Source organism: Quercus robur, chromosome 9 (genome assembly GCF_932294415.1).
Source record: "Quercus robur chromosome 9, dhQueRobu3.1, whole genome shotgun sequence".
Taxonomy (NCBI): Eukaryota; Viridiplantae; Streptophyta; class Magnoliopsida; order Fagales; family Fagaceae; genus Quercus; species Quercus robur.
In genome coordinates this window covers 18,677,063-18,747,895 of record NC_065542.1, presented here as the reverse complement: position 1 = coordinate 18,747,895, position 70,833 = coordinate 18,677,063, and the positions used below count along the sequence as shown (strand labels likewise).

The 70,833-nt window shown below is 36.1% G+C and overlaps 5 protein-coding genes across 5 annotated transcripts; 3 read left to right on the top strand and 2 right to left on the bottom strand.

The window, feature by feature from the left end:
- The first annotated feature begins 12,731 nt into the window (after nucleotides 1-12,731).
- LOC126699242 (protein ECERIFERUM 2) lies at nucleotides 12,732-17,303 on the top strand. Its single transcript, XM_050396950.1, has 2 exons — nucleotides 12,732-13,215; nucleotides 16,250-17,303. Exons 1-2 carry the CDS (start codon nucleotides 12,805-12,807, stop codon nucleotides 17,126-17,128), a joined length of 1,290 nt encoding a protein of 429 aa, XP_050252907.1. The 5' UTR covers nucleotides 12,732-12,804; the 3' UTR covers nucleotides 17,129-17,303.
- A 19,623-nt stretch (nucleotides 17,304-36,926) lies between these two features.
- On the top strand, nucleotides 36,927-46,073 carry LOC126698214 (NADPH--cytochrome P450 reductase). The gene is made up of 18 exons (XM_050395288.1): nucleotides 36,927-37,471; nucleotides 38,630-38,689; nucleotides 38,817-38,893; nucleotides 38,996-39,053; nucleotides 39,176-39,259; nucleotides 39,335-39,371; nucleotides 41,467-41,536; nucleotides 41,697-41,891; nucleotides 42,175-42,267; nucleotides 43,017-43,242; nucleotides 43,342-43,425; nucleotides 43,562-43,713; nucleotides 43,785-43,881; nucleotides 44,030-44,179; nucleotides 44,261-44,338; nucleotides 44,437-44,559; nucleotides 44,650-44,763; nucleotides 45,520-46,073. Exons 1-18 carry the CDS (start codon nucleotides 37,166-37,168, stop codon nucleotides 45,598-45,600), a joined length of 2,085 nt encoding a protein of 694 aa, XP_050251245.1. The 5' UTR covers nucleotides 36,927-37,165; the 3' UTR covers nucleotides 45,601-46,073.
- A 2,233-nt stretch (nucleotides 46,074-48,306) lies between these two features.
- LOC126698945 (uncharacterized) lies at nucleotides 48,307-56,396 on the top strand. Its single transcript, XM_050396464.1, has 6 exons — nucleotides 48,307-48,617; nucleotides 48,715-48,907; nucleotides 50,718-50,804; nucleotides 53,137-53,529; nucleotides 54,303-54,450; nucleotides 55,255-56,396. The coding sequence occupies exons 1-6, from the start codon at nucleotides 48,547-48,549 to the stop codon at nucleotides 56,262-56,264; spliced, it is 1,902 nt and encodes a 633-aa protein (XP_050252421.1). The 5' UTR covers nucleotides 48,307-48,546; the 3' UTR covers nucleotides 56,265-56,396.
- A 2,316-nt stretch (nucleotides 56,397-58,712) lies between these two features.
- On the bottom strand, nucleotides 58,713-63,151 carry LOC126700086 (protein NETWORKED 2A-like). The gene is made up of 3 exons (XM_050398070.1): nucleotides 63,058-63,151; nucleotides 60,791-62,281; nucleotides 58,713-60,262 (listed from the first exon to the last, which is right to left on the bottom strand). Exons 1-3 carry the CDS (start codon nucleotides 63,149-63,151, stop codon nucleotides 58,842-58,844), a joined length of 3,006 nt encoding a protein of 1,001 aa, XP_050254027.1. The 3' UTR covers nucleotides 58,713-58,841.
- A 3,537-nt stretch (nucleotides 63,152-66,688) lies between these two features.
- Nucleotides 66,689-70,531, bottom strand: LOC126698343 (uncharacterized). The gene is made up of 3 exons (XM_050395502.1): nucleotides 70,345-70,531; nucleotides 68,826-69,351; nucleotides 66,689-67,456 (listed from the first exon to the last, which is right to left on the bottom strand). The coding sequence occupies exons 2-3, from the start codon at nucleotides 69,289-69,291 to the stop codon at nucleotides 67,407-67,409; spliced, it is 516 nt and encodes a 171-aa protein (XP_050251459.1). The 5' UTR covers nucleotides 69,292-69,351; nucleotides 70,345-70,531; the 3' UTR covers nucleotides 66,689-67,406.
- Between the last annotated feature and the right edge of the window lie 302 nt (nucleotides 70,532-70,833).

The following is a 70,833-nucleotide window of genomic DNA, read 5'->3' as shown; positions in this document are numbered from 1 at the left end:
TAGAAAAGAGAGTACAACAAAGCCAAAAGAACACAGAACAAACTACACACCATCTTCCTGAATTACGTGAACCACCATAAGAGGACAAACTCCCTTCCAGACACGAGACTCTTCCTTCTGCCTCGCATACTGCACAAGCTCATGAGCTGCCCTATTGTAATCTCTTTTCACATGCTTGATATTCCAACTACTAAACGAAGACAACAAACTACAAATCCCCTGATACACATGACCAAGACAGCCATTTGTTTCAACTGCTGTGACACTAGTAACAGCTGTTAATGTATCAGATTCCAAGATGATATGAGATAGCTTTTACTCTTTGGCAAGAATTAGACCACACTCCATAGCCAGCGCTTCAACTTCCTCCACCGAATATTGACCCTGAAGATATTTACAAGCAATATGAACATTACCAGCTAAATCCCTTATAACTACTCCTACACTTGAGTTCCTTTCATTTTCAGATGTGGCACCATTAACATTGATCTTGAAAAATCTTGGAGGAGGCACTGTCCACTTGCCTTCTGTCCGAGCCAAGCCTTGAGAGCAAGCTATTGAGGCGCTTTTGAACTCAAGAATATATTTTTTAGCAAAACACCAAATCTGATCAAGATACTAACTTGAGGCTTTATGCACTATTTTATTCCTATTATACCATATTGCCTATGCAACCCCAAAGAAAACCTCCAAGTCACGGGATGTACTTGATTCAACAATTTTCATAGCAATATCTATAATATCCATATTTACATTCAGCAAATTAACAGGACTATCTACCCAACAACTCCACACTCTCCTAGTCACTTCACACTTAACAAAAACATGGAAATTCGATTCAGGCTCCTTCCCACAAGCCGGACAAATATCACAAAGATTAACACCCCTTCTTTGCAAGTTCACAAAAGAAGGAAGAGCATTCATACACATTTTCCAAGCAAAGATACGTACCTTGGGAGGAATGTTTAAGTGCCATAGTTTCTTCCAAAGAGGACTCCTAGAATCACCCAAAGAACTTTCACCTTCCTTCATTGTATCTAGCACCCCAACCACAATATAATAAGCACTTTTTACACTGAATTTTCCCTTTTTATTACCCACCCATATGATTTGGTCTTCTGGAAGGCTGTGGATGAGGGGAATATTCAGGATAGTCCTTGCTTCAAAAGGCAAGAACAAAGATCTTACTACATCACTTTTCCACCTCCTCGTGTCTCTATAAATCAGCGCTGAGATCCTAGTATAATCATTAAAATGCTTTTTTTGTGGGGGGGTGGGGGGGTGGGGGGGGGGGGGTGCGTGGGGGAGATTACTTTGTATGTTGTTGGAGTAGGTAGCCACTTATCCTCCCAAATATAAATCCTACCGCCATTGCCAACTCGCCATCGGGTACCTCTTTTCACAACTTCCAGCTCATTGAAGATGCTCCTCCAAGCATAGGGAGGGCTGGATCCAAATTTTTCTTTAAACACATCACCATGCAGATAATATCTCGCTTTATAGATTTGGGCCACCAGAGAGTTAGGATTCGAAATCAACCTCCAACCTTGCTTAGCTAGCATAGCAAGGTTGAAAGCCTGTAAATTTTTAAACCCCATTCCTCCATTCAGCTTGGACTTACACATTTTCTTCCAACTAACCCAAGCAATTTTTGATTCTTGACCCCTTTGACCCCACCAAAACTTTCTTATCATTCCTTCAATCTCATCACAAAGACTCTTTGGGATCTGGAAGCAACTCATAGTGTATGTTGGAATTGCTTGAGCAACAACTTTAATAAGGATCTCTCAGCCACCCACTGATAGCATTTTCTCCTTCTACCCCGATAATTTTTTCTCCACCCTCTCTTTGATTTCTGCAAATATTTCAACTTTTGACTTGCCAATGATTGAGGGTAAGCCAAGGTATTTTTTATGTCGGGTATCTTGCATTGGACCCAACATATTCAGCACTTTACATCTTCTATCATCCGGGGTATTGTTACTGAAAAAGACTGAAGATTTATCCGCATTGATTTTCTAACCCGATGCAGCTTCATATAGCTGGAGAATATCAATAAGATTTTGGCATTCTTGACTATTTGCTTTACAAAACAACAGACTGTCATCTGCAAAAAACAGATGTGTGATCTTGGGACAACCCTACATATTGATACTCCACTAATTCTTTGATTCCTGGCAGCATTATTAATAAGGGAGGAAAAACCATCTGCACACAACAGAAATATATAACGTGAAATTGGGTCTCCTTGACGAAGACCCCTCGTAGGAATAATACTACCATAAGCAACACCATTAGCAAGGATAGAATAAGATATAGAAGCGATGCAATGCATGATCAACTTTATCCATTTTTCATGGAAGCCCATTTTGTCCATTACTTGTTTAATAAAACCCCACTTCACCCTATCATATGCTTTACTCATATCCAACTTTATTGCCATAACACCCTCTCCTCCATCCTTCTTATGTTCTAAATAGTGCATAAGTTCAAAAGCTACAAGCACATTATCAGTAATTAGTCCCCTAGAGAGAAACGCACTCTGATTTTCTGATATAATCTGAGGAAGGATTATTTTAAGACGATTGGCTAACACTTTTGATTTGAGTTTATAAACAACATTACAACGACTAATAGGTCTAAAGTCTGTCATTTTTGTGGGGTTTTTTATTTTTGGCACCAGAGTGATGTTTGTTCTATTAATCTCTACCATGGACATATTAGAGTTAAGCACATTTAAGACCATGTATATGACATCATTACCAACAATACCCCAATATTTTTGAAAGAAAATAGCAGACATACCATCCGGACCTAGGGCTTTTGTTGGATGCATCTGTTTTAGAGCTGCCTCAACTTCCTCCCTTGTGAACTCTTGAATAAGGAGCTGATTCATATCCTTAGTGACACTAGTTGGGATAGTATCAAGGACTTCTGAAATGTGAGTCGGATAAGAAGTGGAATACAGATTCTTAAAATATGACACAGCCACCTCTGTAATACCATCAATAGAATCATGCCAATTTCCATTTTCATCCATAATATTGTTGATAGTATTTCTCCTTCTCCAATCTGAAGCCCTAGTGTGGAAGTATTTTGTATTTCAATCCCCAAGATCTAACCATTGCACCTTCGATCTCTGATGCCACATAATTTCTTCACTATCCAATAACTCATTAATCTCCTTTCTTATCATATAAATCTCACTTCCCAAGTTGCCATCTTTATCTCTACAAACCAGAGTACTGAGAGTCTCCCTTTTCTTTTTAATTTGCTTTGGAATTTGCCCAAACACCATTTTGTTCCATCTAGAGAGATTTTTAGCACAACAACTCAATCTAGCAACTATCCTAATAGGAGAATTTAATACTTAGCTGTCATCCCAGACTTCTTGGATAATATCTTTGCATTCCTCCATTCTTGTCCACATAGCTTCAAATTGAAATCTACGTTAATTGGGATACTTTTGAACAACAGTAGCTTCAGATATGAGCAAAGCGTAGTGGTCAGATGTGGATTCTACCAAATGATGTACTTTTATATCTTTGTAATGATCAACCCAATCAGGAGTAGCCAAAACTCGATCCAATCTTAAGTACATTCTACTCTCACCCTCTTGCATATTACACCAAGTAAACTCAGGACCACAATAACCAAGATCCTTGAACCTGCAATGGTGTATTGCTTCTCTAAAATCATCCATCTGTTTTTAAGACCTTTGCACCCCACCAGATTTCTCTTCCACCGACACAATTTCATTAAAATCACCAAAGCATAGCCAGGGTAGTTGATACTTTTGGCTAAGGCTTCTTAAAAGATCCCACGATTCCTTTCTACGATGAGTTTTAGGATTTTCGTAGAAACCCGTGATGCGCCACTTAAAACCTGATTCCGGGTCAGTCACAATTGCATCGATGTAATTTCCTGAATACCCTTGAACTTCCACTTTTATGTTCCTACTCCATAACATAGCTAATCCCCCACTCCTCCCCACGCTAGGAACAATTAGACCATTCAACAAACCAATTTTAAATTTCTCTTTTTCCATCTGATATTTCTTCATCTTTGTCTCCATCAAGAAGACAATTTTGGGCTTCCAACGTTGCACGAGTTCGTGCAACACTCGAACTGACTAGGGGTTCCTAAGCCCCCGACAGTTCCATCCTAATGTAATCATTGGTCCAGGCAGTGCTGCTCAACAGTCACCGTCGTTTTAGCAAAAGAATTTACCCCTCCTTCATGTTTCTCCTCACAAAAACATTTTTGAACTCTATCATCACAGATAAATAACATTTCATCATTAATTTTTCTTTTTTTACTTACCTCTCGGGCTTGCTCAGACTTCTTAACACTTTGGGCCTTTCCTTTTTCCCTTACCATGCTTTTAATTTTACCTCTAACTACTTTTTTACACAACCGGCCTTGGCCTTGTAGCTGTCTACACCGTTCCTCACATGAGCTTTCTTTTTCTTTCAGCCTTAAAGGGCTTAAAACGTCAGCTTCTCTTATAACCGGCCCACATTCCCTTTCCTCACTTAAGCCTCCTTTTCCTTTTGGCCCTATTGGGCTTAACATTTTAGCCTCTTTAATAGCCAGCCTACACCTCTTTTCAACTACTTCCTTACTCACCTCATTCCCATGCAATTCATTCCTAACTACACCAGTTCTAGCACCATTTTGCTCCTCATGTGCTGTCCTTTCCAGCCCCTTACCCGAAGCTTCTGGTACACTATCTTCCCATCTGATTTACCTTCCCATTTCCCTATGAGTTGACATGGCAGAACCTTCCACCATGCCCAAGGGAGCTGCATCCATCATGACAATCGAGCCACTCACTTCATTAGCTCCACTGGCCACCACCACAGCAGGCGAGCTCCTCCTTACAGCCCCGATCTCTTCACCATCCCCGCCATCCACCACCATAGATGGCAAGCTCCCTTTTTTAGCCTCCGACTGCATCTTCAACTTATCGTTATCACCTCCATTTTTTTTAACTCCACTAGCCTTCAACCATTCACTATATTGCCTCCCTAATCGTTGCTCCATTGGACTTGCTTGGCAATGCTTTTCATCATGCCCAAGAATGCCACAAATGTAACAAAAATTAGGGAGTCTCTCATACCTAAAATCAACCCAATATCTTCCACCTTCTTCATTCTTAACATACCCCCCCCCCCTACGAAGAGGTTTATCAATCGGAACCTCCACCCGTATTCTTAAAAACTTAGCTTGATCCGCTTGCATAGCCTGCTTGTCAACTTCTAGCACCCTTCCAATCTTACCACCAATATCCTTCCCAATTTCTTCAGTCATATTCTCAAATGGTAAGCCCCAAATCTGCACCCAGAAAGGAGAGTGGGAGAAATTGATATTTTTTTATGTTAAACCTTTCCTCCACCGACAAAGAAGGAGAAGGTTGTTGTCAAAATTCCAAGGACCACTTTTTTCAACCCACTCTAACTGACATCTTGAATTGAATTTAAATCGTAAAAGATTATTCCTCACCTCCACAATCCTCAAATCAAAACCTATCTTCCATGCTGCCTTTAAAGTATTCTTTAAAGCTCTTAGATTTTGATGACGATCTGAAAGTAAACGCCTAAATAAGCTCAAAGAGCATTCTTCAAAGATTTCAGAGCTACTAATATTTGCAATAACAATATCCTCCTCTTCTTCCTTTGTGAGCTTTAACTTTTCCAAACCATTCACTACTTCTTGATCCATTCAGTCACCACACGAAAAAAATGGGCTACAACCAATTTAAAAACTGGTGTAGTCCCAGAGAGAGCCCTTGGTGACACTAAAGTGACTAAGGAGTACCACCGATCCAAGGCTACCAGATGCCTGATCAAGTCGCCATATCATGTAGTCATCAATGGAACTAACTAGCTAGATGCGATCAAGTGGAACTCCCAGCTTCACTTGAGTGTGAAGAAAGGGTCAGTATCACAACATCCAAGATAGGGTCTGTATGATGAAAGAATTCTAAGACTAGGCACATACTTTTGTGTCTGTTTGGGAACAAATTATCTAGTTTTTTGTTGAAATTTTTTTTATTGAAAATGTATTAAAATATATTTAAACCTTGAAAAAAGTGAGAAAAAAATAGGAAAAATTGAGGGTTTAATAAGCTGGTGTCAAACAAACTGTCACGACTTATCAATTCACAATTGAATTGCATCATTACACATGGCTCCACAAATTAAAACACTCTAATCACTAGTTGATAGTCAAGTAAATGGGAAAGTTTTTGCTCCATACTAGTATGCAACAATTGTTGCATAATGGGTTATGTAGCAAAAAAAAGAAAGAAAGCAATACGTGTCTAAGGGCCATTATGCAGCAAAACCTTTCACCAAGTAAATTGTGGCAAAATGTGTGTTCTTAGGTTGCGTTTGGTATCAGGATAAAAAGCTAGATTTTTTTACTATTTAACTTATTTTTGCTACTATTCATGGGTCACATTGTACTTTTTGATGCTATTCATGGATCCTACTGTACTATTTCAACTACTTTTTAGCTTTATCTACAGTACTTTTAGCAAAAAAATTTTAGTTTTAGCTAAATAAGTTGTTCCCAAACAGACTCTTAGACTTTATTTTTTTGGTACAATCTCGTTAGCATTGTAACTCCCAACAATAACCAACATGGGAAATACTTATTTCGGATTTGAATTTGTTTTGCAATTCAAAAATTACTAAAGTATACTTGTACCTTAAAAAATGTGAGAAAAAATGGAAAAAAGTGAAGTTTTAAAAAACTGATGCCAAAAAAACTATCATGACTTGTCAATTGGGGATTGGATTACATCATTACACATCGCTCCACAACTTAAAGCACTCTAATTACTAGTTGATATTGAAGTAAGTTGTGGCAAAATATGTGTCCAAATGTTTGTTCTTACTTCTAAGACTTTATTTTTAGGTACATACTCATCAGTAATGTAACTCCCAACCATAACCAGCACGGGAAATACTTCTTTCAGATATGATTTTGTTCCACAATTTCATATTGAGCGGTAGGTAGGTAAGACCTTTTTACGAGTTTTTGGTTCTTGATGTATCCATAGCCATAACATTAGTTTCAGCTTTCAGCTATTGATCATATGGAAATGGGAGAGTTTATTTTATTGGATTATTAGATTAAAAAATAAATCGGACAAAGATACAATTGCATCTAAAGAAGTCAATCTTATAGCTAAATTGATATATATATATATATATATATATATTTATATATATATATATTATGTTTTTAATGGAAGCATCCACAGTTTAAAACTTTTAAATCCTCATTCCCCTCTCTCATTGTTAGGGGTGTCCAACCCAACCCGGAAACCGACCAACCCGAGCAACCCGCCCGAACCGACCACTCCGACAGTTGGTGACAGGTTTCCACGCCCAAGACCCGACGCCGGCAGGTCGAGTGGCGGGTTTTCTTCTCCAAAACCCGAGCCACCCAACCCGACTGACGTTATATACAAATCCAGCGATATGCAGGGAGATCCAACCAAGATTTGGTGAGATCCGGCAACATTCAAGGAGATCCAAGCGAGATTTGGTGAGATCCGGCGAGATTCGAGGAGATCCAAGCGAGATCTCGACCATATGTGAGATTCGAGGAGATCCAGGCTGATATCGACGATTTTTGGTGCAGATCTACTGGGTTTTTGCAGATTCCGACGAATTTTTGAAGATTCTGGCGATGTTTGTAGGATCCGACGACTCTTTCAAATGACCGAACCGACCCGAACACCACCCGAACCCAAAACCGACTCGACCGAGTGACGCTGGCAGTCGGTTTTGGGTCCCTCCGCCTTCCACCTGACGCCGGCTAGTCGGGTCCGGGCTGGGTCCAAAACAGACCCGGCCCGACCCGTGTACAGCCCTACTCATTGTTATAACTATTGCATTAGAGTCCAAATCTTCTGTGTTATTCTTTATGCTCCACTTTATACTCCACCAATAAAACTTTGCCACATGTACACTATATTTCTTTTATATCTAATTTTAAGCATTTTTTACTTCAACTTCCTAAAATAAATAAAACTTCTAACAACTCAAACCATCTCATCGGTCCTCCACCACATCCCACCAGCCACACCACAAGTCCTTTACTACCACCATCAGCTTTCGCCGGCGCCACCAAGAGTAGATCATTGACATCATCAACGGCCAACAACCACCATTTGCTAGCCACCCACCAATGCTGGTCAGTTACTACTAAAAAAAAAAAAAAACCAACACATGGTCACACCCCCACCACTCTTTGTCGGTGCCATAGGGAAGAGATCGAAGACTTCATCAACGACCGTCAACCACTGCCTCCTTGTCTTTAAATCCATGATTGGAATTGGTTTATGATGTCTTGTTAGTGGGTACCCATGAATGCCATTTATTCTTCAAATCCATGGTTGGTACCCAGTCATGGTGGCAGTGCAGTGTTGATGTTGTTACTGGTGGCGCTAGGAAAGGGTGGTGCTAATTGGTGGGGGATGTGGAGGACTGGTGGTGTGGCTGGTGGGATGTGGTGGAGGACCGGTGGGATGGTTTGGGTTATTGGAAGTTTTATTTATTTTAGGAAGTTGAAGTAAAAAATGTTTAAAATTAGATACGAATTAAATACAGTATACATGTGGCATATTTTGATTGGTGGAATATAAAATGGAGCATAAAGAATGAGACGGAAGATTTGGACTCATTGCGTTATTCCAATAAAAAATGCTAAAATTTGTACACTAATTGAAGGGCAAATTACAACTTACCCACTTGTGGTTTGACTAGAATTTAAGTTGTCTACTTGTGGTTAAACCACATCTTCAAACCACAAGTAGGCAACTTAAATTTCGATCAAACCTCGAGTGAGTAAAGAGTCAAATTTTAAACCACAGGTAGCCAACTTAAATTTCAACCAAACCATATGTGGATAAATTGTAATTTGCCTTAATTGAATAAGTTGAAAATAATTTAACTTGAAAATTTTCCTTAAAATTGATTGAAACATTAATTGCATTTGAATGCCCAATTATTCATGTCTATTTCACTGTTGGATTTTATTTTTAGAACTAATTTGTAACCCCATGCATATGCATGGTGTACGGCCCCTCACATCCAAGTCCATTTGGGTTTTGGGCCATGGATGAATAGTATGACCCAGGGGCCCAACCTCTGCTCTGCTCGGGATCCCAAGTCGAGCCCACAAAAGCTACGAGCCCAAGCTGGGTGTTGTTCAAATGCCAGAGAAACAGACAGCCAATTCCAGCTCGCATATTGCTCGGCAAGTTGTCCCCGAGCAATATGCAGATTTTCGTTCACACCACCCTGTGTGTGCCCGGCAGTGCCTTAGGAAACTTCGCCGCCGAGCACATTTGCTGCAGTGGGAACCATTTCCAAAGCCACTCACACCTAAACACCCACTTACAATTAACGACATTGGACCTCTCATTGCACTAGTTTTAAAGGTAATGATAATCCTCCCCACTAATAATTGGCTATAAATAATTGGCTATAAATAGGAGTAGCTAAAGAATGGAAAGGGGATGGAATTTTGAGGAGTGAAAGAGAGAGAGAAAGAGAGTCTAGAGAAAGAAACACAGAGAAAGAGAGAAAAGTGATCTCATTAAGTCTCAAAATCTAGAACGACCCAAAGTAGAATACCCAAACTCACCATACAAATAAGTTGTGAGTCCAATTGAGGTTCAATCCAATAACCTCGTCTTTGGTGCGCACACATGGATACACTTACAAATATATAATAAGATGCATGATATAATTTCTATATATATAATTTAAATACTATTGATAGTCATTTTTATATTTTGTTAACTTTTAAAAAAAAAATTGTAAGGAAATTATTAGGTATAAAATGTAAATTGTCCATTTCAAAAAAAAAATTTATTGTGAAGCACTTCTTTTTATTTATTTATTTATTTTTAACAAATCATTTATTCTAGACTCTTTGGTTTTTGTACTTAGTAACTCACTTAAATGAATGTTTATGATGTGGTCCCACATTTGATTCTAAAATTAAGAATTAAAACTCTTTAAAAATAAATAATTTAGGACACATGGCACAAAATTGGAACTCCAATTTGGAATTCTAATTTGAGTTTCTCTCAACTTTACTTATTATTATATAGGACAAAACTTAGGTATAATACGTCAGTACCTTAGGTGTTGTTCAGTAAGTTCCACTCTTAAGATTCAACCATGTGGCTACTTAACTAAAAAATACACTTCCATCCCATAAGGAAAAATTCACACGGCAAAATCTTAAAAGGGAAACTTAAGGAACAGCATCTAAGTACTATACCTAAATTTTACCCTATTATATATATATATATATATAGATATAGATATAGATTAATGCCATGTCAAAACTCAAAACTCAAAAGTCATTTTGGTTGTTTATTCTCTATTTTTCACTTCAACCCAAAAATTGGTAGGGTTTTAGTACTGTACCTAAATTTTTCCCTATTATATATATAGATATAGATTAATGTCATGTCAAAACTTAAAAGTCATTTTGGTTTTTTATTCTCTATTTTTTACTTCAACCCAAAAATTGGTGGGGCTATAATTTTAAGACCTTGTTGACAACTATGCATATTACTCTTTAGACTTTAAGGTTTTGTTTAGTTGGGAATGAAAAAGTGAGAGGTTAGAAAATTTTTGGTTTTTTCTTATGTGTGCTTAGTTGGGAGGATGAAATAGCGTAGGGATGAAAAACTCCTTTGTTTGGCTGAGAAAAAAAAAGATGATAGAAAATGTAATTCGTATAAATTAAGTATCTTCACCCTATTACATAAAAAACAAAAATTTTAATTGTTTATAAGAAGGTTTAAAAAAAAAAAAAAAAAAAAAAAAAAAAAAAAAAAAACCTTCCGTTTGAAAAATAAAATGAAAAGAACAAAGACAAAATGTATACAATATGTATGAATCATTTTTCATCTACCTCCTTCATCTTCATTTTCTCTCCAAATTGAGGGGATTGGTATTTGCTAGCTAGAGAGTTAACGCAACTAGACCCCACCAAAATATCTCTCCTTTTCCATCTTCCTTAAATTACTCCAACCAAACAAATACCAAGGTTCCTTTCCTCTAGGGGTGGCTCTACATAGAGTTTAGGGTCGTCACAAAACCACCTTGACCTGAAGAAAAAAAAAAAAAAAAAAACCAATTATTATGTATAAATTTTAAAAATTTATGATTTTTTTTTTATCTTTAAAAAAAACTTTGTGACCACCCTAAATTTTTTTTAGGCCCAACATAATTAAATTTTGGACAAAATTTGGCAACAAACTTGATTGTAGACTAAGGCTACGACTCTATTCAATATATATATATATATATATATTTTTTTTTTATTGAATGTGAATTTTAACAAATCTACTATTTAATTACATTTTCTTCTTAATCCTCCATACTTGCAAAATTTCAAGAAGATAAAAGATCAATAGCTATATCGTTAACTAAATATTTAAATTTCGAGTTTTGTAGTCTAAAATTATACATAAAAATAATTTTATAGATCAAATGGTAAATAACATCCGATTGGCATGAAATTTTGATGCATTTTAAGAACATAGAGAACATGCAATTCATTGATTAGATTTTCAAAATATGTAACAATGTTAATTCATTTAGTGAGAGTGACTACAACTAAGTTTGTAGCCAAATTTTTTCTTAAACTGTAGTCCCCTTAACAATATATTAGATCCTTACAAATAAAAATAAAAATTCCAAGAGAAATTTTATTTAACTAAACTTTTGAAGAGATGTAACTTGCAATATTGATAATGAGACTATCATGTAATGATTTTAAAATAAAAAAGTTTGCAAAAAGAAATTGTAAGATTTTATGCATTTGCATGTGTGTGTGTGTGTGTGTGTGTGTGTGTGTGTGTGCGCGCGCGCGCGTGTTTTTTTTTTTTTAATATATGTATGAAGTTCTCTTATTATTAGATTTTGTATCATTTAAGTTTCTTAATGACCACTCCTAGAGCAGCCATGCTAACCTCCCACCAATACAATATTATTGTCCTATAAGAAAAATACAATATCATATCATGATCATCCTCAACTTGCATACGTGCACAAATTGATTTACTTCATTAGAAAAAGAGGAACAAAAAATAAGGGTATGTAATATGGCAGCGAATGTAGTCAAATAGCACCTTTTTACAAATTATGTTGCAATTTATTATTGTTTCGAAAATATGTATGGATGTACCACTTTTTGGGTACTCGAGTTTATGGAGCTCGAGTACCATGGAAAAATTTTAAAATTTTTTTATGGTACTTGAGTACCATAAACTCAACTCGAGTACCATAAAAAATTTTCAAAATTTTTTAGAATACATTTTTTCAAAGAACTCGAGTTTTTGAAACTTCAATTTCAAAAAAGTGGTAAATTTTTACATATTTCTAAAATAATGATAGATTTCTAATTTTTTTTGCTAAATAGTGTTAGTACCTAATATGGCCGTGTAACTGTATAAAGACTATTTTGAGGGCACTACTATTAAGAATTTAAGATACTGAAAACGATAACCAATAGGTACATAGCTAATTAATGTATCTGCCAACTATCTATCTTTATTTACAGCCCATTATTATTTGCCCCCCACCCAAAAAAAAAAAAAAAACCATTATTAGCCCGGTCACACCCACATTGGCGGGTCCAACGGTGTGTGTGTGATACTTGGCATATATGGTAACCTATATGTCGGTTACCAGATATAATTTTTGCATTATTAGACCCTCGTCCTAACTCCAAAAGACATCCTAAAAAAAAACCAGGGACATGGGAATGGTTTCTAACATTAGGTTATCGACTGTGGTGCCAGCCACCATAAGTGATGAGAACAATGTTCATGAGCTCACAAACATGGACTTGGTCATGAAGCTCCATTACATTCATGGGGTTTATTTCTTTACAAGTGAGGCAGTCCAAGGGCTCTCAATACAGGACTTTAAGAAACCCATGTTCCCATGGCTTGACCTTTATTTCACAGCATCAGGGAGGGTTAGGAGATCAGAAACAGGCAGGCCTTTCATCAAGTGCAACGACAGTGGTGTGAGAATTGTTGAGGCAAAGAGTGACAAAACCATTGATGAAGCTTTAGCCATGGAGGATCATTCATTTCATCATGGTCTTGCTTATCATCAAGCTCTTGGTCCTGATCTTGGTTTCTCACCTCTCGTCTTTATACAGGTACCACCTCTTAACTCTTTTGGTCATTTGCTTTACTCTAGTTGCTCGAACTTGTTTCCAACTTTTTCAGTTTATTGCATGAACTTATGAGCAAATTTTCAAAGTTTTACTTTTTAAAATTAAGTTCAATTTAATTTTTGAATCCAACAGACCGTGAAAAATAAGCTCTTCCAAACGAGAAATTATTATTTATATCGGGAGGGTTGCTGATTTGGTCCTACCTGACCAATAAGATGATGTCATTTATGCAAATGTATGTGTGAACTTCTTAATCAGCACAAAAAATAAAAAATAAAAATTACCAGATGATATCACATTTGAATAAATAACAGCATTTTATTGGTTGAGAGGTCATGGAGGACCACGTTAGCAGTCCTCCTGATAGACCTAATAATTTCTCCTTCCAAATAGGTTGGATAAGCTTACTTCCATGAGTTCATTTTGTTATTTTCTTGGATATAAATTTTTTAAACATCATATTTGTTTAGGTATAATTATATTTTAACAAAATAAGTCCGGAAACAAACTCATATATTGAAACTAATAAAATTGATCATTTAGCATGGAAAAATAAAAGTCTACCTCCAAACTAGTTTAAAGGGGAAAAAAATTCAACCCACCACATGACTATTAATAAAATCACACAAATAATTTTATGAATCACTACGTAAAGAATTGAAAGAAATTCTTGTCATACAGATTTGATAAAAAAAAAAAAAATCAAAAGCATCTCATGTGTAAGTTAATTAGCATATAAAAATACACATCTTATATATATATATATATATATATATTCAATAGAATTATGTAAACCCTTATTGTCTATTTGGATTGAGGGAAGTAAAATAGAGTAGAATAGATTTGGTCCAAAATTAGCTTATTTTTAACCAATTTTACTCTACTCTCCTCCACTCTTCCTCCCTCCCTCTCAATCCAAATAAGTCTTTAAGATCCGTTTGGTTGAAGAAGTGGAAAAGTGGGAGGATGAAAAATAAGTGAAATGATGGAAAAGTGAGAAAATAGAAAAAATTTAGTTTTTCCTCATGTGTATTTAGTTGGAGAGGTGAAAAAATAGAAGAATAGAAAACTCTTTAATTTGATTGGAGAAAAAAAATGAGAAAATATAAAATATAATTTATATAAATTGACTATTATATTCTTATTATATAATATATAATAGATAGATATATTTACCCTCATCAAATAATATAAAAATTAACACAAATACATATAAATTTATATTATTTTTCTTATGTTAGCATATATATATATATATATATATATGTGGAGTAACCGTAGGTTAGCATATAGAATATAGACAACGAATGTGAAAGCATTCAATAGATTCATTTATTATAGCCTTTTCCGGCCACCATATTGGTTAATTAGGAAATGAAACCCACCTATACCATTCAATGCATATTCATTCATCATGCCTGTATACCTGTAAAAGTAAAAATGTTGGCGAATGAATTGACCTCATTGGACTATTATAAGAAATTTTTTTTATACTTTCCATAAAAATAGTAACAAAATTTTTATAAAATAATTTATTAACAATTAACTTTAAAATATCTATTAATAAAACTCATTAAATAAGAAAAATGTTAAGATCATAATTTTTACCATAACTTTATTCATGATAAGTCATAAATTGTACAATAAAAATAACGGGTCATACATTACTCATAAAAAATTATGATCTCATCATTACACATCTAAAAAACCATTCATAAAATGCAAACCATTACAGCTACAACAAGGTCCTTTCCATGTTTTGTGTTGGTGGCCACCTCGTAGTTAACGTTGGGACTTAGGAGAGTTAAATGTTGAGTTTGGATTGCGACTAAAAGGAAAAGAAATGTGCGTCTGTGTTTTTTTTTTTTTGTCTATAGGTCCCATGCATTGTTTATAAGTCCGTAAATACGAATTTCAGTAAATTTTTCTTTAAAATTGGATCTTACGATATTATTTACACATTTAAAAATTATTTTATTACAGTATTTTTAGTTTCAGTTTTCAACAATAAGCAGTATTCAAACAGACCCTTAAGTGACTATAACTGTACAATACTTTCCATTGGATGCTTCATACAACATAATGTTTTGGCATAGATTACAAGATTAATAAATGTTAAATTGTGAGCTATAATACATATTTTTTAAATAAAAATATACTTATTAATGATTAAAGTTAAGTGTGTTTTATTTATTTATTTATTTATTTTTTTGGTCATATGTATACCGTTGAACTCTTTTTTTTTTTTTTTTAAATGTATAAAAATATTATTTAATAAAACATTTAATGCACCTTAATTATTACACTTAAGGCATTCTTTTATTTATTTATTTTCTTAAATACTAAAAATTAAAACTCTGGATATTTTTTTGAAAAATACTAAAAAAATTCATAATGTTCCATAATCTACCTCAAGAGGGTTAGGTAGTTGTAAACGATGTAAAGTACTCCATGATTTTATTTATTTTGACGGGAAGTATTTAAAGTACTCCATGATTGTATGCTTCGCAGTTCACTCAACAATAATATGATTTTTTTTTTTTTTTAGTAGTGTTGTGTCATGTCACTCATGTGTGTAACGGTTTGCATGGGCTTTTACTTATCAAAGTGATGTTTTTTTTTTCATAAATTTCATAACTTAGGAAAGCTACTGATACAAATTTTACCATAATAAATTTCATAACTGTGAGTTGACAAAATATTATTGATTCTCTTATGAGTCTATCACAAACACTATCATATCATTTTTTTGTTAAAAACTTATGGCCTCAAAAATTGTAAAATTTATTATAAAATATATTTAAAATCTAGACTTATATATAGGATGATAGGAATTTGTAGGAGCTTGCCTACCTTTCAATTTGTTTCACGTGGAAATATAAGTCCTCTTTCCCTTTCAATTCTTTATTATTATTATTATTATTCTCTTAAATGAATTAAATCCCTCCCTTGTTTGGTAAAATCTTAATTGTTAATTGCTATTTTCGTGTGGTCATGGCATGTAAATTGCAATCAGTTCACTTGGTTCAAATGTGGAGGAATGTGTATGGGACTCAGCTGGGCCCATGTTCTTGGAGATGCATTCTCAGCCGCTAATTTCATCAATGTGTTGGGCCAGTTCATCTCTGGTAACGAGCCACCAAAATGTCTCCACGTGGCAAATCCAGGTAAGTCCGAACTCCCACCTTCAACTCGCAAGAAAGCAACTTCTATCAGAAGTGTCGACCCACAAGGAGATTTCTGGAAAACTACTACTAATTGTAAATTGGAAACATACTATTTCCAAGTCCATGAAAAACAACTTCACCATATGGTAACAAAAATTTGTGCAAGAGAGTACCAAGCAGCCAAAGTATCACATTTCGATGTTATCTCTGCTGTAATATGGAAATATTTATGTGACATTAGGGAAGAGACAGGTCCAAGTACTGTCACAATTTGTTCAAACCAAAAACCCAATTGGAAAAATGAATTTCCAAGTAATGGCATGGTTATAAGCATAGTTGAAGCAGATTTATCTGGGGTCAAAGATGATTTGTGGCAGGTGGTAAAGCTAATAGCTGAGAAGAGAGTGGGTGAGAATAGTTTGATTGAAGAAATGGTAGAGAATGAAAATGGAGAAATTGATTGCATAGTATATGGTGCAAACTTGACACTGTTAAATTTGGAAGAGGCTAAGCTTTATGGCTTGGAAATAAATGGACATAGACCCATTTTTGCAAACTATGTAATAAATGGGGTTGGTGATGAAGGGGCAGTTTTGGTGCTTCCAGGGCCTATAAATTGCGAAGGGGATGGTGATTGTGGAAATGGACTCGTGGTGACTGTGGTTCTGCCTGAAAATCAAATTTCTCTGCTCAAATGTAAGCTTGAAAGGGATTGGAATATCATTTGAAATATAAACGCAAGAAAATAAAGATACACATGGTTAGAAGTTTGAGAAACTGGATTCTATGGATGACTGTAAGCAAAGAACCTAATAGGTGTGCTGCAATTTTTTATTTATTTATTGTTAGATAACGTGTTGTGCTTCTATTTGATTTTTGAAATAACAACTATATTGTTCTTGAGTTATGTTAGTAACAGCACTGTAATAAATCAGTCACAAACTATATGATGGATCTCAATAGACTAATGGGCATTATTCACATGTATGGTATTGTATCGCATGAAAAGAGGTATTTGATATCATAACTCGTGATTGAGTTCTAAGAACTGGATAGACTATTGCCCAAAATACTAATTAATGGTCAAATCTCTTCTTCTTCTTCTTCTTTCTCTCTCTTTTTTTTTTTTTTTTTTTTTTTTCAAATTGTGTCTTTTTTATTTCTATCCTTAATTTGAACATTCCAATCATGGTATATTCCCCAAGTGCTTTAGCTGCACCTCCTTAAACATTTAAGCATGATATTAATGGCCATTTAGGTTCTCTTTAATTCAAGTTTAACCCCCTTTCTCCTTTACTCGTTCCACACACTCATGTAATATAATTTTTTTGAAAATAAAAAATTATACACCATGAATGACATTTTATTCAATAAATTATATAAAAATAAATAATAGTGACTAATGCAAATTATTATTATTATTACTTACTTAATTATATAAATTAAGCATATTAATAAGAAGATAATCCCAAATAAATATATAATAAATGTACATTTTAAGACGTTATAGATAGCCCATCTATAGACTGAGGGGTTTTCGCTTCCTCCATAGGAGGAGCCATAAGCATAGGGTAGTATTTCCAAGTAAAAATGTGTTGTATATTAGAAGCCATTTTTTTATTATTAAAGGACCCAAACATATTTAATTGCGCAATTCTGATGAGTAATTTTTAGGTACTTTCGGAGTACGGAGAATGGTATTCTTTCCTTTTACATTCATGGTGGGACTCACTCATTAAATTCATAGTGGAGTTTACCATAAATGTGAGAGAAAGAAATATCATTTTTTCGTGCTCCAAGAATACTAAAGTTATGTTTAGTAACAGTTTTTATTTTTTATTTTTAAAAACTTATTTTGGGGAATATAAAGAAAAAACAATTTTCTTGTATTTTTGAAATAAAAAACATGTTTGGTTAGTTAAAATTGAAAAGATAGTTTTTTGAAAAAAAAAAATACTAAAATATGTTGTTACTAGGATTTAAATTATAATGTTAACTTATTAAATAAGACAGATTCATTAAATTAAATACTTTTTTTCATTGACTTTTAAAAATTAGAAACTGAAAACAATATTTTGCATGTTTTCAATTTCCTTCACAAATTAAATTTTGAGAACAATTTTTGTTTTCTGTCCATTTTGAATTACTAAACAAGTTTTTTAGTCTCAAAAATAAAAAACAATTTTTGAAAACAATAATAAAAAAAAAACTGTTACCAAATATACCTTAAGAATTTTTCAATTCTAACAAGATTTCCATCCATTAATGTTGGTATGATGAAGGCATTCATTGAGGTAAAAGGAAACTAATGAGAAAGGGAAAGCCTAGTCCAGGGGGTTGGTTGAGTTGGTTGGGCTCTCAGCCTCAAGGTGCTTGTACTGGGCTCGACTAAATGCGCTCCCCAGTTCGAGTCCTACTACCTACACTTTGAAAAGAATTTTCTGGGCTAGCACTTTACCCTTTCGTGGGCCCACTAAGTGCGAACAGTGATTATTCTCTGATTGAAAGTTTTGAGAATATACTGTAAAAAAAAAAAAAAAAAAGGGAAAGCCCAATTTATAGAAACCGTAACAGAAGTAACCCAGTACAAAAAATAATTACACAATAGTGAACATAGTTGTTAAAAGACCTCCTATTCCCTCTTCAAATAAAAAAAAAAAAGACCTCCTATTCCCGTTCGGCTGCTCCTGACCAGGAAAACATTAATTACGACGCGCAGCTAGCTCTCTAGAGTCTTTGACTTATTTGCATGATATCCCAAAGGACTGTTAATTTTAAGCATTCAATGATTTCAACATCACTTTCTTTCTTTCAATGACTGCGAACTTTCTCATGTTCTTCCTTGTGGCCAATTCGAGATTCGATAAGACTTCCTCACAGTTAAGCTTCGGTACCTGCTGAGTGCAAAGTTTCAGTACAAAGAATGTATTTTAACTGGATTGAACTTGATGGAATAGTTTTCGACAGTTGAGATTGATAATTGAAAAAAAAAAAAAAAAATTTCAATCTTAAATATTGAATAAATAAATAAAAAGTAAGAAAAAGTAAAAAAATTTAAAAATAAAAAATGAGTTTGGTAAAGTTTGTTGTGAGAGGAAAAGGGAGTAATTGCGCGGATTCAAATCATATTTAACTAGTGTTTAAATGAATATTTTGTATTTAAATATCATTCAAATAATGTATTTAACTTGCGTTTTATATTACATTTTTTTTTTAAATATTTAAAACATCTTATACTTACTTTTAAATTACTTTTTTTTTTTTTTTTTTTCTAGTAAGGAACCTAGGCCTAAGCCAATTGGCCTAAGGCTGGCATAATTGCCTGCCCCATCGTTGTTAATATCGTATACAAAAAGTTCCATATCATAAGGGTGTATTGTGAGTGTTCATGAATTGTACTATTTAGTGGTTTGTATCGTATGAATTTACCGTATCGTAAAATCATACGTATCATATAATACATAGACATGTGCTTTAAAATAGATTTTTTTTTTTGTTAAAATTTTTTCTTTTATTTGAATCCAACAAGTTGTTAGACTTGATGTTAACACAAAATTATTAGATTACTTAATTTAACCCAATAAAATATAAAATGTCCATAAGTTTTTTTTCCCCTCTTTCTCGTACAAAATTTGGACTACACATTTACACTTCACTTTCATATTTGCAAATTTTCTTTTCTATACAATGAATAAGATATTAATTGACAATATAATTATTTTTATTTTTGTTATTATTGTTATAAGTCTAAGAAGTTAGAATGCAATAAACAAATATTTTTAAAAATGATTAAAATGAAAGAACAAGAAGAGATAGTAAATATTGATGATGATAAAGAAAATTTCAATGAAAAAATAAATTTGCAAAATGATGAACATGGTACCAACACAAACTTAGATAGTGTTGATTAGACAAGATGATAAACATGATGAAATTAAATTATTATTTTGGGTTATTTGTCATGTATTATAATTTTTAGTTTAATCAATTCGAATATGAATATTATAAACACATGTTAATTTGATTTAATTAATTAAATATTATTACATAAATGATATTAATTTACTCATTAGTTGAATATATTTCGAATTTATGATGAATATTCCATTTATATATGTATATCTATATTTTTTTATTTTTAAATTTTATTAAATGTTTGTATATCTTACAATATATAATACGATACGATATGATACAATACATGAAACAAAAAAATTAAAAATCGATTTACAATACAATTCACGTTTTGACAACTATAGCCTTCCTATCTTTCCGGGATACATTTGCATTCACTATTGTATATCCACCCCTGACCCCTCAGTAAGTTTTTTATAGCTTCCTTTAACTTCTTGTCTTGTGGGCCTAACAACAGGACATTCAAGGTTTTAACTGCCCCTAACCACACCAATTGGAACTACTAGGTGGTTTTCAAAACAGGCCTTATTTCTATGGTCCACAAAACAGCTACAATACAAGCTCATTTTTGTAAGGATGGATAGCTCGGGGTATGGGTCATCTTTTAGCATTTCAATTGGAGGTATAAACAATTGCAAAGCTAGTCTTTAACTTATCCCATTTGACACCCCACTGTGAACCAATGAATAAAGTTTATCTCCAAAATTGTTTAAATAGAAACTCTTCAAACTTTTTAAATATCTTTTTTTTTTTTTTTTTTTTTTTTTTTGTGAATTTTGAAAATCTAACTATTGAATTTCATGTTCCTTATGTTCTTATCATGCATATCAAATTTCGTTCAAATCGAATGTTATTTATTATTCGATCAATAAACTTATTTTTTATACACAATTTTAGATTATAAAAACTTGAAATTTTAACATTTGTTTGATAATATAGCAATTGATCTTTAATCTTCTTAAAATTTTGCAAGTGAAGACGGTTAGAAATACGGTATACCTGACGGGCCCATCTGATGGGCCCGACGGACCCACCTGAACGGGCCTGACAGCCCTGCTTGACGGGCCCATCTGAACGGGCCTGACGGGTTGGGACTGTTGGGCCTGTGCAAGGGCTATCCCACGTGCTTTGAAGGCCCATCGCTGACAGGCCCAGTAAGGGCCCATGATCCGAAAACGGAAATCTTGACTCACCACGCTCAAGGGAATTTGTATGAGAATCCCACATTGAAAAGGTTTGGAAACCAAGGAGAAAAGTCAACCCTTTATCACTATAAAAGGCCTGCCACCCTCAGGGATCGAGGTACGCTTTAATTGACCCTCTCTAACGCTCTAAAGTAAAACAGAACAATTCTAATTTGACCGTCGGAGAACCTTTGGCCGGCACCACACCGGTGCTCTCTGAAGGACTTCCGTCGATTGTTCTTGTCGTGCAGGTGCAATTCGAGTCGCGAGTACGGTGTGACCCATTGGTGACAAATTTCGACGTCATCAGTTGGCGCCGTCTGTGGGAAATTCGAATTTTCCTAGACAAAAGAGTTACATGGTACTCACACGCTCGATGGCAACCACAAATGACGTCCAAGAAGAAGCCCCTACGACTGCCCTTGAGAGACAGGTCAAGACGCTCGCCGCAGCCGTGGAGCGCCTCACCAAACAAAACCACGACCTGACAGAGCAGCTGAATCAAAAGAGTGCAGCGGTGAATAGCCAAGGAGAAGATCAAGAAGGGAACAGTGAGGAAAGGAGAAATAATGACGGACCACAGGAGAGTAACGCCCCGAGCAAACAAGTGCGACGGGACGCTAGCATCCCGTCAGTGACGGATACAGCTCCACAACCCATCATCGCGGAGATGCAGGCGATGAAGGAACAGATGGAAGTCCTGATGAACGCTCTCAAGGGGCGAGTGTCCAGCGATCTTGACGACCTTGTCAACCGGACTGACTCGCCATTTACGGCGTCCGTCAACTCCTTCCCCCTGCCGAGTAAGTTCCGCATGCCAAGCATGGACAGTTATGACGGAATCAAGGACCCCTTCGATCACCTAGAGACCTTCAAGACCCTGATGCACCTTCAGGGAGTGGCGGACGCAATTATGTGTAGGGCATTCCCTACAACCCTGAAGGGCGCGGCAAGGATTTGGTTCAGCCGGCTAACACCAAACTCCATCGGCACCTTCAAGGAGCTGAGCGCTCAGTTCACTACGCACTTCATCGGAGGACATCGGTATAAGAAGTCCACAGCTTGTTTAATGAATATCAAGCAGAGAGAGGAGGAGACGTTACGGGCCTACATATCACGCTTCAATAAAGAAGCGCTCTCGATCGACGAAGCCGACGACAAGATATTGGTGGCAGCGTTCACGAACGGGCTGAAGGGGGGTAAGTTTTTGTTCTCCCTATACAAAAACGACCCAAAGACCATGTCAGAGGTGCTTTACAGGGCCACCAAGTATATGAATGCTGAAGACGCATTGTTAGCCCGAGAAGACAGACCCAAGAAAAGGGACAGACAGGAGGACCCCCGACAGGACCAGGGGCGGAAGAGAGGACGGATGGGAGATCGGAGAGAGGAGAGACGCCCAAAACCAATGGGCGGAAGGTTCACAAGTTTCACTCCGTTGACTGCCCCGATAGACCAAGTCCTAATGCAGATTAAGGACGAAGGATCCCTGACGTTTCCGGGAAAGCTGAAGAGTGATCCCAACAAAAGGTCCAGAGACAAATATTGCCGCTTCCACCGTGACCATGGTCACGACACGGCCGACTGCTATGATTTGAAGCAACAAATCGAAACCCTTATCCGACAAGGGAAATTGAAGAAGTTCGTCAGTAAGGAGAGAACGGATCAACCCTCACAAGAACAACACCCCCGTCGAGAGAACGAGCGACCAAGGCCCCCATTGGGGGACATAAGGATGATAATCGGAGGAACAGGTGCGGCCGGATCGTCAAAAAAGGCTCGCAAAACATATCTTCGGATGGTACAGAATGTCCAGTTGGCGGGTACAGTGCCAAAGATGGCAAGAAGGGAAGGCCCCATTATCGGGTTCTTGGAAGAGGATGCAAGGCGCCTACACCATCCACACGACGATGCCCTCGTCGTCACCTTGCGGGCAGGCGACTACAACATCCACTGAGTGTTGGTCGACAACGGCAGTTCGGCCGACATCTTGTATTATCCGGCGTTCCAACAAATGAGGATTGATAGGGAGCTGCTGATACCAACAAACGCCCCGCTCGTTGGTTTCGGAGGGAGTAGAATATTCCCTTTGGGCGCAGTCACGTTATCGGTGACGGTAGGAGATTACCCACAACAAATCACCAAGGACGTAACATTCTTGGTGGTCGATTGCTCGTCAGCCTACAATGCTATTATTGGGCGACCCACACTCAACTCGTGGAAGGCGGCAACATCAACTTACCACCTGATGATCAAGTTCCCAACAGAGTATGGGGTAGGAGAGCTACGCGGAAGTCAAATTGCCGCACGAGAATGCTACGTAGTTATGATGGAGGTGGAAGACCAGATCCAGGCCTTGAACATAGAAGAACACCGAGCGACGGTAGAACCTACAGAGAAGCTAGAGGAGATAACTCTCGACAGTTCCAATCCAGACCGAACCACCAGGATCGGAACGCTTGCCAAACCCGCAATCCGTCAAGAGCTCGTGGCTTTCTTGAGAAGCAATAAGGATGTGTTCGCCTGGAGCCATGACGATATGCCAGGAATCGATCCCTCGGTCATGGTACATAAGTTGAATGTGTTGCCCTCGTTTCCACCCGTCCGACAAAAGAAGAGAGTATTCGCCCCGGAACGAGACCAAGCAATAGCGGAAGAGGTCCGCAAACTCCAAGAGGCAAGCTTCATCAGGGAAGTCTACTACCCCGATTGGCTGGCGAATGTGGTAATGGTGAAGAAAACGAGTGGCAAATGGCGGATGTGCGTGGACTTCACCGATCTTAACAAAGCATGCCCCAAAGATAGCTATCCCCTTCCAAGGGTCGACATCCTAGTGGACTCGACGGCTCAACACCAATTGCTAAGCTTCATGGATGCTTTCTCGGGTTATAACCAGATCCGCATGCACGAGGACGACCAGGAGAAGACTTCGTTTGTAACCAGTCAAGGTCTCTTCTGTTACAAAGTAATGCCATTCGGTCTGAAGAATGCAGGGGCAACATACCAGAGACTAATGAACAAGATGTTCGCACAGCAAATCGGGAGGAATGTCCAAGTTTATGTCGACGACATGCTGGTGAAGAGCCGGAAGGAGGAAGACCACTTGGAAGATCTCAAGGAAATATTCGGCACACTTCGATCCTACAACATGAAACTCAATCCAGGAAAGTGCGCGTTCGGTGTAACGGCAGGCAAATTCCTAGGATTCATGGTATCTCAAAGGGGGATTGAAGCTAACCCGGACAAAATCCGAGCCATAATGGAGATGGCCCCCCCGAGAAACGTGAAGGAAGTACAGAGCCTTAACGGCAAGGTAGCGGCATTGAATAGATTCGTGTCGAGAGCGATGGACAAATGTTTACCTTTCTTCCGAACATTGAAAAAGTCATTCGAGTGGACGGACGAGTGTCAACGAGCATTCGAGGAGTTAAAAACCTATCTATCTTCACCACCTCTACTGAGCCCCTCGCAACCAGGAGAAGAGCTCTTCCTCTATTTGGCCGTCTCCACTGTGGCCGTCAGCGCGGCCTTAATCAGAGAGGAGGACAGGGCACAGAAGCCCGTGTACTACGCCAGCCGGGCGCTCCGCGGTGCCGAGGAAAGATACCAACCTATGGAGAAACTCGCTTTTGCGTTGGTCACGGCGGCTCGCAAGCTCAAGCCCTACTTCCAAGCCCATACCGTCAACGTAATGACCGACAAGCCCTTGCGAAGGGCACTAAGTAATCCTGAGGCCGCAGGTCGACTGACGCTGTGGGCAATAGAATTGAGTGAGTTTGACATCAAGTACCGTCCACGTGTGGCCATTAAAGGACAAGTTGTAGCCGACTTCATAGCAGAGTTTACGCATGACGCGGACAAGGGGGCAGAATAACCCCCCCAGTGGAACATCTACACCGACGGATCATCCAATAAGCGAGTTGGAGGAGCCGGCATAGTATTGCTGTCACCTGAAGGAGACGAGATTGAATGTATGGTCCGTCTCGACTTCCCCATTACCAACAATGAAGCAGAATACGAAGCGGTAGCAGCAGGACTCGACCTAGCCAAAACCGCCGGAGCTGAAAGTGTGGTCGTGCATTGCGACTCTCAAGTCGTGACCAATCAAGTAAACGGAGATTATGAATGCAAAGGGGAAAGGTTGAAGAGATATCTTGATCAAGTGAGGGCTAGAGTCGACGGGCTAAAAGCAAAATTCGTCCAGATCCCCAGGGGAGACAATGAGCCCGCCGATCGGCTAGCCAAAGCCGCTTCAGCAGAACATATGATAACACCGGGTAATGTACTTTCCTTTGTTCAAATCTTTCCGCTAATAGACCCCGACAACATGCAGGAGATACGCTCCGAAAGAAACTGGACTACGCAGATAACTTCATACCTAAAGGACGGGTTATTGCCTGAAGAGAAGGAGGCAGCGAGAAAGCTAAAAGTCCGAGCGGCAAGGTTCGTCTTAATAAAAGACATTCTTTACAAGAGAGGTTTCTCCCGTCCTTACCTAAGATGTCTCGGGGTTGAAGAGGCAGACTACATGATGAGGGAAGTACACGAAGGAATATGCGGGAATCATTCTGGATCGCGGTCGTTGGTGCACAAGCTGTTACGAGCCGGGTATTACTGGCCGACCATGCAAAAGGATGTTAAGTCCTACGTTAAAAGATGCGACAAATGTCAGAGGTTCAGCAATTTTATCGGACAGCCAGCAGAAGAGCTAACCCCCATAACGGCTCCATGGCCGTTCGCTCAGTGGGGACTGGACATCATGGGACCTTTCCCAACGGCGATAAGGCAGCTAAAGTTCTTGGTAGTGGGTATTGACTACTTCACGAAATGGGTAGAAGCGGAAGCCTTGGCCACCATTACAGAAAAGAACATTAGAAGTTTTGTCTGGCGGAACATAGTATGTAGGTTTGGTATTCCTAGAGTCCTTGTCTCAGATAACGGGAGGCAGTTCGATAACGGCCCCTTCCGTGATTTCTGTACACAGCTAGGAATAAAAAACCACTACTCATCGCCTGCCCATCCTCAGGCTAACGGTCAGGTTGAGGTCACAAACCGATCCCTGCTAAAGATTATCAAGACTCGGCTCGAGGGGGCAAAGGGCATATGGCTGGAAGAATTGCCAAGCATATTGTGGGCGTATAGGACAACGGCGAGGACTCCGACAGGAGAGACACCGTTTCGACTGGCATACGGGAGCGAGGCAGTCATCCCAGCAGAAATTGGGCTCACAAGCTACAGGGTTCACAACCACGACGAGGGAAGGAATGACGAGTCCATGAGGCTACAGCTGGACCTTATAGATGAGGTCAGGTCGGCAGCAGAACAGAGGATCGCTAGATACCAGGATCGCATGTCCAGACATTTCAACTCCCGGGTCCGACAAAGAAGCTTCCAAGTAGGAGACCTCGTACTCAGGAGGGTCATGGGTACAACTAGAGACCCTACACAGGGAAAACTCGGCCCCAACTGGGAAGGACCCTACAGAGTTATGTCGTGGAAAAGGAAAGGAACATACCACCTGGAAACGATAGACGGAGAAAAGCTACCGCATCCGTGGAATGCCGAGCACTTGAGGAAATACTACCAGTAATAGCGACACGACGACCAGTTTCTCTTTTAAGACTTTTTGGCATTATTAACTTTTTTTGGCACTGTTTAACTATTTTTGCTACAATATTGTCGTGCCTTTTTTAAGCCCAAGGGGGCAGGCACTTTTCCTTTACGCATTTCTATAATCAGATGCAATTTTGATCTTCTACTTTAATGCATGTCATTGCAATTGTCCACAAAGTTAACGGAAACGATAGAAGTCCACAAGATGGACGGATCATCCTACAGGGATGATCACCTTAAAAGTCCACAAGATGGACGGATACAATATGAAGTCCACAAGATGGACGGATTATATCCTACAGGGACAATCACCCTAAGTCCACAAGATGGACGGATCGTCCTACAGGGACGATCACCCTAAGTCCACAAGGTGGACGGGTCATCCTACAGGGATGATAACCTTAAAGTCCACAAGATGGACGGATACAATATGAAGTCCACAATATGGACGGATCGTCCTACAAGAACGATCACCCTAAGTCCACAATGTGGACGGATCATCCTACAGGGATGATAACCTTAAAGTCCACAAGATGGACGGATACAATATGAAGTCCACAATATGGACGGATCGTCCTACAAGGACGATCACCCTAAGTCCACAAGGTGGACGGATCATCCTACAGGGATGACAACCTTAAGTCCACAAGATGGACGGATACAATATGAAGTCCACAAGATGGGCGGATCGTCCTACAGGGACGATAACCCTAAGTCCACAAGGTGGACGGATCATCCTACACGGATGATAACCTTAAGTCCACAAGATGGACGGATGAAAAATATAAGCCCACTAGATGGACGGACACAACAGAAATCCACAAGATGGACGGATCGTCCTACAGGGACGATAACCCTAAGTCCACCAGTTGGACGGATGAAAGTTATAAATCCACAAGATGGACGGATCGTCCTACAGGGACGATGACCCTAAGTCCACAAGATGGACGGACGCAAAATATAAGTCCACAAGATGGACGGACCGTCCTGCAAGGACGATCGCTTTATGTCCACAAGATGGACAGATCATCCTACAAGGACGATCACCATAAGGTGGACGGACTATACTAAATGGGGATAACTAAGTCCACAAAATGACCACTTAAAGTTCACAGGTTGGACGGATCGTCCACAACGCGGACGGAAATAAGATGAAGCAAAGAAGACGGACTAATCATCTTAGATAACAAAGTAGTATCAAAAAGATGGACGGAGCATTCCACAGGTTTTGCAAAGAATAAGTTTTTTAAGATCAAAAACATACTTATACGCAAGCGGATGTAAACAGGTCAAGCAACGACAAAATTCAAAACATATAAAATGAAGTGCACAGATTCATTTAACAAAATAGGCCATTAAACGGCAATGTTTACACATCATCAACAACGGATGAGAATTGTTCCAAAAAGAAAAATAATAAAATAAAAATCCTTCTACTGAGCCTTGTCCGCATTATCGACGGGCTGTGGAACTGTCTCCGTGTCAGCCTCAGCTTGGTCAACTCTTGCTGGTGCAGACGCCCCGTCAACAACTGCGTCGTCGACATCAAAGAGGTCGTCTGTATCCTCGGAGGCAACAGGCACGAAGGATGACTGGACCGGGTCTTCAACTTTGAACTTGGAAGGGTCCACGTCTGGATAAGCTTGCCTGACTTGATGGAGGGCATCCATGAAGCCCTGATGGAAAGAATCGCCCAGCTCAGTGATTAGGGCGTCGGAGTCACGGTATTCACGGACCGCCGCGTCCTTAGCCTGACGGACTTCGTTTTTCAGCTTGGCTATCTCTTTGTCCTTGCTCTCTAGAGCCTTCTTTGCCTCCTCCGTCGTCTGTTCAAGGCTTTTCCTTGCCTTCTCCGACAGCTCAAGCTTTTTCTCTATTTTAGGTCTCCAGTTTCGCAGTTGTTGGAGTTCTTCCTCCGTCTTCTCCGCCTTGGCCCGTACACGATCCAAGGCCGTCTCTTGGCTGAGGCACCGTCCCATCAGCCCCTTCATCATGACCATTGCCTGAAAAATAACAACACAGTTATAAAACAAACTTTCGACAGATGATTTAAGTTGTATTTGAGTAGTAGACGGACTATCTTACCTGTGTAATGGCAAACAGGCCCGACTCCCCCATGGCCTCCGTCGAGTGGTTGCCTAAGTCTTCATAATCCTCCGTCGAGATGATGGAGGAAATCTGTTCTAAGGCATGCTTAGAATCCTCTCGAAGAAGGACGGGCGGCTTCTCGTCAACCTTCGACGGGCCTGTCATCAAACCCTTGCCAACCCCGTGCTTGGTTGGAGTGACCGTCTTCGGAGGCTCCGCCATGAGTCCCACGACGGGATCTAAAGACACTTTGGCCTTCTTGGCCTGACGGTCCGCTTTGGGCTGAGTCTTCCGCTTAGCAGACGGATTGCTTGGGCCCGTCGCAGGAGGAGTGTCGTCGGCAGTCTTCTTTGCAGCCTTTGACCGAATCAAGGCTCTTCTCTTGGCATCGTCCATCTCTGAAACGTGGACGGGGGATTTAGTTAACAAAAAATAAGATGCACAATTTCTTTAACTAAAGGGTGACGAACTTACGTCTCCTTATCTGTGTTTCGTACTTGACGGCAGCCGCTGTAGGTTCCGGTCCGTCGCAATACCAATGAATGGTATTTAGTGTTACCAGCTTCGCCCAAGTCCTTTCCTCCGGCTTGGTCTTTCTAAGGATTTTCTCAATGAAAGCAAACTCCTCAAGGTCAACTTGGGGCCGTCGTCTAACTGCAAAAGAAGAAAGAGGACGGTTAGATTATATTCAAAAAAAAAAAAAAAAAAAAAAAAAAAAAAAACTTAGTAATGTTAAAGTTGGGAGGATAGTCCATACTAGACGGATCCAATATGCCCCAAGTAGTGTCGACGGGCATGAAATTTGTCTCCCCAGGACGACCCATCCAACCGTCGCCTTCTAGGAAGAAGAACCGACTCTTCTAATCCCTATTTGAGTCCGGCGTGTCATAGATGACTTTCAGCAACGGACTCCTAGGGACGAAGCTATAAATTCCCCTGGATTTGTCAATCTCGTCCGGACGGTAGTAGTGGAAAAACTCCCTAACCGTCAGCCTCCTTTCTCCGTTGGACATGGCACCGTACAGTACCTCCATCGCTATAAAAACTCTCCAAGCGTTAGGGGAAATCTGGTTCACAGATAACCCCAGCTGACGGAGGAGCAAACGGTGAAGCGAACTCAATGGAAATCTAAGTCCGGCCTTCAACATTTGCTCATACACCCCGACTCCCTCTACCCCGTCATAGTAACACCTCTCTGATTTGTAGGGTAGACGGATCGTAACATTCTCTGGAAGTTGGTAATTATCTCTAAATGTCTTAAAGTGCTTTTCCTTGATAACGGACGTGAAGAAATTCACCGTCCACTCTGGTAGCATGACAAACTTCCTAAGCCCATCAGCACCAATGACGGATCTGACAACTTGATCCTCACCAACACCATGTCCCTCGTCTGGATCAACCACCTCCAGATCCTCATATGTTGAGGACGAGGAGGATGTGGACGGACTACTATCATCTGGACTACCTTGTTCTCGTTGACTGGACGGATATACTTCCTCGTAATCCACCCCGTCACGAATAACTGACTGATTACTCGACGCACTAGACATTTCCTACACGAAACGACAAGAGCCTAAGACTCTGACGGTCTATGTGTCTATAACGGATGTGGATTGTAAGGAAAATTAAAACAAGTATAAGTTTTAAGAAGAGCACTTACCAGTTTTGCCAACGAAGTGACGAAGGACGGCGTTGACGTCTAAGGTAAATGAACGGACCAGCAAGTTATGACGGGTGCGCTCTGACAAGGGTGACGGGTGAGCTCTGACAGCTTGATTTCTACTGAAACTGAAGAAATGAGAGGAATCACTCCATTATTTATAAGAGAGATGCACGGAAGTCGAAGCGTCGCTTCGATCCGAGACAAGGTCCAATCAGCTTGCAACACGTGTCATCGGCATTAATTACCTTCGTACAGCCTGTCTGTAATTGGTGTGATCGACGGACTCCTCATTTGAACCGTCATCCTATCTTGCGTTGATCCGTCAAACCCGTTATGACAACTTTAAATTCCCCATCACATGAGCCTTCTTCCGTCGTAAAAATACCCGTCATACTCTCACATTCGAATCGTCACCCCATTGATCCTTTATCCTAAAAACTGACGGACCATTGGGGTGAAGGGGGCAACTGAAGACGGTTAGAAATACGGTATACCTGACGGGCCCATCTGATGGGCCCGACGGACCCACCTGAACGGGCCTGACGGCCCTGCTTGACGGGCCCATCTGAACGGGCCTGACGGGTTGGGACTGTTGGGCCTGTGCAAGGGCTATCCCACGTGCTTTGAAGGCCCATCGCTGACAGGCCCAGTAAGGGCCCATGATCCGAAAACGGAAATCTTGACTCACCACGCTCAAGGGAATTTGTATGAGAATCCCACATTGAAAAGGTTTGGAAACCAAGGAGAAAAGTCAACCCTTTATCACTATAAAAGGCCTGCCACCCTCAGGGATCGAGGTACGCTTTAATTGACCCTCTCTAACGCTCTAAAGTAAAACAGAACAATTCTAATTTGACCGTCGGAGAACCTTTGGCCGGCACCACACCGGTGCTCTCTGAAGGACTTCCGTCGATTGTTCTTGTCGTGCAGGTGCGATTCGAGTCGCGAGTACGGTGTGACCCATTGGTGACAAATTTCGACGTCATCAGCAAGCATAAAAAATATAATAAGAACATGCAATCCAATGATTAGATTTTTAAAATTCACTCTCAATATAATGATATATAAATAGTTTGTAGAGTTTCTCTCCAAATTAGTTTGGAGAGAAATTTTGTTTAAATGATACTAACCTAGGCACTTCACGCGTGCGCACACACAAACACAACTAGAAGTGCTTTAGTTTCTCGCTCCCTTTCACATAGAGAGCATACATGTTAACCTAACTGGCTTCCGTTGAAAATTTCATGGACCATGGAGAACTTACATGGCCACTTTCCACAACAACATTTTCTATCTTTTATGAACCTTACTTTTCCATGGACAAGCCCATACGGGTTGATTATCATCAGAAGCCAATTTGTATTGTAAAAACTTGGGAACTTGTTCAATCCATCTCCTTATAAATTCCGTGCATAACTTGCCAGCCTTCTCGTGGTCCAATTTGTATTGTAAAAACTTGGGAACTTGTTCAATCCATCTCCTTATAAATTTCGTGCATAACTTGCCAGCCTTCTCGTGGTTAGATACTAATATATTACCTTGGGTCATGTTCACTAATATTCTTAGGACAATGGTTAATAAACTATAATAAGAAAGTTTTAATATTATTTTCATGAGAAATATAAAAAATTACCAACAATATTTATTACGTAGGAAACACTTTATGCTAAACTCACACATAAAAAGTTTTTTTTTTTTTGTTGTTGTTGTGTGTGTGTGTGTTAATAGTGTTTATTATACACAATTGTACACACGCATTTTGCACTGGGTTTTAGTGCAAAATGTGTGTACAGTTGTGTGTTAGTGTGTGTAAGGGTCATCCCCCCCTCCCCCCCCCCCCCCCCCTCGTCCTTTTTTTAGTAGAAGTTAGAAACACAAGGGTGTAAAAAAAAAAAAGAGCATAAATTGCAAAAATTAATGTATTATAAATGTGGGACGTGTCTTTCTCTTTCACACATTTTAACAGTTTGTGATTGCTTCTAAATTGATTCCCAAAATTTCTTTCTTCCTGGCCTCTTCTTCCCCCCCCCCTTTTTTTTTTTTTTTTTTTTTTTTTTTTTTTTTTAACAATGGACAATGACATGCCATCTTTATTGATTTAAACACTACAATCAATTGGCCTATGGCATGAAGTAATATTGAAAACTTTACAAGTTAAGCTAATTAAAATCCACTTATCATCTCATTAATTGAAAAAAAAAAAGTATTGAAAGAAATTGTGATCTGTGGCCATAGCAAAGTTGTCAAAGCAATAACTATTTGCGGGGCAGAAGAGTAAAAGAAAGAACCTACCAAGGCCAAAAGAAACAACAAAAAAGGACAAAATAAAAGGTGGCATGGCAAAATGTGAACAAGAAACCAAAGAGATACACGACACCCGATTGGAGCTTTTTGTCAACTCACATTTAACACTTTGTCGATCTAAGAAGAAAAGTCAAAGAAAACGCAAAGTTTCTTCTAAAAAAACAACAAAAAAAACATGCAAAGTTAAAGTTCAACTAATGCACTGGTAAATACCAAAAGAATCACCACACACACACACATAAAAATATAAAAATAAAAAAAACTAACGAAGTGGTATGTTTTAGATGACGTATAATAAAAGCAACATGGATAATAGACTCATATAAAAAACAACATTAAATCAATTACAACTTATTATATAACTTTAATTAATAACGTATGAAATTTTGTATTTTTTAACATAAAATTAAAATTTTAAATTTTATATATATTTATTATGGGTAGTGTTAACAGGACTGTAAGGTGCCTATCAAAAAATTATTTTATGTCAGTATTTTATTAGTTTTATATGATATAAAACCAATGAAGCTAATTTTTCAGTCCCCTCATCAATCCATATAAATTTTTTATTAACTAGACTCTATAATAACTCATTCTTAACGAGTATGTTGCAGTGTCACACTAACATTTTCCATATACTATTAACATCTTTTGTAAAGATCAATGATTCCACACCAGTTCAACCAAAAAAAAAATATGATCCCACACCAGAACAGTATATTCCTACCATTCTTCTTGTTCGTTCTCATTTTCTTTGTTTTCCATCCAAACAAACATACGTGTAAAACAAAAGTTCCAGTGTTTGGGGGCTTGTTTGTAAACCAATAATATTTTGGTGATATAACCCCATTTTGAAAAGTAAAATTTTTATCTTTTCATATCGTATCTTTGAAATATGATTTTGTCTTTGAACTTGAAGACAGATTTCAATGTAAATAATTAATACCCTTGAAGACACGAGTTTGTCGTGGCGCAAATTTCCAACTGCTGTGAAAGAGACACAAATATTATTTTACTATTTTATTTATTTTTATTACTATATATAGGTTTTATTATATTTTTTGGTACTATTTATGGGTCTCACTGTACTATTTTAATTAACTTTTATCTTTATCTACAGTACTTTAAAAAAAAAAAAATTTCAATAAAATAAAATAAACGAATTTCAAATGTATCCTAAGTATAAGTAAAGAAAAGAACACGCAAATGAAAACTTCCGTCCAATGGAATCACAAATTCGCATGATGAATTTACTTTCATAACTTTATTTTGTTAATTGTAATATAATGATATATTGGACAGATGTTGTATAAAAAAACTATGCATTTAACATTGGCTTAAAAATAGCTTTAAATTAATAAGTTGACTTATTTTCAATTATACATGTACTTATTTTATATCTACTATTTACTGAAAACAAATATTAAAAAAAATGTACCTCTAGATTTATTGTTAAAGTTCTTCTAAGATCACAACTATGATGTTGTAAATTATAAGTAGAGTCCTATCATTTATATATGGATTTACTGTTTTTTCTCCACCATATATAATCAACCATATTAGAGTTGTGACAAAAGTTGTGCTTAATTAGGGCGATAAATGAACAAAGCCATTCATAAACATCTTGGGATATGTCTTGCTAAAAAACTCGTTCATGTTGGTTTATTTATAAACAAGTCAAGCTTAAACTTTAGTTTTATGTTTCACTTGTTTAATAAACGAGCTGAGCCCAAGCAAAATAAATTGTTCACGAACAGGCTTGTGAACAATAAAACTTGATTTAAAAAAAAAAAAAAAAAAAAAAAAGCTAAGCATAGACATACTTCTGGGCTTGGTAACAAGTTTGAAAAATAAACTCATATTATTAAGCTCTTAATAATTAGGAATTGGAATCACTCGTACAAACTAAATAGGCTTGATAACAAGTTAAATATGTGCTTGATGATATACTTATATTGGATCTCGAGCTAATCTTGATTAATGAATCAAGTTGAGCTCAAGTTTTTGAACTTTTAACAGGCTTCGGTTCAAATAGTGTTTGTTACAACTTAGTACAAGCTTGATTTGAGTTTAAATATTTTACTTTTTTTTTGTTAAGCTTGTATCGAACATTTACTAATCGACAAAACTCAACCTTAATTAGAATTCAATTGTGGCTAATTTTGTGCCTAAAATACTGCCTTGTGTCCATGCTTAGACAAAATTCAATTAGACAAAGCCTTTTAAAGTCTAAACTTGTACAAAATTCAATTAGATTCCCAATTAGAATTCAATTGTGGCTAACTTTATACCATGTGTCCACTTAAATTTTTTAATCTTTATGTCACTGTCAAATGAGTTAATGAGTGCAAAATACTAAAAATATAATATTAATGAACTATAAAATAAATAAACAAAAAAATCACATATACTCAATAAAAATCACCACACCTTCCATCTTATTAAAATTAGAAAAAAAAAATTGATCATAAGTAGTATTAAATTTAAGTAAAAAATTTAATATGTGACTAATTACGTTTACTTAAAAAAATAATTTAATAATATTTTTATGATAAAAATTGTGTTTAATTTTAAATGCATCATAGTATCTATACTACTATTTAAAAGATTTCATCTATTTAGGATTCTCATTTTTTTTGTTCAAAAATGCTCTTACACTCTTATATTCAAGTAGAGACAAAACTAAAGGATAATCTAGTAAAAATACAACTTTAACTCCCACTAAAACATTGCCTAAAAAATAGGATCACTTTCCTTTGATTTTCAAATTGCTTTATTCACTTCTAAATTCAAATCTATACTATTATTTAAGAGGATTCCTCTATTTGGGATTCTTATTTTTTTTGGTTCAAAAATGCCCCATACACCCTTATGTTTAAGTAGAAACAAAACTAAAGAACAATATGGTAAAAATATAATTATAATTTCCACTAAAACATTGTCTAAAAAATAGGGTTACTCTCTTATTGATTTTCAAATTGCATTTTTTTTTACTAAGTGACTATCTTTGAAGATTACAAATAAATTCATATATAACTCCCATTAAAAAATTATTAAGAAAAAAAATTAATAACATGAAAGCCTTTTCTATTAAAAAAATTAATACCTTTCAATAGTGGGGGAGAGAAATTTCAACCAATTGAGGTACTACTAAAAATATATATATATATATATATATATATTACAACTAAAATGTTGTGTTTACATATTTTTAGTGTCAGACCATCACAACTCAAAAATAAGGTTGAAATATTATTTTGCGAAACTTTTATATAACAAATTATTGTACAATTTTGTTATGTCCATAAATTTCAACATAGCACATGCTTCCACTCTTACTAAAATTTTATTAGAATTGTTTATATTACTACAATTAGTATCAAACGGAGGCCTTATCTTTTATTTTAGTTAATAATTTACTTTTATTATAATTTGGAACTATTATATTTTTTAAATACAAAAATATCTAGAGATATGATGAAAAACTTATCAGCACGTGCTCAAACGCTAATAAATTTTAAATACATAATATAAATGAGAAAATATATAATCCTTAAGTTGGAAGGAATGAAAAATGACAATAGTAAAAGAGTTATGTTTACAAATTTTATTTTACCGTTTTAAATCATTTTTATTATGGATAGCATGCCACGTCCACCGCCCAAAAAGCTGTGAACATTTTACGTGCTAACTTATTATCTTTTTAAAATGCCCATAGTTTTTGGTCAATGACAGTGGACCCCACCTCACAGGCACACATCACAGCGCAAACTAGTTACCCTTGTCTCCACACAACGCTCTCTGCGTTCTCTCGATCTCTCTCCTCTCTGTCTTTAAAGGCTAGCCACCGCCATTTTCTAGGGCTTGTTTTTCAAGCCCCTCGAAAACGAAACAGCAAACGAAGTCAAAAAAAAAAAATCCGAATGAAGCTCAAATTTCACGCTTAAAATTGAATATCAAAAAAAAAAAAAAAAAAAAAAAACGAGCTGAGTTTGAATATGGGTTCGAATTCGGAATTGGTACGGACTATTGAGTCCGTGCTGGGAATTTCGCTGGGTGAGTCGGTATCGGACTCGGTCGTACTGATCGTTACGACGTCGTTTGCTGTGATAATCGGACTTTTGGTTTTTGTGTGGAAGAGATCGTCGGATCGGAGCAGTAGGAGTTCGGTGAAGCCGGTGGAAGTGCCTAAGTTCTCGTCGTTGAACAAGGACGAGGACGATGAGGTCGAGGTTGATTCGGGAAAGACTAAGGTCTCTGTTTTCTTTGGAACTCAGACTGGAACTGCTGAGGGCTTCGCTAAGGTAAATCTGTTACTGTTTTTTTTGCCCGTTGTATTCAACGTTTTTTAGTTTTTGAGTGTGTGTGTGTTTTTGTTATGCGCAACATGTAAAAGTCTTTTATCTTTTTCATTTGTTGCCTATGTTAATGTGTAAATGTAAATTCTTAGTATTGAAAGCTAATTTGTTGTTGTAAGAAATTGCGAAAATATATGGCGCTATGAGATTTGAGTTTGTTTAGAATTTAGAATAGAGATTGAAGTGAACGTGAGCTGAGGATACTATGTTTTTAGTTAGGCTAGGCGGTTCTTGTGTTGAGGAGGGCTTTTTATTTTTATTTTTTAAGAATTTAGAGAATAACAGTGTCTTGGTGCGATAGGTCGTGAATTCAAGTCTGGGAATTAGCCTCTCCAAAAGAATTGGGGAAAGGTTGCCTACTAATTACCTCTCACAGGCCCTGTAAAAACAGGAGCTTTATGCACGGGGTACGGCCTTTTAATAGTGTTTTGGTTATCTTATTGTAGAATTTGAAACCTATGGTACACCAATGGTTTTCTTTTTGGTGTAGGCGGTATTTGATCCCTGATTCCTTATTGGACAACAAAAGATTTTATTAGTTGAGTTAACGGGAACCCACAAGGATATTGAAGATGTGTTAAATAAAGGAAGTGAAATTGGTGGGAAGTTTATTTGTAACTTTCATGAGGTTTTATTATTGGGTCGGCGAATGCTATATGCATGTACAGCTTCTGTAATTAATGTAAACTTTATGGTTAGGGTGAAATGGATTGAGATAATTGTCTGCGTTAAAATTGAAACTTGAAATAGCTTTGTTGTGCCTAGTGTTTGGGTGTGGTTGGCGGACTAGGCGCTTTCAAGTTCACGTCATGAGCATGTGACGAGATTAATGTGCATTATATGTGGCATTTACAATCACATGTTTAGTGCACTAATGGCAATGACTTTTTAGTCATGTCATTGTAATGACAGTTGGGATGGACCTGGCTAAGTCATTATCCTGTGTGATTAAAACTTATGTAAATACTTGTATTGAACTCCTGAAATGGTTGGTTCCTTATTAGTAGTTTATCTTTATAATAATAATTACTATTATTTGTCACTGGTTTGGCAGAATTTTTTTACTTGTTTTTAGGCATTAATGTGAGCATGTTGTAATCATAGGCTTTAGCTGACGAGATCAAGGCAAGATATGAAAAAGCAGTTGTCAAAGTTATTGACCTGGTAAGTTGGATTGGAATTGTTGCGTGATGTTGCATTTTTACATGAATAATCCTCTTCAAGAGATTTATTTTTAATATTGTTATTATTTTTTACCATTCGGTATGTTTTTTGATTATGTTTAAAATAGGATGATTATGCTGCGGATGATGATCAATATGAAGAAAAACTGAAGAAAGAGACTTTGGCCTTTTTCATGGTGGCCACGTAAGATAGATCTTTAACTTTACTGGCATTATGTTAAGTTTGAAATGCATATTGATTTTAGGAAGAGTGGTGTATTCAATATATTTGGGCCTGACATTGTAGTTATGGAGATGGAGAGCCAACTGATAATGCTGCAAGATTTTACAAATGGTTTACTGAGGTTAGCAGCTTTACTACAAATCTACAATGAATACAAATTGTAAAGTCACAAGTTGTTAGAAACTTAGAACTTGTACTTTCATTTATATCTGATATATTAACATGCCTGGCTTTTATTTTCAGGGTAATGATAGGGGTGCATGGCTTCAACAACTCAGATATGGTGTTTTTGGTTTGGGTAACCGTCAATATGAACATTTCAACAAGGTAACTTAGTCTGCTGTGTATGCTCATCGTTATCATATCATAATTGTGGCATCTAACGGCACCCTTTTTAAACAGATTGGGAACGTGGTTGATGAACAACTCAGCGAACAAGGTATATGTTTCTATCAAACACCTATTCTCATGGCCTTACTCTCTGATAGGAATTCTCTTAATGTTCCTAGCTGCGCATTTGGGTTACTATTATTGACAACTTGGAAGAGAGTGCTGAAATTTTCAACATTTACATCCACTATTGTGAGAAACACTTTGTTCTATTCTTCTATCATCTAATCTTGTACCCTCTTAAAAAATGCCCCCAAACCCCAAAAGGCCCTTCTTTCGTTTTAATGCTTTCTTGTCTGCCTACTCTAGGGCACAGATTTAGTTATTTGTCTGGGAAGCATTTTGTAGTAATTTAACTTCATGAACTTGTAGTTGTAGGCTTGTAGATGATTTTTATGAAAATAAGAATTTGTATTACATGGTACTCAAGTTTTGGCATCCTCTCTTAATGGTAGCCATACATAATTGATATTGACTTGTTAATGTGACTTTAAATGAACCTTCAGCTAAATGCTTAGGTGACAGTTTTAGTGGTATGTAAGGCTATGTTATATTTAGTGATTAGTAATTTGTATGTAATCTTCAGATACTTAAGGTTACATGGTGAATTCATTGTGTGACCCGGAGATATAGGGATTGTCTTGCTTGAGCTCATCTATTATGATTTTCTGCATTGCTACCAAATTGTCTCGCATAATGTTTCAGGTTTTTTGAAACCCAATTTAACCAAACTAGTCGGAAACCCGTGCAACGCACGGGAACTTACCTATTTATAATAGACTAAAATAATTTTATAAAATTTTAAATTGATTATGAAACTATACTATTGCATGAATTGCTCCTATCTTTTTGAGTTATAATTTGATGAATAAGTCAAATTTAGATATTGAAAAAAAAATAACTAAAAAGTTCTGATGTTAAAACGTTCGAAAGGGGAAAAAAAATCAGAAAAATTACTGGCATTGCCTAGAAATTATTGAAATAAAACAAAATATATATGACTACCAAATAGAGAAATATAAGAGAAAGATAGGTTACCTTCAAGAGAATAATCCATAGTTATAACAGTTGAAATTTGCTAAACTGTTTCAAATATTGCAAAAAATTTAGATGGTCAAACTTTCAAAAGACAATAAAATTAAAAATCAAAACATTCAGAACCTACAAATCTTTAATTAATAAACAAAGAAGCATGACACCATAAGAGAAAACATAAGATAACATATAGTACATATACCTTACTCCATAGCTGTGAGAAAATATCCACACAAAAGGAATTGAAAATTTGTACATATGTCTTCATAAGGTAAAGCTTAAGGTCATATAATCTAAAATAATATAGAATATAGCATCTTTGAACCACACAAAAAGTTAGCAAACTTATTACAATACTTGTAGTTATACTATATATTGTAAAGTACTACTCCATACAAAACAAAAGCAAAAAAAAAAACTAATTCACAAAAAAGAGAAAAAGCAATAACAAGTGTACCAAAGAAATTGAAGCTTAGGGTTTTCTCTCTTAGTGGAGACGGACAGAAGAGATTGCTTTAGGGTTTTCAAAGATTTTGTCTCTTATATATATTTATATATATATATAAAAGAGACTCCTGTTAGGACTCTCTCACTATTTAGTTTTAAAAATTAAAAGTTTTTTAAATTAAAATGATGATGTGGAAAATTGTGGGAGTTGCAAAGGCTTCGGCTTTATATATATATATAGATTTGTGAATTGGATGTTTTTAACTTCAAAGATTTCTTGTGATGGGGTTTTTATGCAGAGCAAGCACATGCTGTTGTTTAAATATTAATTCCGGTTTCTAAGATAACTATCATTAATTTTTCTTATAAGTTTTTGGCTAAGCTCTTGACCAAAGTTGATGTCTAATAATTTCTTTCAGTTGTCTTCTTAACTTCTGAGACACCGTCTTCAATTGGAATAAGTGGTGACTGCATGAGCCAATATTTTGTATGGTTTCATACTAAAACTTCTTTTAAAATGTGACTTATCTGTATGGCAAAATATACGTCTAACTGGTAACTTCTAATTATGTAAGAGCATAGTTGTTGATCAATTTTTGCTTTGCCCCCTTGATATAATCTGTTTAAATTCTATTGAACTTGTGTCTATTTTGTCAACGCAGGTGCAAAGCGTCTCATTCCAGTTGGTTTAGGTGATGACGATCAATGTATTGAGGATGATTTTTCTGCTTGGTATACTTTGTAATCTTTTGATGCAATTTATCTTATCTATTTTTTTGCAACTTTTTTGTTTTCCTTAACTGTTTTTAAATATTAGCTTTGGGAAGACAGAGCTTTAGTATGCAATATGGCTTCAGTTTTCTGCTTTAATGATTTGGTTGTTGTTTTCTAGGAGGGAACAATTGTGGCCTGAGTTAGATCAGCTTCTCCTAGATGGGGATGATGCTAATACTGTATCCACTCCATATACAGCCATTATTCCTGAATATAGAGTAGTGATTCATGATCCTAGTATTACATCTTATGAGGATAATTACTTAAACATGGCAAATGGGACTGCTTCATTTGATATACAGCATCCTTGCAGGTACTTGGTGTAGTGCATGTGGTTGGTTCTATTATTGCTATTATCGTTTACTAAGTGTGCGTTTGGCATTGGCTTAAAAAGCCTTTTTTTTTACCATTCAACTTATTTTTGCTACTATTCATGGGTCTCATTACATTTTTTGGTACTATTTATGGGTCTCACTGTACTATTTCAACTATCTTTTAGAGTTATCTACAATACTTTCAGCAAAATTTTTTCAGTTTCAGCTAAATAAGCTGTTTTCAAACAGACACTAAATTGGTTTTATTTCTTTTGCTTGAAGAGTTAATGTTGCTGTTGAAAAAGAGCTTCACACACCTGAATCGGACCGCTCTTGCATACATCTGGAGTTTGATATTTCAGGGACTGGTATTATGTAAGTTCATGAGTATGTGATACTTCTATTTACAGATTTGGATTTGTGGCGAAAGCTTTAAGTTGGTGATTTCTTTCTTATTTATTTATTTATTTATTTTTAAAAAATTTCATTCTGTTAACCAGGCTAGTCTGCAACTAGTATTTTTCATTCCATAGTGGGATTTTCATTAGATTCGGATCATGTTAGCACTTGTAGTATGATAGTTTATTTATTATCAGGCCAATGATACACTTGTTGAGGAAAATAATTTATCACTTAAGCTGTCTAAATGACTGAATCACAAGGTTTTTGTGTTTATATATTTCCCTCACATTTACAATAATGATTTTTTCAATTTTCAATAGAAGCATAGAAAATTAACTAATACTTGGAATCTTATATTATAAATGATTAGAGTTGGAAGTAATATCATGGCTTTTCCCTTTCATACTGTGACTTAAAACAACAAACCTTTTTATATTTATTGTGGGGAGAAGGGTTTGACCTATGTTATAGTTGATATTTGATATACATGTTTGTATGGATTTCTTGGCCTAGGTAGAATTGGGCTTTTTTTATTTTATTTTTATATTTTTTTTAAAGGCTTCTGTATATATAGTCTTCCAGGATTAATATCTACTTACCTAATGTGCTCATCTTGCTCTCTCAATGTTAAATGAATAGTTGGACTGGCATAACATATTGTACTTTATACTACTGAAATTAAGTTTTTGACTGGTGATTATCATTCCCCCCTTTTTCCTTAGGTATGAAACTGGAGACCATGTGGGTGTTTATGCTGAGAATTGTGATGAAACTGTTGAAGAAGCTGGAAAATTGTTGGGTCAACCTCTAGACTTGTTATTCTCTATTCACACTGACAATGATGATGGCACACCCCTTGGAAGCTCATTGCCACCTCCTTTCCCTGGTCCTTGCACACTGCGCGATGCGTTGGCACGTTATGCTGATCTCTTAAATCCTCCTCGGAAGGTTACCTTTTTGCCTTTGACAATTTATTCCCTTTTTTCTGTTCTTGATTAATTACTTCAATAATTGTTTTCAATGGTTTCTGATTGTTTGTGCTTTCAGGCTGCTCTGATTGCTTTGGCTGCTCATGCTGTTGAACCTAATGAAGCAGAGAGGCTTAAGTTTTTGTCTTCACCTCAGGGGAAGGTTAGCATATCACTAAGTTTTTGCTTCTTTTTTTTTTTGGAGAAGGGGGGGGGGGGTGGTTCTTTTTGTTCTTGTTATATATTTATCATTTGTTTATATGTTCTTGCTAATTTTGATTTTGATTTTCTTTGTCTAGGATGACTACTCAAAATGGGTTGTTGGAAGTCAGAGAAGTCTACTTGAGATTATGGCTGAGTTCCCATCAGCAAAGCCACCCCTTGGTGTATTTTTTGCAGCAGTAGCACCTCGCTTACCGCCCCGTTACTATTCAATCTCATCCTCTCCTAGGTGTGTTATTCTTCCTAATTATGGTGATTTATCTCATAATATAGAGCTTCAACTAATATTACTGCATACAGATTTGCACCCAATAGAGTTCATGTAACCTGTGCTTTAGTTTATGGTCCAACTCCCACTGGCAGAATTCACAAAGGAGTGTGTTCAACCTGGATGAAGGTAATGCTCAGCCAGTGGTTATGTTTATCATTTATCTCTTTTTTCTTTTTTTTAGTACTGTACTATTGTACTAGGTGGTCTATCAATTCAACATGTGCATCATCTCTAAGGCTTTGTTGTAATATTCAACCATATTGAATGAAAACAGAATGCAGTTCCTCTGGAGAAGAGCCGTAACTGTAGCTGGGCTCCTATTTTTATTAGGCAATCTAACTTCAAGTTACCAGCTGATCATTCAACACCTATCATCATGGTTGGACCTGGTACTGGCTTCGCACCTTTCAGAGGATTTCTGCAGGTCCGGAGTGATTTTATAATAATGGAGTATTATTGCTAGTGTATGTAAAGATGAAAATTAAATTTATAATTCTTCCTCCAGGAAAGAATGGCACTTAAAGAGGAGGGCGTACAACTTGGCCCTGCATTACTCTTCTTTGGATGTAGAAATCGTCGGATGGTAATGATTGTTGTTTTGTGTATACCTTCCAAGACAATTAAATTTTGAAAAGAATTGAGTGCGCTGTATGATTTCCTAACTTTGATCTTTGTTTATAGGATTTTATTTATGAGGATGAGCTAAACAATTTTGTGGAACAAGGTGTGCTCTCAGAGCTGATTGTTGCATTTTCGAGGGAGGGTCCACAAAAGGAGTATGTTCAACATAAGATGATGGACCAAGTAAGTAGTGGTAGGAAACAAGTAAGATTGCTGTTTGTGAGGTGTAACATATTATTTCTAACCACATCAACAATTCTTTTTCATGTACAGGCTGCACATTTTTGGAGCCTGGTTTCACAGGGGGGATATTTATATGTTTGTGGTGATGCCAAGGGTATGGCCAGAGATGTTCATCGGACTTTGCATACCATTGTCCAGGAGCAGGTACATACTCTACCCCTTGCCCTCCCAATCTCTCTCTCTCTCAAACAGAGGTTGCACCTATACCTAAGGAGAGGCAACTATCTTTCAGGGGTATAGGGAAATAATATGGTTCAGGGCTGTGTGTATTACTGTAACATATTTTACTATTATTCTTAAATCAAATTTTGTACCTTCACATACATGTATCACCTTTCCTTTATAAGTGCTTATTTATCTTTTGTACACCTGATTTATTAAACTTTTGTTTCTTGACTGCTCGCATATTTTATCATTTAACATATAGTTGACTAGGCTCGGATTGGCAATGATTTTTAATAAATTTTTACGTTATCTAAATATATATATATATATATATAGTTGACTAGCAACATTTTTTATACATTTATTTGCTTAGATCGAATGGTGCTATGCAACATCCAATTGGCACTTTCCACTTCATCCATCTCACTTATTTTTTTATTGTTTATAAGTAATAAGAAATTTTATTAGAATAAAGGGAAGCTTTAAAAGAGAAACTAAAATTCCTAGAAATTACAATCAAAGGTTCAAAATATCCATGAAATCAACTATAGAAATACAATAACCCTTCTCCCCGCCCCCACCCACTTCTTTTTTAAATCATCTTTCACCGCTGTAATAAAGAATGCACAAAAATAGACTTGAGTTCAATCTCACTTATTTTTATGAGTGCCATTAGTGTTTGGTATTCGATTGGAGGAATCATGTTTCAAAATCTTTTTATGGTATGAATTTCAGGAAAATGTGGAACCATCAAAAGCAGAGGCTATAGTAAAGAAACTCCAGATGGATGGACGATACCTTAGAGATGTCTGGTGACAGTCCTTTGTTGGTTGTAGTATCTGCAGCAAAACGCAGCAGTTGATTCATTTTTCTTCAAGTTCAAGCCTCTTTGAATGGCAAGTTCCTGCTCTCCTGGAGTCATGGCAGCAGGTTGGGACAAACATGATGAAAACCGAAACCTGGTTTCTATTTATGGTTTGCAACATGTTTGTCCCCCTCTTCTTTTACCCCCCTTTTTTTTCTTCTTCTTTTTCAAATACAAGGAAAATTTATTATTTTTAGGGAACAGAATAGTTGCTAAACACAAAGATGTCCATGTCCAAAACAGAATACTCAGGTTGTTTTGGATTGTGTTGTATGAATAATTATAATAAAGTAGAATATGACTGAGTTTTGCTCTTTTTTTATGGACATTTAATTCCTTCATCCAGGGGGCCTAAACTGATACAACTTCATTGTGGCAGTGCCATTGTGTATGATTTAAAAATGAACAAGTTTTGATGGTTGAATTTTCTCCTTGAATAGGACTTTGACTCTTTCTTTTAGGGTTTGGTGATGGAAACATACCGTGTTTTCTTAACATTGCTTTGATGGGCTTACCTAGAAAAATATAGCTGGAATATAAAAAGTACAAGGACCAAAAACGATGGGCATAGTCCAAGGGTCAAGGATACTACTTTAACTTACCCTAATATGTTGTCGGAATACTTCTGCTAGATCAAGTCATTCAACTGTTCAGATTGTAAAAATGTGAATGAAAACTTTGGTACAAAGAACCACTTGGTATTCACCTTGCCCTAGCTGAGTTATTGGACATTACAACAATGGTAGCCTATTGTGTTCTTTTATAGCTTGATTGTCCAGATTGGAAGTAATTCTGGAATGTGGGTGTGTGTTCTTTAAATGAATATAGCATGAGAATGTGTTTGAACTTTTAATTTTCCTAAATCAGCCACTTGGAGATTTATCTTGAATTCATACCCTTTGTTTTTGGTCTTCTAGAAGTTCAATTCCCAAATCAAGTTATTGGGAACATAGCAGTGTTTATATTATATATGACCAATCCTTATTGTGGTATTTTGGAACAAGATAAGATTATATCTTTTTAGTCCTTGAGATGAATGCAGAAACAATGCAAGCACATGGTGACACAGCAAACTTTCATTTTCACATTTTTCTTGAATTAATAAGAGATTGACAGGTGCAATATCACTTTCTTATAGATTATTAGTGATACACTATTTTAATTTTACACCAATAAACACATGACATCTCATAATTACTAAGAAAAATATATGAAAAAGAAAAATATATGAAATTCCTGTATCACTAAGAATAATAAAAAGCAGAATTTACATAAAAAAACAAAAAAACATGACATCTCAATGACTGTTTTATCCAATGGCTCTCTGAAACACCTGCCTGCGATCTCCAATGGGATGTTTATTTCCAAAACTTTTGTTTCCTTTCTTTTATTGTCTTCTCGTTGTCAATATAAAACCACATGGTCCAAATTGCACGTTTGGTTTTGTTTTCTTTCTCGGTAATCGGTATATTTATATACTAAAAAAAATAGAAGGAAAAAAGACAGCTAATGCTGTATAATTGGAAGTGAGTCAGTGAGTGCTTTATCAGTTTATTACTTTATTGTTTCAAAGTTGGCAATTATTATCAATTATTGGAGTATTTTAAGGATAAATTATTCCGTCAATTATTGGAGTATTTTAAGGATAAATTATTCCGTAGTTTGGTGGACTAGTATTTTCAACTTTCTCTAGTTCTCCAACCTAACAAATTAATATACGCATTTAACATTCTATTAAAGGATACTTTCTTTAAAATATTAGTAAAAGTAAATTATACATAAATAATTTTTTTTTTGAGAGAACATAAATAATTAAATTCTAAGAAAACTAAAGTTTCAAAAAAATAAAAAATAAAAACCTAAGAAAACTACACAATCACTTTGGATTAAACTTTCTCAAAAAAAAAAAAAAAAAAAACCTTGGATTAATTAGCAAAGTGAAAATGAAATAAATAATTTAATAAAAGGTTTAGTTTTGGTAAAAAACCTGTGATTAAAAATACAAACGGTGATAAACAAGGTTAAAAAAAAAAGCGGGAAATAATTGATTAAACAATGTATTTCACTTGAGACTTGTTAAGGGAATTAATTTGACAATTATTGAACATAAAGGGTAGAGAGAGAACTCAATTTAAAAAGAACAATTTTTTTAGAAGAAAAAAAAAAAGAAAAAATTTAAGTTAGAGTGAGAAAATGATTAAAAAATAAATGGAAACTAATTACTTATTTGTAGCATGATTTTATCACTAGTTTCCTTTTTTTTTTTTTTTTTTTTACTCTCTAGAATAACGAAAATAATAATAGAAATGAACTTAATAATGGTTTTATGGATAAAATATATGGTAAATTCCATTAATATATCTTAAGATTTGTGTTAATATTAATCAAGTTCAAGACTTTTTAAAATTGATTAAATTAGCTCCTAAATCCAACTTAGACCCTAAAACACTATTAAACCGGTTAGTCATTTTTGTCAATTGTTTGAGAGATTGATATACTAATTTAAAAAAATCATGGACCTAATTGATATTAACCCAATTCTCAACGTATTTTAATGAAGTTTACCTTAAATTATATCTTCTCAAAAAAAAAAAAAAAAAAAAAAATCAGGGGCACTACAGTCATTAGCTCTGTCTCCCTTTAACGGCTCCACTATTTCCCGTACCACCGAAGCAGAATCAATTTTTCTCTGGCGACCATAAAATCACCCTCACAAGGGCGCGCGCGCGTGTCTTCCACGCTCTCTCCCTTCCCTTCCATAACTCTCTTCCGACCAACACACTCTCTCTCTCAATTCCATTTCTAGGGTTTCTCGCTCTTCAAAAAAAACCATGTCCTTATTATTATCACCATAGCTCAAAAAAGCAACAACAACAACAACAACAACAACAACAACAATGACTGAGAAAACTAAAAAGCAAAAGAAAAGCTTCATCAGCGAAGACCATATCTCCTCTCTCCTCCAGAGGTTCCGCCATTTCTCTCTCTCTCTCGCTTTCAATTTCAGCTTTGTTAATTGGATTGTGAAATATATATAATATGTGTTTGGGTTTGGGTTTATGCAGGTACTCGGCGACGACGGTGCTGGCTTTGCTTCAAGAAGTGACGCACAGTGCGGAGGTGAATATGGATTGGAATGCGTTGGTGAAGAATACTTCGACTGGGATTTCTGATGCTAGAGAGTACCAGATGCTATGGCGCCATTTAGCTTACCACCATACTTTGCTTCATAAATTCGATCATGGAGCTCAGCCTCTGGTCAGTCACTCTGCCACTTTTATTAGTTTTTTTTTTTTTTGGGTATCCAAGTGTCCAACTGTATTGGAATCCAGAGTGTCTATGTACACACAAAATTTGTCAAAAAACTTCACACCCTGGCAGATTGTTAGTGGCAGGTGAAAAAAAGAGTAGTTCTAAGTTTACAGGCCACAACTTTTTCCACAACTATCTTACACTTTTTCCTGAACCCACTATTTTTTCTCCGCCACTCATGGTCTGCGGCATGTGGCACAAGTTATGCCATTTTATGCAATCTTAGAATTTTTTGTGAAAAAAATGATGCCATAGGTGGCTCTAGATTAGTAAAACTTTGTCAACTCAATTTTTATGAAAAAACTTGTTAATTTTTTTTTTTTTTGGGTGTGTTTGTAGCATTTTCACATCAATCATATTCTTGTCACATCAATAGTAAAATTTGTAGTGGTTCTAGCATTTTCTAGAGTTTTTAGGAGATACACTATAGAGTTACTAAAATCCTTTTCATCCATTTTGTATGTTTTAAAAAAAAAAAAAATGTTAAGAGTGATGCCAGGGTTACTAGTATACTACAAATTTTACTACATAAGTTTATAACAAAGTGATGTATCATCAATCACAAAAAGTAATCTAGAAATTCATTTGAATGTTTAAGCTGCTACAAATTTCACTTCAAAATGTGCGTGAATTGATTTGTTAATTAATGTCATTGGTGCCACTTTTAACAACATAATAAATAAAATTTTGAATTAGTTTTTATGATTGATAACACATTAGTTTGTAAGCCTTAAGTAGTAAAATTTATAATATCCTTAACATCATTCTTTTTGAAATGAGTAGATTAGATTTTACCATGGAATAAACATTAACTAATATTGTTTTGGTATTTATTAAATTTTTGATGATGTGACAAAATCCGATCCGCCTTATTTCAAAATGAATGGATAATATGAAACTATAGTTGAATGCTGAGGTATGTTAAAAAAAGAAAAGGTCTTACCTAATGCATATGATGGGGTTTGTGAGAAGGTTAATATGATGACTAGTATTGAAGTTTTGGTATTTGATGGTTTGATAGTAAATAGTTGAATTTTAAGCACATTTAGGCACATGGGAGAGGTGCTAAATATGTAATGCATTATAAGGATTGGGGAAATTATCTGGGTACTACAGGGTGGTATTTTAGAAAATGTTGAATGACCCTAGTTTGTGTTTTTTTTGGCTAGCAAGTAAAAGATTGCCAACTAAGATTTTGGCTTGGCAATGAATATTTGACAGCCTAAATGTTTTGGCAACACAGTGTGGAGTCTTGTAATTATAAGACTAAGCGTAACATTGAAAATGTGTTTGTCTTGGTCATTTTTTCTTCCGGTCTTTGGATGGAAGCAACTGAACTCTTTATGTGATGATAGTGATTACATCCTATTGGAACAGGTTTTGGCATTCCATAGAACATTCTTTTAAGTTTAATTATGAATACATTAAAAATATAGCCAAGTTATCTTGCGAGCTTGAAGTAAAAATTTATTAGCTTCTTGCGCACCCACTTCTTTAGTGAAATGGTACTTATTTCTGGTCCTATCATAATAGAATGAAATACTTGTACTGTGCATAAATACGTTATCATCTTAAAACTTTCTCAGATTTATATAAATTAAAATGTCCACCTCTTGTGAGACAGAACTTTCGCCCCACCAAATTGCAAGCTATACTGTCTTTTGTCTAAAAAAATAACCTTTTCCTCACATGCCCAGAGTTATACTTAAGATAGATATATTTTTCATATAACACCGATGTTAACATTGGCTTGCAGGATGATGATAGTGATTTGGAATCTGAAGTGGAAGCATTTCCCCCTGTTAGCTGTGAATCTTCAACAGAGGCTGCAGCATGTGTGAAGGTAAGTGACTGATGTGTTTTCATTATTTTGATTTTCTTGGTAAATACTTTTAATGAAATAGGTTTTGCTTGATGAATTGACTATTTCTATTTTTTACTTTACTGGATGGCCAAATAGCCCTGCCAGTTTGCTTTGAATTATGTTTTTTTTTTTTTTTATATGTAAGAAGAAAATTTATTTTAAAAACTACTTCATGAGTAGTCAAATGGAAGGGAATCACTAGATGTGAGCCCCTAAGCCTGAGATCAATCAAACATAGAACCAATAAATGAAGCAAGCAGCTAGTCTCCCGAGCTTTCCACATCCTCAGACATGCATTTATTGCGCTTCCGAGCTTCCCCAACCAATTCATCCAACCAAAAAGGAGATTTGGTTCCGTTCTTAGTAAGACCCAAGAGACCCCAAAAGATCTAAAGACAAATGCCACAAGTGATTAGCCTTCTCACAATGAATCAATAAATGATCCACTGATATGATGAAGATAAGGAAGAGCTCTAGGAAAAAGAAGATTAAATATACAAAGATTCAAGAATTGTGGTCTAGTTTTGATGTCGGACCTTCTTAGCACCTTTGATAGGTCATTTTAGTTATTAGTATTAAGTCTTTTAGGTTGAGAAGCTGCTGGATCAGTTTTAATTAAGTTCTATTAGAATAAGGGCAATTTGGTAATTTTCAGAAATCTGGTATGGGCTGACCTTGGCCGTAGCAAAGGCTCATGAGTCTTATTTAATGTTTGCGTGTTATTAAGTCTTTTATTTAATTATTATTATTATTAGTATTCCTTTTCATTCTAGGAATAGGTTATTTAGAGTCCAATTCCTACTGGGAAAAGGATAACTATAGCCTCTATATAAAGGCTCTTTTATGGTCATGTTATGGAGAACAGCTTATTTTTAAACTTTGTTTGTGTGATGCAAACTTCTCCAAGGTGTGATGCCAAGGAACCCTAGGTGTGATGCTTAGGAAGACCTAGGTGTGATTGCCTAGTGTTTTATTTATGTTATTTTCTGTTTATCCCCTGTCTCAGCCCCAAAACAGCCATCAACATTCCTTCTTTCCTAACCTAAACTTCAAAACATCAGCCCTTATTCAAGAATTCATCAAGAAACCTAGTATAGTGCTGAACTTCTTAACGGACCTGTATCAGATAATGATGGAGGACCATGGCAGCAACCATTGAAGACATATAAAATGCATCCTAAGACTTTTAATTAGTTTTAAGTGTTAGGGGTATTTGTTTATCAAAAAGTGTTAGGGGTATTTTAGTAATTTTATGTTTTCTGGAATGGGCTGTGTTATTAGTCCATTGGGTTTTATTTAAGTTTAGTTATTTAATTTGGGTTTAGTATTATAGCCCAAGGAGTCCAAGTTTTATTAGGTTTTTAAGAAATCCTAGTTCTACTAGGAAATTTTCAGACTTTAGAGCTATAATCTTTTATTTACTGTTCATGGTTACTATTCACAGCACTGTTCACTGCAACCAAAATCTTGATTTTCACCTTTGTTTCATTCCTAAAGCCCTATTAAACCCTGTTCCCCTTGTCCTACGTCAGATAAGCTTACAATTATGCTTTGCTGACAAAAAGATCTAGAATCCAATCTAGACATGTGTAAGAATATACAAGTAATTAGAAGGCTTTGACTTCATGAATTTATTATTGTTTAGAATCACTTAGAAGATTGATGATTGAAATACAAAGAGGCTGTCCCATGATATATATTCTGGCTCAAGTAGGATTCCATAAACTGCCAGCAACTTGCTGATTCTGAACTGTACATATTCCACAGAGGAAGTTTTAAAATTGGTTTTTAGCATAGAGAATAAAAATTGTGGCTAAAGACTTGGGTATGTGACATCAATTAGGGCGAAGAAGCATGTGCCATCCCTCCCCCTGACCAATCCACTCCGAAATTCCACTGTGTACAATTTACCATTTGTAGATAGTAATACATCTTGATCGTGTTCTTCTATGAATGGGTGTGACAGCTGAGGTTTTGCATCAAAAAGGTTTGATTAGATATTCATGACATTTTGACATTTTTTTCTCAAAAAAATGACATTTTGATTGTTTGCATTTTATTGATTCTGGTTTTATCCCAGTTGTATATGCGTTCAGCTTTTATCCATTTTGATAACTTCTGGAGTATTCATGCCATCAAATATCTGTTCAGTCGTTTAGATTCTTATTTTCACTGGCAGGTCATGTTTTCACATCCAATAGGGGTTTGATATGTCTGAACAATGATGGTGCTTGAATTATTTGTTGATTTAACTGATTTATAGATCTTCATTTTCTCTTGCTTATTTTATGGGAATGGTTGCTTTGTTCAGGTACTAATTGCTTCTGGATTACCAAGTGACACTAGTATCCCAACCAGCTCAATAGTTGAGGCTCCATTAACCGTAAATATACCTAGTGGCTCTTCATCAAGAGCTTCTCCTTCTGAAAATTCAGAAGCCACTTGTTCAATGCAAGGGATGAACATTACTGTTCCTGTGTCTGTTCAGAAACAGCCCCTTCCTTCAGCTGCTGCACCTCATGAATTATTGGATGCAAATGGATCAGCAAATGGCAGCATGCCTCTTCGAAGGAAAAGAAAACCATGGTCAGAGGATGAGGATCTGGAACTGATAGCTGCTGTGCAGAAATGTGGTGAAGGAAATTGGGCAAATATTTTAAGGGGAGACTTCAAGGGTGATAGGACTGCTACACAGCTATCTCAGGTTATTTTCCTTCTGTCAACCAACACATTAAACTTTACTTGGTTGTTTCATTAGTAAGCATTTGATTAATAGTTAATAGAAACTTTCTAGGTTAAAGCCGTTTCCTTATGGATAATTATAATTTAAAAAAAAAAAAGTGTTTCACTGGATCCCATCTGTGATTGATCAAGAAATTCAGCTTCGTAGTCTAGTTGAACCACTTAGGCTGTGGGATGGATGATAGCTGACTCATCTCTAAGAAATCACTCAGATGTACCATCTGTTAGACAGACTAATTAAGCATTCTACTGCAGTGAGATGCATTTACAGTGGTTCTTGCTTTCTGTAAATTTCATTTTCTAGTAAACCACATGAACTGCGAATCACTTGATTTTACAATTTAGGGCCATAAACCTTTTTAACATCTTGAAAAGTCTTTTTTTAGTTCACATGGTGCTGTTTAGTTTTTGCCTTATTAAAGTAACATACTTCCTCTATATGAATTATGGTCTCCTATTCTGCATCTCACTTCATATATGTTCCATAAAGGAAATAAACTGAGACAGTATTTTGTATGCAGAATGAACTAAAATGAATCATTTTGAAATTAAGGGCGTATTTTGGATGACTTACATTTTTTTTTTTTTTTTCTGAACATTTGATACAATGTAGGTCAAGCCGGTGAAAAACTGAAAATTTAACCTCATAGAGCTGTTTTGCCCTTCCTTTTCTTTTTGCATGGTTTTTCTTTTCTTCCTAATATTGATTGTTATGGGCTTTTCTTACATATGCAGAGGTGGGCCATTATTAGGAAGCGACGTGGCAACTTGAATGTGGGAACCAATCCCTCTGGCTCTCAACTTTCTGAGGAACGGCGGGCAGCTCATCATGCAATCTCCCTAGCCCTCATGCCTGTTAAAAGCCTAACAGCAGCTCGCCCTGGTAATCTCTTCTCCATTTTGATCTATTTGACTTTATTGAAATACCTGGCAAACAATTTATCAAATTCTATTACTGCTTGATTAACCAATCAGTCTGTTCCGTTCTTATTGGATGTATTTGCAAGATGAAGAGATGTTACATTCACGGTTTATTATGAATCTCAACTACTTGGTGGGTGAATCACCTCTTTCTTGGGGGACATGCTTGTTTGATAACCCCCATAAGCTGTTTATTTGTTTATCCCTGAAGTTGTGGTGGAAGGTCAACCAAAGCTGATGCTATTTTCTCATCATAGCGTTCTATGTGTAGTTCAGGCCAATGTTTTGAATCTTCTTTGTTGCTAGCCTGCAGTGTTTGATCATGTGGAGATCTTATATTCTATATATATATATATATGGAGAAAATTGAATCGTATGAAATTTTTAGCAATCAATTTCTTGATTTATTCCAATCCCATGATTTTCTCCAATAATTTAATGCTTTGTTTGGTCTTTACTAATACGGAAAGTGTATACTTTCCTACAGAATTATTAAATTTTCCTGTAAGACAGATCGGATATAATTTTGACAAGGCAAAATGAATTTCCCTGAGAAGATAAGATAAATGATGTGTGTTTCTTAAAGCTTTAAACTTCTATACTTTAGCTGAAAGCAATTTACAAAGTTGTCTTAAATTTGTATGAATGGTTATCTTCCGTTACATGATTGATTGCGTACTATTTTTTGGTTTATGATGTTTCTAATGCAATTAGTTTTTGGTACTTGCCTTTTCTAAATATGGACTATCCTTTGAATTTGGATCAGCTGGCACAAATACAACCAGTAACTCTGTTCTTCCAACTACAACTGCTGAAGCTGTTAAGATTGGCAGCAGCTCACTACAAGCCAAAGGCCAGTCTCAGCAGGGCCCTGTCCCTAAAAAATCATCTCCCGTGGGATCATTGGGTTGCACAGAAAAATCTCGAGTAGCTGCAAAAAAGCCTTTAACAAAGCCTGGTATTTGTTCAGATTCTGCGTTAAGAGAAACTGCAGTTGCTGCTGGTGCACGAATTGCTTCTCCATCAGATGTTGCATCATTTATCAAGGCTACACAGGCAAAGAATGCTGTCCATATCAAACCCACTGGTGTTTCTTCAACAAAATTGCCCATGCCTCGTGGTGTGTCAACTCAAATAGAAACTCAAACCAATGTACGTTATGTTGGCACTGGCCTTGAAGCTGCATCATCTTCCTCCCATCCTGCTGTCACAGTCATACCTACTGCTTCGCATTCTGGTTCAGTAAAGGCTGTCTCACCAACCATTCAGCATAGTCCATCCACCTTTGCCACATCATTGAAGACGTCATCTGAACATACTAACATTGTTAGCTCTACTCTGCCCTCTGAAGTTCTGCCAAAACAGGAGGTTAAGACTGCAGAAGAGATCAAAGCTTCTGCATCAGGCAATGCACCCAAAGAGCAAGTCCAAGAAGATAAAGCACCGTCATCAGACACTGAAACAGTGTCTAAAATACAAATGACTGATGTTAAGAATCCTAATAGTTCTTTGAACAAGAAGACAGATGATAGTGCTGAAGGAACTGTTGTTGTTGACCAGGCTGAAACTAGACAAAATGCAAATGAAAACGAGATGATGAGTTCACCAGTTAGAGGTGACAATCAATCTGCCCCTGAGGTGAACTCTGAGAATCAAAGTGCAAATGAGAAACGGGCAAATTTGCCAAGCATGATAGAAGATGAATGTGGTGAAAAGCAGGAGGTTCTAATTAAAATTGAGGCTGGCAATGAGATTGAAGGGGAGAAAGTTAAGTAACTTGTGCAAATTACTCTTAACAGGATTTTGTTGGGTTCTATTTTGAATTGTTTTGGGAAAATCGTGTAGTGTAAATCTAAATGTTAAAGAATATGGAAATTAAATGATAAGATGAGCATCTTTGTAATATTATGCTAAAATGTGTAATTATGATAGTTTCCCTATATATATATATATATATATATAGAGAGAGAGAGAGAGAGAGAGAGAGCAAAGTAAGTAGGGTGTTATTAATGTCTTGAAGAAAAGAAAAGAAAAGAGAGCAAAGAAAGTAGGGTGTTATTAATGTCTTGAAGAAAAGAAAAGAAAAGAAAAAGAAAAAAAAAAGCTGAAATTGTCCACTTATGGTATGCACGGATGAGACTGAGCAGAAGGAAGCTAGTAATGAAAGTAGCTAATTAAAATGTGTTTCAAATCAATGGATTTCAAATCCAAATCCAAATGTTGTCATCCAAACACAACCTTAGATAAAACCAGAAATTTAGACCGTTAAAACAACCTTCATCCTGGACAAATGAGAGCAGGGTGCCATCAAGCCAGAAGGCAGTTGACTATCTGTTTCTTCTTTGCTACATTGCTAGGGAACTATCTTTGTTAGGCGTCAAGTGGGTTGCACTTCAAGGTTGTGAAGGTGTAAGTATCCAAGGACAGCTATTTTATAGGCACTAGAGCAATGCAATTATTTTATTTTATTTTTTTTAATGCCTGAATGTGGTGTAAGCAGAAATAAAGAAAGATATACTTAACCTATGATTATATTGAATTCTGATTCTTTGGTGCCATAAATATTATACATTCCCTGAGTGGGATTAAACTTGCCATCTCATCTTTAAAATACGTATTTTTGTGAATTGAGACTTATGATGGTTTGCCTTTTCTTTTTGGGATTTTTTAGATATGTGAATATTTTTTGTCTTCATCTTTAAATGATTTACATGCTACTAGAGTATCTCAAAGAAAAAAAAATCTACTATAGTGACACATTTTCTAACCTTTACTTAATAACCAAAAATAAAATTATATAAAAGAAAAATAAAATCTCTGGTGCCATACATTTATGCACAGTAGTAAAGTCCACTGCATGGATGGTTCAAATATGCGCAATTGATTCTCACCTTAAAGATTCTATGTTTATGAAGACCCCCTTTAGTAGATAGATTAGGATTACAATGAAGTTAACCTGTTATTTGGCATTTAGTGTTAGAACACCTGTATAAGTAGATAGATAGATTAGGGCATGTTTGAACACCTGTGTATATTCATTTATGTCAATTATATGACCCTCCAATTGAGTCCAGCTCTCTTTTGCATAATTCTTGAAACTGAGGCACCTTTAGTTGGATGTTCAGGATTTTTATTCTGAGATTTCAAGTAATTAAGAAATATAATTGCAGAAGATCCCAGCTTTGATTTATCCTCTTTGGATGACCATGTACTTGATCTTGGTTCCTATTAACAACTCTTGGCCACGGTATTACCATACTTTTGCGTGTGCGTGCGTGTGTACATACAATGAGTTGTGGAGAAGGTTTTGAATCCAATTTCTTCCCGTAGAAAGATCAAGTAATGCCATTAATATAAAGGGTTTTGGCCAGTATTAGCAGACTTGAATTTGTCAAATGCATATTTACGGCTTTCTTGTACGAATATATATGTGTGTGGAAATCCATGGGAAGATAAATGCATTACCGTACAGAAATAAAGACATGAAAAGTTTTTTGTTTCACTGAAATGAAATACGAGAAATGAAGATTGAAATAAAGGGGGATGATCCCTATTAAATCATCTATTTATACAACAAACACAATGTAAGGCAACAATAACCTCTCTTCAATTTCTATCTGCAAAGGCTATCTAAGACAATCAGAATGAAGAGAAAAGATTCCAGACAATGATTCTTTTTTTTCTTTTTTTGAGAAAGTTCCAGACAATGATTCTTGATACACTAAAAAGTGAATAAAACAAAGCAAAGTAGAGAAAGGCTAATCTACTTTGTAATTAAGAAACATAATTGCAGAAGATCCCAGCTTTGATTTATCCTCATTGGATGACCATGTACTTGATCTTGGTTCCTATTAACAACTCTTGGCCACAGTATTACCATACTTTTGTGTGTGCGTGCGTGTGTGTGTGCATACAATGAGTTGTGGAGAAGGTTTTGAATCCAAGTTCTTCCCATAGAAAGAACCAAGTAATGCCATTAATTTAGAAGGGTTTTGGCCAGTATTAGCAGACTTGAATTTGCCAAATGCATATTTACAGCTTTCTTGTACGAATATATATGTGTGTGGAAATCCATGGGAAGATAAATGCATTACCATACAGAAATAAAGACATGAAAAGTTTTTCGTATCACTGAAATGAAATATGAGAAATGAAGATTGAAATAAAGGGGGATGATCCCTATTAAATCATCTATTTATACAACAAACACAATGTAGGGCAACAATAACCTCTCTTCAATTTCTATCTGCAAAGGTTATCTAAGACAATCAGAATGAAGAGAAAAGATTCCAGACAATGATTCTTGATACACTAAAAAGTGAATAAAACAAAGAAAAGTAGAGAAAGGCTAATCTACTTTGTAACTCCAGCTGCCATATCACTGTATTGTTTCTGCAATGCTGGAGTCGCACATGAGAACATTGATGGCTTTTGCTTCTTCGACTTAGCCCCAAATAAAAAAGACCTTAAGGGAATTCGAGCCCGATTTGTTATGTACTTCTTTAACCCAAGTTCCTCATCCAGTTGTGTCAGCATCTTCTCAACATCAACCTTCAGTGATTTCACACGATTGAGCCCTGCATGAAGTTCCTCAAAAATCTTATTGTTCTCCTGTTTCATGTTGAGGATCTCACCTTGAAACTTTGCAGCCTGATATTTACAAAGATCTGTCTTATCTGCTTTGGAATCTGTATTGGATATTGTTGATATCTCAGCTTGAATGATGCATAAGGATGAGAATCTATTCTGTAGGTCATCTTTCAGTACTGCATTATGTTCCAACCATAATGATAGTTCAGTTTGTATCTCTCTCAGGTGTCTGTATATTGGTCTGGCATCTGATTGTAAAGAATGTTTTTTACCACTTCCTTCATGCTGTTTATTTTTTAGTTTCTGGTACTCTTCACGCAAATCTTGGATTGAAGATTGGAACTTTTGTAACTGCTGAACTGAAGAGCTAATCCTCAACCAGAATTGCAGGTTTTCCTCCAACAGATCATCAATGTCTGAACGAATTTTTTCTTGAATAGCTAAAGTAGCATTTTGTTTCGTTATATGATTTAGCCTCCTCATCTTATTTTTGTCATTCTCTAGTAATAATTTCAAGTTTCCATGTGATTTTTCATTTGTTTCTGTGGAATTAGGATATAGTTCACCAAAGAAATCAGCAAGTAAATATTGGTCCGAACCATTTTTAGAGACCTGGGGGCCCAGAGATGTTTGAGGCATGTTCTGTTGTATGTATTTATTTTCTGGTGTAGTGTAAGGACCTACTGTTGGGCGGCCTAATTTCTGTTGTAAATATTGGATCACCTCATCTTTCGAGGTAATAGCACTCTTCATTTCTCTTACCTGCATTGCCAGTTCAAAGATGCTATCCCGGTTTTTCTGCTCCACTTCACTGAGCGTGTTCCTTACTGACTTATAATTAGTAAAAACTGTAGTTAACTCCTCTAGCAGAATCTTTTCTCTGTCCTCTAACCCCTTTACAAAAAGTGATTTCCAGATTGGTTGATCTTCTTCCTCCTTGGCCTCTGAATCATGTGGCTTAACGTCAAGATTCCCATCTACCGTCTCAGGTAAATCTTGCTTCTCATCTTTTTCCTGCTGTATTGGTTCCTGAGTTTTTCCCTTTTCAGGCATCAAACTGAGGTCATTGCTGGAGTTAGGCTGGGTTTCTCTTTCAACTTCAATGGAATTATTGAGTGCTAGAGTGTCATCATCATTCTTCTCTACCTTTTCTGCCATCACATCCTTTGAGATTATTGATTCATAAGGAGCCATCATATCACTTTCTTGAGTTTTTTCTTTTTCAGGCATCAAACTGAGGTCATTGCTTGAGTTAGGCCGGTTTTCTCCTTCAACTTCACCGGAATTATTGAGTGCTAGAGTGTCATCATCATTCTTCTCTACCTTTTCTGCCATCACGTCCTTTGAGATAATTGATTCATAAGGAGCCATCTTATCACTTTCTTGAGTTTTTTCTTTCTCAGGCATCAAACTGAGGTCATTGCTTGAGTTTGGCTGGTTTTCTCCTTCAACTCCAATGGAATTATTGAGTGCTAGAGTGTCATCATCATTCTTCTCTACCTTTTCTGCCATCACATCCTTTGAGATAATTGATTCATAAGGAGCCATCTTATCACTTTCTTGAGTTTTTTCTTTTTCAGGCATCAAACTGAGGTCATTGCTTGAGTTAGGCTGGTTTTCTCCTTCAAATTCAACGGAATTATTGAGTGCTAGAGTGTCATCATCATTCTTCTCTGCCTTTTCTGCCATCACATCCTTTGAGATAGTTGATCCATAAGGAGCGATCTTATCACTTTCTTCATCCAAGTTCTCTTCTGCTTTGGCATCAGGAACAGCTCTCACTTTGTCGACTATGACCGTATCCTCAACCTCCTCATCCTGCTTCACACTCTGCAAGTTCCCAGAAAGATGATCAAGGTTACAACTTGCTTCTGTGGAATGTGTTTGGAGGTTATTATTTTGGTCTGTCAAACATTGGATCTGATTTTTCATTCTCAGCACCTCCTCCTCTAACTCTTTTATCCTGTTACTCATTATGTCCGAACTTTGCATCAGAGTCTTCTTGGCCTCTTCCAAGCTTCTAATGTGTGCATGAAGTTCATCTGTTTCTGACCTTAGTCTATTCACCAAAACAACCTGAGAAGAGACAGAAGTTTCAAGAGCAACAACATGAGTTACAAGTTGATCAATATTCTCTGCCAGTTCCATCACAGTGAGAGAGGTTTTTGAATTCACATCAGCTAGTTTCACAATCTTATCATGTTTCTCTTGTTCTAAGTCCTTCAATTCCAATCTCATGCTCTCCGGCCAATTTGTTTGTTTTGAAAGAATATCATGTCTCTCTTGTTCCTCATCAATTATCTCTTGGTCTAAGTCCTTCAATTCAGGTCTCATGCTCTCCTGCCAATTCATTTGTTTCGAAAGAATTTCACCTTTAAGGGTCCCAAACTTCTCATGGGCTTTCTTAATCCTTTGGTGCTCTGCGTTTGCATCCTCCACTGATTTCTCATGTTTCTCTTGCAACATAACTAAAGTCTGTTGGCATGATTTTAGAGCACTGGTAGCCATCAAACTTCGCGCTTCATCATCTTCAATAACATTGTTTATGCCAAACTCATCTTGTAAGCTGCAAACTCTTTTATGTGTTTCAGTGATTTGGTTTTCAAATTCCCAGTACTTTTCATATCCACGTTCATACAACCTTTGTGCAAATTCCATTTCAGTTTGTAGTGCCAAAATTTCTTTCTGAAGCTTATCAATCTCTTTTAATGCCTCAGCTTTGCTCAGTCCTGAAGTTTGAATAACAGCAGCTTTAGCAGAACTAGAGGTCCTCTTGGGTGGACCTTTCCTTGAGATCGACATAGATAGGCTCCTGAAATCTTTAGTTGGAATCTTGGGGACTTTTGGGATACTTGAATGAGGGACAGCCTTATCAACCATGTCCAAATTGTTTGGATCATTAAAAGAAGTGGATGTTCCAGGGAGATTTTCTTCTTCTTCTTCTTCATCATCATCATCATCATCATCACCTATTGCATACTCAACCCGCTCAGGAAAAACGGTAGCAATGGTGTGGTTGGCACTTTGTAGCTCTGTTGATAGGCGATCATATCTCTCTGCCAAAGCCCGGTATGCCCGAAATGATTCTTCCACGAAGCCTACAAGTTCCGGCCTCTTCCTGTAGTACATTTCTGCCCTCTGTGCAAAGGAGTCCCCTTCCTGGTCAATGATTTTGAGAGTGTTTTTCACCCTCTCCTCCATATCTGTTAATTTGAAAATGCATGTCAATAGCTAGTGGTTACAATAGTCTCTCAAAATATAAATGTGTAACCGTTCTTATTAAAGTAAAATCTACATTACCCAACTTGGAAATTCAAAGACAAATTTGAAAGCAATGAAACCATTCAACAATCTTTCTTACAAAAGCAAAAATAAGTTTAGAAGAAATGTTTATATCCCTTTGAATGATAATGGTACCACCGTACGTACCTGAAGGTATTGCAGATTGCAGTTGACATAATAGACAAATATATTATTATATTTTTCATGCCAATTTCAAGTTATAATTGATCTTAAATTATAATGTCATGGTGATCCTTTGAGTTACCATGTTCTAGGTGTGGGCTTTCAGAAAATGGATCAATGGAATCTATATAAATGGATACCAATGAAGAACAAATGAACGTAATTCCATGAAAGTTAATGTAAAATTATTCAATGCATGCAGTGTATAACACGTTACTCTTACGTAAAGATGAACCCCACATTTATATTTATATGAGAGGAAGGTATAATTTACGCATGTAGTCAACCGTTTTCTAACACGGTTAAAAGGATAAGTTGAGAAAATTAAAATAGACTCGAAGTGCAAAGGCAGAACCAAATAAGAGTCAAACCAAACCAACGTAAAAGTGCAATGTTCTACATTGAAATAATGTGTTAATATAAGAACTAAGAAATAACACCCCCATCAAAAAAAGAACTGAGAAACCCCCAGATTGTTATTGATTAATAAAAACCAAACATGCATTGTATATACCTCGGAGGTTTTGGTCCAGCCATTTTGACTGCTTTGTCCTGATGTGGCTAGCCCACCACCATGAATATGCATTGCTTGCTGCTCTCTGCAACATTCTCTCTTATTTTTCTTTTTCAGAGAAAAGCCAAAGACAAGCAACCCATCAAGGAAAAAACTTTGATGGTGAAGGTGAAGGTGAAGGTGAAGGTGAAAGGAAGGAAGAGATGGCAAAAGAGAAAAGCAGCTAGGTGCAATGCCTGATTATGGAACCAGGCATGGAGAGGAGGATACTTCGCCACAGGTATAGGTGATAGATCATATGAAATTGAAAGCTAATTTTGGAGGCCTTAAAAGTTCAATGCACATAAAAGTTCAATAATCGGCTAAGTCCACAATATTTTTACAACAAATCTTAGGTGGCGGTTGTTATTAGTTCTAATCTGAATCTACATTTGAAAATAACAACTTGGCACATGGTAGTTTTAGGTTTTTTTTTTTTTTTTTTGATTGAATGACACATAGTATTTGTTATGTTAGTATTGTGAAAATGTTGTGGACATAACAATCAACATAGTAATTATTTTTCATTCTCAAAAAAAAAAAAAAAACATAATAATTATTTTTTGTTTAAGTATGTTATTTAATAATTATAGTGATTATTAATAGGCATTTGTTAGGGGAGTACTCCTTTTGATAAGGATGAATGATTTTTTTTTTCTTTTATTTAAAGAAAACAGATGTGCCAAAATAATAATTGAGAGTTTAAATATAGGATGGAACTTAAATTTAATTAAAATAATTATTAAAATAATAATTTGTAAAATTGTGAGATTTTAAAATCTTTTATTATAGGTCAACTAAAAATAAAATTGCTTCAATCTTATATATATTATAGATTATAGATGTATCTGTTTGGTTTTTTTTTTTTGGGGATCGATTACTACTTTTTTGACCATCTATTAAGTTGTAACACATCATTTTTAACATGGTCCTGATATTGTTTTCAACCCCCATGAACTGGAATTGTTGCTAGCAAAGAATGAAATATTGCTGCTATGGTTAGAAATACTCTTGAGTGTATTACAACTGGAATATCTGGTCTATAACAACATGTGCCTTAGGATTGGAATGTGTGACCTGGTGGATTGTGCCAATATTGTAAGAGTCTACATTGTTGTGAGTTGTGTTTCCTTCTAAATTTAGTGTGCTGTATTAGTTTTCTTCTATTGGAAGATTTGCTGAAAATTAATAAAAATAAATTCTATCTTAAAATTTGCATTTTAAAAATAATGTAAAAAGTTAATTCAAACTTACCTTTAAAAGCCCACCTTACAATCACCAAGTAGCCTTGTTAAAATGAGAGCCCAACAACCACTTGCCTATCACTTTGGGCCCGCAGAGATGGCCTAGTCTTAACAAAAGGTATTAACTTTTGAGTCCAAAAAAATGGACCCAAAACAACCTTGTTAATGCAGGTATCGTATTTGACCTTTGTTAAAAACTAGCATGCGACATGTGCACGAGATTTGTTAAATGTTATTAATATTATTTTTTTAAATTGAAAAAAAAAATGAAGTACGGTTGAATTGAAGTAGTTTAATCAGTGTCTTCTTTTGGTAAAAAGATTTGATTCATGTTTTGACTTTTCAGGGACTATTTCTTATTCTATTAACAATTGTAATGTGTTATGATTTAAAATGGAATAGAATTTAGTGTTTTCTTAGAGACTTTTGTCACTCAGAAGAGGTAAGAGGTGGAGAAATATTAGGTGTTTGTCTTTGATGGGAAGATGGACAACCTTTGTAGATAAGCAGAGAGGAAGGTCAAAAAAAAAAAACCTCTTTAGAGACCAACGGTATGAGACAGAGAGAGAATTTGGAAGTTTTTAGGAATTGTGGATTAAAACTATGGATAATCTCTTAGGATTTTGAACCCAATAACTTACTTAACTCTAAAAATAAAAAATTAATAGATATATGATGTAAAATTGAGAATCTAATTAGATTTTCTTCCAATTTTGGCTTCAAATATATATATATATATATAATACAGACAGTGTTACCACTGCACAAACGAAAATTCTTGTGGAGTGGGGTCAAGGGCTGCGGATTTGTATTCTTCTTGCAGACCCTTATTAAACCGTGATGTTCATACTATTGCATTATAATTGGAAAGAAGAACCAACGATCAAGTGGCTGATTCATTTAACCAAGGAAGCTAGTAGGAAAAACATGCATTTGCCAGCTTTAATTCACACCCTTTTATGTCTTTGTTTTAATACTAAGCTTAGACTACCTTTTGCTCAGTCTCTATGGACATTGACTTCTTGTGTTTCCATTCATTGCATTCACTTTCACCCAGAAACAAAATTGAAATGAACATTTTGTTTTGTGATGTAACCCCATTACGCCTGACTTAATTGACTGAATCAAGATCGTGCACCTTCATTTTTCACCATCAAAGAATTTTGAACACCTGGACCAAGTATCTCAAGCGAAAAACATTTATTATGTTAAGCTTGAAGATTGGTGCAAAAAAGCTACTTCAACAGCTTATTATTGCTGACTGATTCACGGGTTGCTTTAAGAATATTGTGTTGAAGACTTTCACCGAAATGGTGTATTCTTTGGATAGTGATGAGTACCAATGAAGTGGGCTTGCAAGCACCTGTGGTGTTGGCCGTTGGGTCTTAACCCGGGAGCAGAAAAAGTGCTATTATGATCACGATTAGGTAGGGAAACCACACCGGTAGCTCCTCTCTAACCATTTTTTTTTTTTTACCAAAAAAAAAAAAAAAAAAAAAAAAAAGTCCCAATGAGGTGAGCTTTTGAGCTGAGTATGTGATTTTTTGTTTTTAATATATATAAGTAAAGAGTGGATTTTTCACAGTATGCATAACTCTATTGTGTATGGATTCCATTTGTTAAAAAGTAATAGAAGATCTATCGGGTCTTTTTCACCTAGCACAATCATATGAAATGTATACTCAATATTGTTACTTTAGTATTTTTTTTTCCCCCAAGGCTATGATAAAGTATGATCAGGCGGAGCATTTTTAGGAAAGCTGTTGAGTCTAAATGATTTGACATGAGTGATTAAGAAAGATTGCTTTGATACACATCTCTGTTTTGTGACTCATAAAACGGGAGGTTCTTGTCAATTATATGTATATGTATTAGTCAGATAGATATTGGCTGGAACTCACTAGTGCACAAAAGCGTCCGGTATTGATAATGAAAATTTGGAAGTGATTAGTAACTTCCCTGTTTCATTCTTCTGGTATACAAGGCCTTCAACTGTTCCCAAATTGCATTCTCTTCGACACCATTTTCATTTTTCAATTGAGGAATTAACAGAATTTTGATGATAGTGGCAGTGGTTAAAATCCTTCCATCCCATATATTTAAGTTATGCATACCTTCTGCTTATGCCTAGTAATATTTAATTTGATATGCATATCCACACAATACACAAGAAAGTATCTCTTGTAGGGATGCCAAATCACCCATGTAACAATCCAATGAGTGAATTCCATGTGATTTAGCATGCACGGGCGTGCACACTCTTACACAGGTATACCAAATCACCTAATGTAAAAATTCAATGAGTGAATTCTATGTGATTCAACCTGCATGCGTGCACGAGAGAGAGAGAGAGAGAGAGGTCATCTTAGTATTTCACAAAATATTTACATTAGAATCAAACATAATACTATTTCCCATATGTACAGACATTTATACATCAAAGAATTGCAGCACACACTCATACACCTCTGTCACTTTAACCCAATTTTGGGCTTCACATTCTTAAAAATTTCCTAGTTAACTCACCTTGTTTTTTTTCCTTCTCTTTTTTCTATTTTTTTATGGCTAAACACTCGTTACAATTATATCACAGAGATTATATACACCCTCAAATCTTAATAGCAGCAGGTCTTTCCTTCCCAGTCAACCCAGATAGAAATAGTGAGAAAGTAAGTCCCCTCCCAACACTGGGAAAACCATCCATCCCTCATCCTTCGCCATTGCTATTCGTCTGAGCCAATCCTTTCTAGTAGAAACTCCAAACTACATATTCTCCTTTTCCTTTTTTTTTTTTTCTTTTTTTTTTTATAACCTTTTTTTCTTTTTAATTTTTGTTTCTTCTACTGGGAAAACCATCCATCCCTCATCCTTCGCCATTGCTATTCGTCTGAGCCAATCCTTTCTAGTAGAAACTTCAAACTACATATTCTCCTTTTCCTTTTTTTTTTTTTTTTATAACTTTTTTTTCTTTTTAATTTTTGTTTCTTCTACTATATACAAAATGTAGAATTGTTTACAAAAGCAGCATGAGAAGTACCAAATGTAATCGCCAGCAAGTCCTGGATCTCAGCTGCTTCGAAGAGAAGAGAGCCACTGCTCCATGAATTTCTCACTTTCTGCACAGTGAAGCAAAATACAGAGAAGAAATGAGTAAGACAATCAACTAATGGAAATAATGCAGTTAAACAATAATCAATTGGATGCATGAAAATTTCAAATGCACAGGCCGAATGCCATGGAAGGTAAAGGGAAAGGGGACTTGGGATTCACAAAGTTGAAGAACATTCGATCAATTGAATGCCCCTTCCCTAACTATGTTGGCCTTGAAATCTCGTACTAGACATAATCTGATTGTTGATTACCCCATCAATTATATCATGCTAAAATTGACACAATCCTCTTTGTGCAGGTCCTGGCAGCCCCAGGTCCCACCCACATTCACTTCTCTCATGCTTCAAATTGATAACTATATCCTCTACTGGCAGACTTTACCAATACAGTAAATGTATCAGCAGATATCAATCATATTAGTTTGACAGCTTGGTTGGTAGCCTGTATCTTTATATGTTAAGCAAAGAAATAGGGAAAGATTGCAATCTTAAAATTCAACAAGATGAACTGTACTGCAGCTATTCTCCTGGTATGAACTTAGGCATTTTCTGATTCTCAGCTCAGTGAACAATGCAACATCCAATACACAATTTGAAAATCAGGAGCTTCTTTGAACGTGTGTTTCAAGTTACACAACACACAATGAATTTTGAACCCATAACCTCACCCTCACCCTCCAGCCTGTTCTTAATGAAAGAGGAAGTACCATTAAGCTAGAGCTCATTAGCAAGTGTATGATGCAATTTACAAACCCAATATCAGAACTTAGTTATATGCAACAACTCTATGGCCTACAATGTCCACACATCTCATCAAGTCCACGTTTTAGCTAACTCAAGGTTATTGCGTCAGGGCTTTGACAGATGTTGCTTCCTATATGACCTTCTCCCACTTTCTATTTGTTAAGACCCAGAAATTGCAAGTTTTTTATTTATTTATATTGAATGTCAGAAAAATTAACAGGCTCACTTGAGCCATCTAATTCTCTGAATGACTAGCAAATAATACAAAATTAGGATTTTTCCTTTGCATCACATGTAAGTACAAACCCAAATAACCATGGCTGCTGCGTCCAACCAACATATTATTTCTGTAGATGAAAGATTACCCTTTTCTGATTCTGATATGATCCTAAACTATTAGCAATACTAAAGGACGTGACCCTACATGATTGCTAGATTGATAGCATAAAAGTTATGACATGTATTCAACACAAAAGCAAAATCTCTTAATATAATGATCAAAAGGTAACTTAGTCAATTATATTTCATGTATCAAAAACACTAAAAACTTTCTGGGCCCCAGGAATAGAACTCATGTAAGGAAGGAGTGGGGGAGGGGTAGGAGGGAACATGAAGAAGAAGAAGCTCTCACCATCTATATAACTATGTGGGATGTTCATAACAGTGCTCAAGATATTGTTCTTCGAGTTCTCCACCGTATCATGATATCCATGACCATAGCATGGAACCAGCACGGCAAAACTGTCATCAGGATCATCATCATCACTCTGAAACCCAGGTCCATGAGGCTCTAACCATCCAATTGACCAATCTGAATCATCAGACTCTGAACCTGAAACACATTCCCCATCAGATGGCACAATAACAACATCATATTCCCTATCAATTTTCCGCTCTTCCCGACTATGCCATTTGCGCTTCATCCTTCTTGATGAGAAGGACATTTTGGTCCCTTTAACCAAAGGGAATTTCAGAGCATCAGATTCCCACATACTTGAATCAGATGAAGGATTCATCGAAGACCCATTGGAGATTCTAGGCTCTTCTTGTTTCCCACTCCACAACCACCATGAGAGATTGGTAAAAGCCACAGCCATAAAATTCACTTAAAAATTCCTAAGCACTTGGCACCAACTATTCTGCCTTGAAGCAATAATCTACATTGAGAACAATTTATCAATAACAATGAACATACATGAACAACAAAAGGAAGTCATATATGAAAGCTCAATTCAAACATTACTGATAAGAAATACATATATAAACCGAAAAATAAAATAAAAAACAAAAAAAACACTCACTTTCATGAACCATAAGCAGCAAAAGCTATAGCTTTAAATGAAATTTATATAAGTTTGGTTAGTTTGCTTGCAGAGAAATCTTAAGAAGTGCCTTTTTTATCAATTAACAACCAAAAATGATCAAAAGCTTATTTCCCTTTCCCTTTTCTTTCCTTCTCATTTTTTTGTCAACCACATGCAGGGTGTTTAAAGAAAAAAAAAAAAAAAAAAAAAACACAACACAACACAGAGTTACATAACCTCCACTGTAACATACATTGGATAGAGACACGCACACACAGATTCCTGAATTAGATAGTCAAAAACCCATCTTTCCTAAAGAAGAAAACACGTATTTACCAAATTTAGCGCTCTAAAATAATGCAATAAACGAGTCATTTAACAATAACAAAAAATAAAAATAAAAACCTCAGAGTCGACCTTAATTAGATGACTCATTCACACAGCCAAATCTTAACAATTTTTAAAAAAAATACAAACTTTCCCGTTTGCTAAATCATCAAAACAATCAAAACCCATGTTTTAGTTTTGGACTTTCTGATCAATCAAGCACAGAAATGAATGCAAAAAATATGATATCGAACAAAACAAGTTAAAAATAGAAGTACTTGAATAAAACAAAGAAGAAGAAAAAAAACAATCCAGCTTCTATATAAATTCTTGGATTCTTCAAATCCTATGAAATGAGAAAAATAGCCAAGACTACTTTTTGAAAACCAACAATCCCAACAAACAAAAGAAGAAAAAAAAGCACTAAAATTCTTGCCGTGTCCCTCAGACTTCGAATATTTGAAGAAGATTCAATGTACCCAGATAAAGAAATAAACAGATAGTATTTAATCCATGTACCTTGAAGCCAGATTTACATTAAAGCAACGGAATCTTGGGCTGTTAAGTTTTACCTCTCTCGGAAGAAAGAATCAGTTTTTTTTTTTTTAAGAGAGAATCACTCAGAGAAACAAAGACAGAGAGAGTTGGAGTTCTATTCTTCTGTAATGTTTTATAGCGTGTTGGACACCCTGGGATTACTCTAAGGTCCCCCAATAGTTTGACAGCTAAAAAATAAAACAAAGACAAAACAAAAGTCTATCTTCAAAGTCCAAACCAGATTATTAATGGAAAATTGTTCAAAACAGTTTTATTAATAAAACCTAAAACTAAGACAAAGGTTTATCTCTAAAGTCCAAATCAGATTATTAATGGAAAATTATTCAAATTTTTTTTTGGAAAATTATTCAAATTCACAATTTAATCAGGTGCATTTTTAATCATATGACCTATTTAAAAGTATAGATGATTTTATAAATCACCAAATAATAATTTGGAGGTTTCTCTAAA

Coding starts and splice junctions, on each gene's coding strand:
- LOC126699242 (XM_050396950.1), top strand. CDS start 12,805: ATGGGAATGGTTTCTAACATTAGGTTATCGACTGTGGTGCCAGCCACC. Junction 13,216..16,249: donor CACCTCTCGTCTTTATACAG/GTACCACCTCTT, acceptor AATTGCAATCAG/TTCACTTGGTTCAAATGTGG.
- LOC126698214 (XM_050395288.1), top strand. CDS start 37,166: ATGGGTTCGAATTCGGAATTGGTACGGACTATTGAGTCCGTGCTGGGA. Junction 39,054..39,175: donor TTTACAAATGGTTTACTGAG/GTTAGCAGCTTT, acceptor TTTTATTTTCAG/GGTAATGATAGGGGTGCATG. Junction 43,426..43,561: donor TGTCTTCACCTCAGGGGAAG/GTTAGCATATCA, acceptor TTCTTTGTCTAG/GATGACTACTCAAAATGGGT.
- LOC126698945 (XM_050396464.1), top strand. CDS start 48,547: ATGACTGAGAAAACTAAAAAGCAAAAGAAAAGCTTCATCAGCGAAGAC. Junction 48,908..50,717: donor ATCATGGAGCTCAGCCTCTG/GTCAGTCACTCT, acceptor ATTGGCTTGCAG/GATGATGATAGTGATTTGGA. Junction 53,530..54,302: donor CTGCTACACAGCTATCTCAG/GTTATTTTCCTT, acceptor TTACATATGCAG/AGGTGGGCCATTATTAGGAA.
- LOC126700086 (XM_050398070.1), bottom strand. CDS start 63,151: ATGTTGCAGAGAGCAGCAAGCAATGCATATTCATGGTGGTGGGCTAGC. Junction 62,282..63,057: donor GCTGGACCAAAACCTCCGAG/GTATATACAATG, acceptor TCAAATTAACAG/ATATGGAGGAGAGGGTGAAA. Junction 60,263..60,790: donor TGATAAGATCGCTCCTTATG/GATCAACTATCT, acceptor TGATGGCTCCTT/ATGAATCAATAATCTCAAAG.
- LOC126698343 (XM_050395502.1), bottom strand. CDS start 69,291: ATGGCTGTGGCTTTTACCAATCTCTCATGGTGGTTGTGGAGTGGGAAA. Junction 67,457..68,825: donor CCCACATAGTTATATAGATG/GTGAGAGCTTCT, acceptor TTCACTGTGCAG/AAAGTGAGAAATTCATGGAG.